The sequence below is a fragment of the Triticum aestivum genome, chromosome 1B (assembly GCF_018294505.1).
Source record: "Triticum aestivum cultivar Chinese Spring chromosome 1B, IWGSC CS RefSeq v2.1, whole genome shotgun sequence".
NCBI lineage: Eukaryota > Viridiplantae > Streptophyta > Magnoliopsida > Poales > Poaceae > Triticum > Triticum aestivum.
This window is the reverse complement of record NC_057795.1, coordinates 537,808,366-537,880,454: the sequence shown is the minus strand read 5'-3', so window position 1 is coordinate 537,880,454 and position 72,089 is coordinate 537,808,366. Positions and strand designations below refer to the sequence as shown.

General features: G+C 45.2%; 4 protein-coding genes across 6 annotated transcripts; 2 read left to right on the top strand and 2 right to left on the bottom strand.

Annotated features, from left to right (window-relative positions):
- The first annotated feature begins 43,191 nt into the window (after positions 1-43,191).
- Positions 43,192-46,885, top strand: LOC123136936 (alanine--glyoxylate aminotransferase 2 homolog 3, mitochondrial). The gene is made up of 9 exons (XM_044556456.1): positions 43,192-43,505; positions 44,634-44,864; positions 45,017-45,187; positions 45,380-45,523; positions 45,612-45,791; positions 45,931-46,156; positions 46,239-46,352; positions 46,466-46,552; positions 46,639-46,885. Exons 1-9 carry the CDS (start codon positions 43,269-43,271, stop codon positions 46,680-46,682), a joined length of 1,434 nt encoding a protein of 477 aa, XP_044412391.1. The 5' UTR covers positions 43,192-43,268; the 3' UTR covers positions 46,683-46,885.
- Positions 46,886-48,650: 1,765 nt separating this feature from the next.
- On the bottom strand, positions 48,651-52,008 carry LOC123136916 (B3 domain-containing protein LOC_Os12g40080). Of its 3 annotated transcripts, none has more exons than XM_044556434.1 (7): positions 51,853-52,008; positions 51,587-51,742; positions 50,893-51,217; positions 50,619-50,809; positions 49,799-50,510; positions 49,455-49,696; positions 48,651-49,194 (listed from the first exon to the last, which is right to left on the bottom strand). In XM_044556434.1, exons 2-7 carry the CDS (start codon positions 51,680-51,682, stop codon positions 48,925-48,927), a joined length of 1,836 nt encoding a protein of 611 aa, XP_044412369.1. In that variant the 5' UTR covers positions 51,683-51,742; positions 51,853-52,008; the 3' UTR covers positions 48,651-48,924. The 3 variants fall into 3 exon arrangements, with proteins under 3 accessions (XP_044412369.1, XP_044412363.1, XP_044412357.1); XM_044556428.1 differs by having other exon boundaries at positions 51,587-51,754; positions 51,853-51,994; XM_044556422.1 differs by having other exon boundaries at positions 51,587-51,982.
- Positions 52,009-52,048: 40 nt separating this feature from the next.
- LOC123136909 (putative pentatricopeptide repeat-containing protein At5g13230, mitochondrial) lies at positions 52,049-55,087 on the top strand. Its single transcript, XM_044556418.1, has 2 exons — positions 52,049-54,853; positions 54,930-55,087. The coding sequence occupies exon 1, from the start codon at positions 52,108-52,110 to the stop codon at positions 54,586-54,588; it is 2,481 nt and encodes an 826-aa protein (XP_044412353.1). The 5' UTR covers positions 52,049-52,107; the 3' UTR covers positions 54,589-54,853; positions 54,930-55,087.
- A 299-nt stretch (positions 55,088-55,386) lies between these two features.
- Positions 55,387-59,511, bottom strand: LOC123136928 (TOM1-like protein 6). The gene is made up of 8 exons (XM_044556444.1): positions 59,159-59,511; positions 58,515-58,613; positions 57,801-57,914; positions 57,452-57,600; positions 57,256-57,337; positions 57,086-57,171; positions 56,655-56,885; positions 55,387-56,567 (listed from the first exon to the last, which is right to left on the bottom strand). Exons 1-8 carry the CDS (start codon positions 59,159-59,161, stop codon positions 55,640-55,642), a joined length of 1,692 nt encoding a protein of 563 aa, XP_044412379.1. The 5' UTR covers positions 59,162-59,511; the 3' UTR covers positions 55,387-55,639.
- Positions 59,512-72,089: the final 12,578 nt, after the last annotated feature.

Below are 72,089 nucleotides of genomic sequence, written 5' to 3'. Positions count from 1 at the left end.
TGCAAGAAAGAAAATACGTCCACGTATGTGTACATACGGGCGGGGTCTCGAACGCCTAGTCGCGCATACGTACGGCGAGGGCTCGTGTTTATGGGGAGGCAACAGAATGCGTCGTGTTCATGGGGAGGCAACGGAATGCATCATGTTCATGGGGAGGCAATGGAATGCGTCGTGTTCATGGGGAGGCAACGGAATGCGTCGTGTTCATCGGGAGGCAACGGAACGCGTGGGAGCCAACCGGCTTGGACGGAACAGGCGATGGAAACGAGGCCTGGCGTACCGCAGAACGGAGGAAACGGACCTCCTACGGTCGAAACGGGTCCTGTTGATCAAGAGGGATGTGGCGTACCGCAAAACGGACGAAACGGACCTCCTACAGTCGAAACAGGGGTCCTGTTGATCGGGAGGGGTGTGGCGTACCGCAAAACGGACGAAACGGACTTGTGTTGGAGCGCTACGATCGAAACGGGGGTCCTGTTCATTGGGAGGGGTGTGGCGTGCCGCAAAACGGACTTGTGTTGGAGCGCTACGGTCGAAACGGGGGGGTGGCGTACCGCAAAACGGGACTCTACGGGATATTGTTCATCTCCACCGTCGACCTCCTCCAGCCTCCATGGGCTACCATCGACCTCCTCCAGCCTCCACGGGCTCCTGTTCATCCAGCCTCCACCATGCGCTACTCCACCGGCTACTGTTCAACCACCCCTCCACGGGCACCCCTCCACCGTCTACTATTCATCCAGCCCTCCACACCACGGGGTCATGTTCAACCATCCCTCCACCGTCTACTGTTCATCCAGCCCTCCACACCACGGGTTCCTATTCATCCAGAGGCAACGCCACCGCTCACTGTTCATCCAACCCCCCCTCCCCCTGCAACGCTCACTGTTCATCCCAGAGGCAGCATCGATCGGCTTCAGTTAGCAGCAGTAGCGAAGGAATCGCTCCATCGGGTTCAGTTAACAGCCATCGATCGATCGCTCGGGTTCAGTAACGCGTAGCCTACAGTGCAATCGCTCGGGTTCAGTTAGAGCCCAACGCTTCGCTCGGCTTTAGTTAGAGCCAATGCCTTGCACACACGCGCGTACGTACGAGAGAAACGTGCATCACTCCGCCCCTGACCTCCCACCGTAACCGGCAACTCCCCAAAATTTTCCTCCCCCTCGCTTCTACCATGGTTTTTTCCGTCATGGACGGCCCAAAGAGTGTCATGCAGCTGCGTCTCCGGCCCGCCCAGGACGAAAAGCCCATTTTCTGTCATGATTTTTTGTCACAGAAGTAGGAGCCCACCACATCTATGATGATACCGGGTTTTGTTACAATTATCGTCATAGAAGTGTCATATGTATGACAGAAAAAAATTCGTTCGGCCCAAAATGTCACGGATGTGTCTTTTTTTGTAGTGCAAGTTCTTCTTCGGCCTGTTCCAGTCTCTGCTTCGGTTCGGACACTTCCGCATCATGAGCGGCCGTCCTCTCCGCAGAAGCCTGTTTTAAAACAAATGGGTATACACCAGCAAATAAAGGTTCCCATTACAATAGAGGGTTTGATCCCCTGTCAGGCTTACTTTCGCCGGACAGTGTATCAGGGGCTACTCCTCATATCATATTAATTCTTCAAAGGTTCCTTAGAAACCATACCTCAAAAGCCTTTATAAGGCCAAGACATGACTCATTCGGCCCGCTTTCGGCAGCCTGAATCTTTCCAACCACCGCACCCATAAGGGTCCGATGTTCATCGACAGCAGACGCGTTCTTTAACGCCGCCAACAGACCGCCCGGCAGCTCAGCCTAGACTGAGGTTGCCGGTGGAGTAGGCAAACCTCCCTCCATGGAGGATGGTTGCTCGCCCGATCTCGGAGCCTTAGGGGCCTCCAGAACTTTATCCGGCCCCGGATCTCTTTGAGACGACACCTCGGTGTTGCGCCCGGACTTCAAAAAATGAATCCTAGGAGGCGTCTCGCTCGCCACAGCATTCGAGCTCAACGAATCCTCTGATGAGGATTGTCCGGCGGGAGACCTTGTCGGGCTATATGAGATGTGGCAACAGTTAAAATTACTGTACCCGAACAACCCTAGATACATACAAGTATTCGGATTTCGGTTACTTACGATTTTCCTAGGGGCTGGGCCTTGGGATCCCACTCCGGGCTGTTATCGGCGGCCGGGGTGGATGCCTCTGGAAGAGAACCTCACCCTCTCTTCGGCGACTCGGCCTCCAGGGACGGGGAAGCCGCGCGCTTCTTCCTGCCTGCAAAGCGAGGCTCGTCCTCCTGTTCCTCCTCCTCTTCGTCTTCGGAAGATGGAGCGTCGCTAGAGCCTTCGGACCTGGTGTCCGGAGCCTCACGACAACGGAGGCCACTCCGGGTCTTCTTGACCTACTTGGAGGCCTCCTTCTTGGGCGCCGTGTAAGGTGCAGGGACCAGCATCTTCGTCAAAAGAGGTCCGGCCGGTTCCTCCGGTAGCGGGGCTGGACATTGTATCCGCTCCACCCTTTTTATCCATCCCTAAAACCACAATGAAGCACGATTAAAACGTCCCCTCATGATATGCCAACTAAGGCCTGGAGGGACAGATCGTGGCTGTGACTTACCGGGCTTGCAGAATGTGATACGTGATACCCCCGGTCCTTGGAAGAGTCCGGCCATGATTTGCTGGACTTAAAGAGCACCTTCCAGATATCCTCATGGGAGGAATCATAGAGCTCCCAGAGGGTTTGGTGCTCGGTCGGGTCGAATTCCCATAGAGTACAGGCTTGACGCTGGCAAGGGAGAACCAGGCGAACTAGCATCACCTGGACCACGTCAACAAGCTTGACGTCCTTGTCGACCATACTTCGAACACGCGTCAGGAGTAGTGACAGCTCATCAGACGAGCACCAGTTCGGGCCCTTCTTGGGCCAGGACGTTAGCTGCAATGGAGCTCCGGACCTGAACTCGGGAGCTGCTGCCCATCTTTTGCCGCGTGGTTCGGTGATATAAAACCACTGCTTCTGCCACTCCTTGACGGAGTCATTAAAAGTGCCCTTCGGCCAAACAAACTTAGGCATCTTGCTCACCATGGGGCTGCCGCACTCGGCGTGTTTTGCCGCTCACCACCTTGGGCTTCATATTGAAAATCTTCAGCCACATGCCGAAGTGAGGCGGAATCCGGAGGAAAGCCTCGCACACGACAATGAACGTCGAGATATTGAGAAAAGAATTGGGGGAAGATCGTGAGAGTCAATCCCGTAGTAATACATGACTCCCCGAATGAATGGGTGGAGGGGAAACCCGAGCCCGTGGACAAAATGGGGAAGGAACACGACTCTCTCGTGGGGCTCTGGAGTAGGGACGACCTGTCCCGCCGATGGGAGACAGTGGCCGATCTTCTTTGCCAAGTACCCGGCTTCTCGGAGTCTCTTGATATCCTTCTCCCGAATGGTAGAGGCCATCCATTTGCCTCCTGCTTCGGATCCGGACATCTTGGAAAAACCTCTCTTTGATGGAGAAGAAGAGCGCTTGGCCGTTAGGGCTCGAGCAGAGGGGAATGAGTTAGCAGGAGGAGAAGGCGTGGGTGAAAGAGGAAGATGCCCTATCTCTTTATAAGAGAAGGTAAAAGAGCTTTTTTTGCACCTCCCCACTTACCTGGTAGAACCCTCTAGTCTCCCACTCGCCGCGATTAGCGGTACGGTTGGATTACCCATACCTGTATTGATGAGAATCCCATAATGAGGGGACACGATCTTCGCTTCGACAAGACGTGCTAAGGAAACCGCCTCACAGTGTATGTTGTGGCCGGTAGTCGAAAGACGGTTCGATCTAATCGAAAGGACGTGTCACGCCGCCTAAAAATTATCAACTAAAATATCATTCTCTCTACGTTGGCGCTAGAAGATCATTCTTGTAGATCTGGATACGGCCTTTGTGTTCGATAATAACCTTGGAGTATTCGGAGGAGGAACCCGCCTTGCAATGTCAAAGACAAGACTGCGCGCCGGACTCATTGTCATTGAAGCCTGGTTCAGGGGCTACTGAGGGAGTCCTGGATAAGGGGGTATCCGGACAGCCGGACTATGTTCATCGTTCGGACTATAGAAGCGTCAAGATACAAGACTCAAGACTTTGGCTCATGTCCGGATGGGACTCTCCTTTGCGTGGAAGACAAGCTTGGCGATCCGGATATTATGTTTCCTTCCTTGTAACCGACTCCATGTAAACCCTAGCTCTCCGGTGTCTATATAAACCAAAGAGGATGGTCCTTAGAAGGCCGATCACATTTACAATCATACCATCATAGGCTAGCTCTTAGGGTTTAGCCTCTACGATCTCGTGGTAGATCTACTCTTGTATTCCACATATCTTCAATATTAATCAAGCAGGAAGTAGGGTTCTACCTCCATCGAGAGGGCCCGAACCTGGGTAAACATTGTGTCCCTTGCTTCCTGTTACCATCAGCCTAAGACGCACAGATCGGGACCCCCTACCCGAGATCCGCCGGTTTTGACACCGAAAGGGTGCTCGAGGGGCCCACGAGATAGGGGGGCGCGCCCAGTAGGGGGGGCGCCCTCCTATCTCGTGGCCTCCTCGAGGCTCTTCTGACGTGAACTCCAAGTCTCCTGGGTGATATTCTTCCAAAAAATCACGCTGCCGAAGGTTTCATTCCGTTTGAACTCCATTTGATATTCCTTTTCTTCGAAATACTAAAACAGGCAATAAAACAGCAATATGGGTTGGGCCTCCGATTAATAGGTTAGTCCCAAAAGTAATATAAAAGTGTATAATAAAGCCCATAATCATTCAAAACAGATAATAATATAGCATGGAACAATCAAAAATTATAGATACGTTGGAGACGTATCAAGCATCCCCAAGCTTAATTCCTGCTCGTCCTTGAGTAGGTAAAGGATAGAAACAGAATTTTTGATGTGGAATGCTACCTAGCATGATTCCCAATGTAATTTTCTTTATTGTGGCATGAATGTTCAGATCCAAATGATTCAAAATAAAAGTTCATATTGACAAAAGAAATAGTAACACTTCAAGCATACTAATCAAAGTAATCATGTCTTCTCAAAAGAACATGGCAAAAGAAAGTTCATCCCTACAAAATCATATAGTTAGGCTATGCTTCATTTTTGCCACACAAGGATGTTCCCAACTTCTATACCCCCGATGACAAGCCAAGCAATTGTTTCATACTTAAATAATCTCAAACTTTTTCAACCTTCACGCAATACATGAGTGTGAGCCATGGATATAGCACTATGGGTGGAATAGAATATAATGATGGGGGTTGTGTGGAGAAGACAAAAAAGGAGAAAGTCTCACATTGACGAGGATAATCAACGGGCTATGGAGATACCCATCAATTGATGTCAACATGAGGAGTAGGGATTGCCATGCAACGGATTCACTAGAGCTACAAATGAATGCTCAACAAAAGAAAACTAGTGGGTGTGCATCCAACTTGCTTGCTCACAAAGGCCTAGGGCATTTGAGGAAGCCCATCATAGGAATATACAAGCCAAGTTCTATAATGAAAAATTCCCACTAGTATATGAAAGTGACAACATATGAGACTCACTATATGAAAATCATGGTGCTACTTTGAAGCACAAGTGTGGAAAAGGAGATAGTAGCATTGCCCTTTTTATTTATTTTCTTCTTTTTTTTCTTTTTTTTCTTTTTTTCTTTTTTTCTTTTTTTTCTTTTTTTGGGCCTTTCTTTTTTTTGGCCTTTCTTCCCTTTTTTTCTTTTTGGGCAATTCTCTAATAATGATGATCATCACACTTTCATTGATTACAACATATGAATTACAACTCGAAACTAGAACAAGGTATGACTCTAAATGAATGCCTCCGGCGGTGTACCTGGATGGTGCAATGAATCAAGAGTGACATGTATGAAAAATAATGCATGGTGGCTTTGCCACAAATACAATGTCAACTACATGATCATGCAATGGCAATATGACAAAAGTAACGTATGTCATGATGATGATAAACGGAACGGTGGAAAGTTGCATGGCAATATATCTCGGAATGGCTATGGAAATGCCATAATAGGTAGGTATGGTGGCTGTTTTGAGTAAGATATAAGGAGGTTTATGTGTGATAGAGCGTATCATATCACGGGGTTTGGATGCACCGGCGAAGTTTGCACCAACTCTCGAGGTGAGAAAGGGCAATGCACGGTACCGAAGAGGCTGGCAATGGTGGAAAGGTAAAAGTGTGTATAATCCATGGACTAAACATTAGTCAAAATAACTCATATACTTATTGCAAAAATTTAGAAGTCATCAAAAATCAAGCACTACGCGCATGCTCCTAGGGGGATAGATTGGTAGGAAAATACCATTGCTCGTCCCCGACAGGCACTCATAAGGATGCACAAGCCAGGTAAACTTCATGTTTCAAATTTGTTACACAACTTTAACCATATGTGCATGCTATGGGACTTGCTAACTTCAACACAAGCATTCTTTAAATTCATAATCACCCAACTAGCATGACTTTAATATCACTACCTCCATATCTCAAAACAATTATCAAGTATCAAATTGATAATAGCATCCAATTCACTTCCTATGATTGTTTTCATTCAAATTACCATGCTGTTTAAGACTCTCAAAATGATATAAGTGAAGCATGAGATTTTATTAATTTCTACAAAATAAAACCACTGTCATGCTCTAAAAGATATAAGTGAAGCACTAGAGCAAACGACAAACTACTCCAACAAGATATAAGTGAAGATCAATGAGTAGCTAAATAATTATGTAACTATATGAAGACTCTCTCTCATTTAAGAATTTCAGATCTTGGTATTGTATTCAAGCATCAAGCAAAACTAAATAAAATGACATTGCAAGGATAGCACAACTCATGTGAAGAAGCAAAAACTTAGGCTCAACCGATACTAACCGATGATTGTTGAAGAAAGGTGGGATGCCTACCGGGGCATCCCCAAGCTTAGATGATTGAGAATTCTTGAAATATTATCTTGGGGTGCCTTGGGCATCCCCAAGCTTGAGCTTTTATGTCTCCTTAATTCCTCTCATATCATGGTTTCTCTTCTTTTTATCAAAAGCTTCATTCACAACAAACTCAACAAGAACTCGTGAGATAGGTTAGTATAAACCAATGCAAAACCTTATCATTTTCTACTGTAACAAATTACTAAAATTATTATTCAACATTGAATACTAAATGTCTCTGCGTATTTAATAGTCCTATCCTCAAATAGAATCATTAAACAAGCAAACATATGCAAACAATGCAAAGATAACAGCAATCTGCCAAAACAGTACAGTCTGTAAAGAATGCAAGAGTATCAATACTTCCCTAACTCCAAAAATTATTAGAGAAAATTACCACTGTAATAAATTTATCATAGCTCAGTATGAAAAAATATTCAACATTATACCATTCTCTGACTTTTCTAGGGAATTTTTGCAACAGCGGTAAACTTTCTGTTTTCAAACAGCAACATGTATACTAGCAAAATAAGCATGGCAAAGGATATCCTTGACATTTTTATTGAAACTAAAGATGCAAAACATTATTCTAAATAACAGCAAGCAAATACTAACAAAATAAAATGATGCTCCAAGCAAAACACATATCATGTGGTGAATAAAAATATAGCTCCAAGTAAAGTTACCGATGAACGAAGACGAAAGAGGGGATGCCTTCCGGGGCATCCCCAAGCTTAGGCTCTTGGTTGTCCTTGAATATTACCTTGGGGTGCCTTGGGCATCCCCAAGCTTAGGCTCTTGCCACTCCTTATTCCATAGTCCATCGAATCTTTACCCAAAACTTGAAAACTTCAACCACACAAAACTCAAAACAAAACTCATAAGCTCTGTTAGTATAAGAAAATAAAACCACCACTTAGGTACTGTAATGAACTCATTACAAATTCATATTGGTGTAAAACCTACTGTATTCCAACTTCTCTATGGTTCATACCACTTGATACTAGCCATAGATGCACCAAAATAAGCAAACAACACAATGAAAACAGAATCTGTCAAAAACAGAACAGTTTGTAGTAATCTGTATCAAACGTATACCTCTTGAACTCAAACAATTCTGAAATAAATTGGTGGACCTGAGGAATTTGTTTATTAATCATCTTCAAAAAGAAACAACCTAAAATCACTCTCCAGTAAAAAATGGCAGCTAATCTCGTGAGCGCAAAAGTTTCTGTTTTTTTACAGCAAGATCACATAAACTTCACCCAAGTCTTCCCAAAGGTTCTACTTGGCACTTTATCGAAATAAAAGCTATAAAACATGATTAATACAGTAGCATAATCATGTGGACACACAAAAACAGTAAGGATAAATATTGGGTTGTCTCCCAACAAGCGCTTTTCTTTAATGCCTTTCTAGCTAGGCATGATGATGGCAATGATGCTCACATAAAAGATAAGAATTGAAACATAAAGAGAGCATCATGAAGAATGTGACTAGCACATTTTAATTCTAACCCACTTCCTATGCATAGGGATTTTGTGAGCAAACAACTTATGGGAACAATAATCAACTAGCATAGGAAGGTAAAACAAGCATAGTTTCAAAATTTTCAACACATAGAGAGGAAACTTGACATTATTGCAATTCCTACAAGCATATATTCCTCCCTCATAATAATTTAAAGTAGCATCATGAATGAATTCAACAATATAACCAGCACCTAAAGCATTCTTTTCATGATCTACTAGCATAGAAAATTTTCTACTCTCCACATAAGCAAAATTCTTCTCATTCGGAATAGTGGGAGTATGATAAGAGACTTGAACGCTAAAAATTGTTTCCACATTAAAAGAGTAATGTTCGGAAAAAGGGTAATCATAATAATAACAAGATGTGTAAATATAATCATCACTACTTTTTATATCATAAGTTTCATCACAATAATCATCATAAGTAGCAACTTCGTTCTCATCATAATCGATTGAAACCTCTCCCAAGATAGTGGAATCACTAAATAAAGTTGACACTCTTCCAAATCCACTTTCATATTCATCACAATAAAATTCAACATCCTCCAAAATAGTGGGATCACTACCGAACCCACTTTCATCAATATAATCATCATAGGTAGGAGGCATTCTATCATCATAACAACTTTGCATATCAAAACTTGGGATGCTAAAAATATCATCTTCACTAAACGTAGCTTCCCCAAGCTTGTGGCTTTGCATATCATTAGCATCATGGATATTCAATGAATTCATACTAACAACATTGCAATCATGCTCATCATACAAAGATATAGTACCAAACATTCTATAGATTTCTTCTTCTAGTACTTGAGCACAATTTTCCTTTTCATCATACTCACGAAAGATATTAAAAAGACGAAGCATATGAGACAAACTTAACTCCATTTTTTTGTAATTTTCTTTTATAAACTAAACTAGTGATAAAACAAGAAACAAAAAGATTCAATTGCAAGATCTAAAGATATACCTTCAAGCACTCACCTCCCCGGCAACGGCGCTAGAAAAGAGCTTGATGTCTACTACACAACCTTCTTCTTGTAGACATTGTTGGGCCTGCAAGTGCACAGGTTTGTAGGACAGTAGAAAATTTCCCTCAAGTGGATGACCTAAGGTTTATCAATTCGTGGGAGGCGTAGGATGACGATGGTGTCTCTCAAACAACCCTGCAACCAAATAGCAAAGAGTCTCTTGTGTCCCCAACACACCCAATACAATGGTAAATTGTATAGGTGCACTAGTTCGGCGAAGAGATGGTGATACAAGTGCAAAATAGATAGTATATAAAGGTTTTTGTAATCTGAAATTATAAAAACAGCAAGGTAACAAGTGGTAAAAGTGAGCGTAAATGGTATTGCAATGATAGGAAACAAGGCCTAGGGTTCATACTTTCACTAGTGCAAGTTCTCTCAACAATAATAACATAGATAGATCATATAACAATCCCTCAACATGCAACAAAGAGTCACTCCAAAGACACTAATAGCGGAGAAGAAACGTAGATATTATGGTAGGGTACGAAACCACCTCAAAGTTATTCTTTCAGATCAATCTATGCAAGAGTTCGTACTAGAATAACACCTTAAGACACAAATCAACCAAAACCCTAATGTCACCTAGATACTCCATTGTCACCTCAAGTATCCGTGGGCATGATTATACAATATGCATCACACAATCTCAGATTCATCCAACCAACACAAAGTACTTCAAAGAGTTCCCCAAAGATTCTACCGGAGAGTCAAGAACGTGTGCCAACCCCTATGCATAGGTTCATGGGCGGAACCCGCAAGTTGGTCACCAAAACATACATCAAGTGGCACATGATATCCCATTGTCACCACAGATAAGCATGGCAAGACATACATCAAGTGTTCTCATAAAAGACTAAATCTGATAAGATAACTTCAAGAGGGAAACTCAATTCATCACAAGAGAGTAGAGGGGGAGAAACATCATAAGATCCAACTATAATAGCAAAGCTCGGGATACATCAAGATCGTGCCTTAGAGGGAACACGAGAGAGAACACGAGAGAGAGAGAGAGAGAGAGATCAAACACATAGCTACTGGTACATACCCTCAGCCCCGAGGGTGAACTACTCCCTCCTCGTCATGGAGAGCGCCGGGATGATGAAGATGGCCACCGGTGATGGGTTCCCCCTCCGGCAGGGTGCCGGAATGGGCTCCCGAGAGGTTTTTGGTGACTATAGAGGCTTGCGGCGGTGGAACTCTCGACCTATCTTGATATTCCATGGTTTTAGGGTACGTAGGCTTATATAGGCGAAAGAAGTCGGTCGGGGGTGCTCGAGGGGCCCACGAGACAGGGGGCGCGCCCAGTAGGGGGGGCGCCCTCCTATCTCGTGGCCTCCTCGAGGCTCTTCTGACGTGAACTCCAAGTCTCCTGGGTGATATTCTTCCAAAAAATCACGCTGCCGAAGGTTTCATTTCGTTTGGACTCCGTTTGATATTCCTTTTCTTCGAAATACTGAAACAGGCAATAAAATAGCAATATGGGTTGGGCCTCCGGTTAATAGGTTAGTCCCAAAAGTAATATAAAAGTGTATAATAAAGCCCATAATCATTCAAAACAGATAATAATATAGCATGGAACAATCAAAACTCATAGATACGTTGGAGACATATCATGGGGCACGGGAACCTTCCATGCACACACCAGCCAATGAATAGCGCATACGCAGGCAAGTCATGCGTCGAGTACATGTACCAGGCACGCATTATGAAGTTCTGTTTGCTAAAGGTGTCGTATGTCTTGAACCCATTATCCCAAGCTTCTTGCAATTCGTCCTTCAGCGGCTGCATGTACACATCCATATTCTTCCCCGGATAGTTGGGCCCTAGAATTATCAACGTCAGGAAAATGTTCTTTCTTTGCATAATCTGCCGGGGGGGGGGAAGATTGAGTGGAATGACAAACACGGGCCAACAGCTGTATGGGGCTGCTATCTGACCAAACACACTGAACCCATCAATGCTGACGGCGACTCGAGGATGCCTTGGATCTGCCGTTTTTTCCTTATGTAATACATTGAAGCGCTTCCACGCTTCACCATCCGGTGCGTGCACTATCATCACATTCCCATCTGCATCTAGTTTGGTTCTTTTGCCCATTTTGTGCCATGTCATCTGTCTGGCCATCTCCTCGACCATGAAAAGACGTTGCAGTCTTGGTACGATTGGCATATACCGAAGAACATTAATGGGTATTTTGGTCTGCATCTTCTCACCAATACCATTGTCTACCACAACATACCTGGAAGAATTGCAAATGGGACAATAGTTCAAGTCCTCATACTGAAGCCTAAATAAGACACATCCTTTCTCAGAGGCATGTATCTTCTCATAGGGCATCTTAAGAGCACGGAGGATTTTGTCTGACTGGTACAGGTTTGGAGGTAGCACATGGCCTTTGGGTAGAAATCGTCTGAAAACTGTCATCATCGTGTTGTAGCATTCTCTGCCCAAGTTGAATTGAGCCTTCAAAGCCATTATTTGTGAGATGGCATCCAGGTAAGGATAGGTCCTAATCCCACCCGAGTATGTGTAGATCGGGTTCGTTTTCCCATGCTCTGCTCTGGATCCGATGAAAAATTTTGGCAGCACCTCCCCGTTGTTTTCCTGATACACGTCTCGGCAATAAGCAGAGAGGATGTGTACTCGGAGAACAATAGGGAGGCACTGACAAAATTCTGCATCGGATCTGGAGCTGAGCATATGGGAAAACGAACCCAATCTACACATACTCGGGCTGTCCATGGATAATGTTGGACAATTCGAAAGAATCACGATTATAAATATGCAAATGCATGCATATTTATATATGTAACCCTTTCGAACAGGAGACGCATAGTGGTTACGCATACTGATGATTGACACCTATAGCTAGCAAGTTTCATCGGCATGAAGACCGGAACAGAGCAAATGAAGGGGGGAGGAGGAGATGTCATTTGTGCTCACCAACGAACGCAGGGGCAGATCTCGTCGAACACTAGACCCTCACAATGACGAAATAACTGCATATTTAAATCGAAAGATGAGTAACATAGCAAGTATTCGACACCAACGGCCACATGTACCTCGCATTGACGATACTTGCTATTTACGATACCATCGACACCGAGGAACCCTCTAACCCGCTTGTCCCCGGGTAAACTAAATAGCAACTACCATGGGTGCAAGGTACATGAGGCCGTCGGTGTTGAACACTACATCCACATCCCACAAGTGAAGCCGGCGCCCGGCGTCCCGCAACAATAGTTCTGGTGGCCGATGACGGTCGAACACCTTGGCGAATTTATCTGGCAGCCTTTGTGATGAGGATTAAAGCCAAGTTTTGAAATTTTCAAACAACCAAACCAACTTGAGTTAGTTTGGGTGTTTCAAGTTACAACACTTAGCTTTCAATCGTCATCTCTGAGGTTGCCAGACAAATTTGCAATGGTGTTCGACCGCCATCGACACCGAGAAATGTTGCTGCTGGACGCAGGACACCTGTGTCACTTGTGGGACGTGGATGTAGTATTCGAAACCGACGGCCACATGTACCTCGCACTGACGATACTTACTATTTAGGGTACCATCGACATCGAGGAACCCTAAATATCAAGTATCATTGGTGCGAGATACATGTGGCGCTCGGCGTTGAACACTAGATCCACATCCCACAAGTGAAGTCGGCGCCCGACGTCTCGCAACAATAGTTCTGGTGGCCGATGACGGTCGAAGACCATCGCGAATTTGTGTGGCAGCCTCTGCGATGAGGATTAAAGCCAAGTTTTGAAATTTCAAACAACCAAACCGACTTGAGTCAGTTTGGGTGTTTCAAGTTTCAAGACTTGCCTTTTAATCGTCATCGCAGAGGCTGCTAGACAAATTCGCGATGGTGTTCGACCTCCATCGACACCGAGAACAGTTGCTTTGGGACGTCAGACGTCGGCGTCACTTGTGGGACGTGAATGTAGTGTTCGACACCGACGGCCACATGTATCTCGCACCGACGATACTTGCAATTTAAGGTTACATTGACACCGAGGAACCCCCTAATTAACCCGCTCGTCCCTGGGCGCCCTATTTTTTCCTTCTCTTCTTCTCCTCCTCTCCTCTTTCTTCTTCTTCTTCTTCTTCTTCTTATTTTCTTCTTCTTCTTCTCATCCTCTTCCTCCCTCCTCCTCCTCCTCCTCCTCATCCTCCTCTTCTTTCTTCTTCTTCTTCTTCTTGTTCTTCTTCCTCTTCTTCTTCTTCTTTCTTCTTCTTTTTATTTTATAAACTAATCTAAAATAAACTAAAACTAAAACTAAAACTAAACTGAAAATAAAACTAAAACTATAACTAAAACTAAAATAGAAACTAAACTAAAAGAAACTAAAAAAACTAAATAAAAAAGGGGGGAAGAACAAACCTGCAGTGGATTACCGGTGGAGGGCGAGGTCGGAAGGTGGGGTGAGGCGGCGCAGGGGCCGCGGAGAGGAGGGCGGCAGCGGGGCGGAGCGGCACAGGGCCGTGGGGAGGGGTCCGGCACCTAGGCGGCCCGGTGCTGGCCTCTCCAGCGACGGGGCGCGGCGGGGCGGCGGGGCGACGGGGCGCGGCGGGGCGGCAGGGCGACGGGGTGACGAGGTGCGGCGGGGTTCCTCGCGGGGGGGAGAGGGCTGGACGGTGGCGGGGGCTGGGTCCGGGGGGCGGGGTTGGCCAGGGCGGCAGGGGAGGAGAGAGGCGGGCGCATGGGAGAGGTAGACAGAGAAAGAGAGAGAGGGGAGACGGCTCGGCCCGTTAACTGTGTCTTCTTTGCCATCGGCTAGCAGACGGCAAAGAGGGCGGCCGTTTAGGGCTGGCTTACATCTCCTCTTTGCCGTTCGCTGGCGGATGGCAAAGAACCTGACCTAGCCACGCTGTGCCCTATGGGGCCCACCTGGCCCTTTGCCGTATGCCTTCTAGCTCTTTGTCATCAGTTGGCTGACGACAAAGAAACAGCTGACGGCAAACAGCCTTTTTGCCATCTGCCCTTTCTTTGTCGTCCGCTTTGTGGAAGCGGACGGCAAAGCGGCTCTTTGCCGTTAGCTGGCGGACGGCAAAGATGTGGCTGGCGGCAAATTGCCAAATTCCAGTAGTGTATGTCCGTATTTTTATTTTATCGACACCTCTCTCTCTAAGCATGTGGACATGTTTTTCGATTTCGGTTTTCGCTTGAGGACAAGCGATGTCTAAGCTTGGGGGAGTTGATACGTCCATTTTGCATCAGGTTTTCCTACTGTTATTTATGTTGTTTTATTGTCTAATAATGCTTTTTGGAGTAATTCTATTACCTTTTCTCTCATAATATGCAAGGTATGCACCAAGGGGGAGAATTCTGGCAGCAGGAAATCTAGACCTGAAAAAGCTACACCAAGCTACCTATTCTGCACAACTCCAAATGAGCTGAAACTCCCCGAGGATTTTTTTGGGAATATTTGAGGAATATTGGTGCAAATAAGTACCAGAGGAGGGCCACCAGGTGGGCACTACCCACCTGGGCACGCCAGGAGGCCCAGGCGCGCCCTGGTGGGTGCTGCCCTCCTCGTCCCACCTCTGGTGCCCATCTTCTGGTATATAAGTCATTTTGACCCAAAAAATAAGGGGAGAACATTTGGGACGAAGCTCCACCACCTCGAGGCGGAACTTGGCAGGAGCACTTTTGCCCTCCGGCAGAGCGACTCGCCGGGGGGACTTCCCTCCCGGAGGGGGAAATCATCGTCATCATCATCACAAACAACTCTCCCATATTGGGGAGGGTTATCTTCATCAACATCTTCACAACACCAACTCCTCTCAAACCCTAGTTCATCTCTTGCGTTCAATCTTTGTATCAAAACTATAGATTGGTGCTCGTGGGTGACTAGTAGTGTTGATTACATCTTGTAGTTGATTACTATATGGTTTATTTGGTGGAAGATTATATGTTCAGATCCATTATGCTATTCAATACCCCTCTGATCTTGAGCATGTTTATCATTTGTGAGTAGTTACTTTGTGTTCTTGAGGTCACGGGAGAAATCATGTTGCAAGTAATCATGTGAACTTGATATGTGTTCGATATTTTGATGGTATGTATGTTGCCATTCTCTTAGTGGTGTCATGTGAACGTCGACTACATGACACTTAACCATATTTGGGCCTAAGGGAATGCATTTTGGAGTAGTTATTAGATGGTGGGTTGCGAGAGTGACAGAAGCTTAAACCCCATTTTATGCGCTATTCCGTAAGGGACCGATTGGATCCAAAAGTTTAATGCTCTGGTTAGAATTTATTCTTAATAATTTTCTCGTAGTTGCGGATGCTTGCGAGAGGGTTAATCACAAGTAGGAGGTTTTTCAAGTAATAACAGCACCTAGGCACCGGTCCACCCACATATCAAATTATCAAAGTACCGAACTGTCACGCCCAATATGCGACCCTATCCAAAAGGAACTCGAAGGTCCCACCAAGGATAGACCCGCATATTGAAACGCTTTTGCAAGGTGGATATCATTACATCAACATTACATAATAGGTAGGGATACATACATAAGGCATACAATGCCACACGAATACAACATCATCATACAAGAGCAACATCCGACTACGGATGAAACACAAACAGAAGCTCAAACGACATCCACCCTGCTAGCCCAGGCTGCCGACCTGGAACCTATCCCCTAATCGAAGAAGCAGAAGAAGAACTCAATGCAAGCAAGCATCGCTCTCCCGTCATGATCATCGCATAACCTGTACCTGCAACTGTTGTTGTAGTAATCTGCGCGCCACGAGGACTCAGCAATCCCATTACCATGGGTATCAAGACTAGCAAAGCTTAATGGGAAAGGAAGGGGGTAAAGTGGTGAGGCTGCAGCAGCGACTAAGCATATATGGTGGCTAACATACACAAATAAGAGCGAGAAGAGAACAAGTGGAACGGTCGTGAAGCTAGCAATGATCAAGAAGTGATCCTGAACTCCCACTTACGTCAAATATAACCCAAAAACCGTGTTCACTTCCCGGACTCCGCCGAAAAGAGACCATCACGGCTACAGACACGGTTGATGCGTTTTAATTCGGATCTGGTGTCAAGTTATCTACAACCGGACATTAACAAATTCCCATCTGCCTATAACCGCAGGCACGGCTTTCGAAAGTTTATACCCTGCAGGGGTGTCCCAACTTAGCCCATGATAAGCTCTCGCGATCAATGAAGGATATACCTTCTCCCAGGAAGACCCGATCAGACTCGGAATCCCGGTTTACAAGACATTTCGACAATGGTAAAACAAGACCAGCAAAGCCGCCCGATGCACCGACAAATCCCGATAGGAGCTACACATATCTCGTTCTCAGGGCAACACCGGATGAGACTAGCTACGAGTAAAACCAACCCTCAAGTTGCCCCGAGGTGGCCCCGCAGGCAGCTCAGTTCGGACCAACACTTAGACAAGCACTGGCCCGGGGGGGCTAAAATAAAGATGACCCTTGGGTTGGCCGACCCAAGGGAAGGGTATAGGTGGTGGTGAGGCAAATGGTAAAACCAAGGTTGGGCCTTGCTGGAGGAGTTTTATTCAAAGCGAACTGTTAAGGGGGTCCCATAAATCACCCGACCGCGTAAGGAACGCAAAATCCGGGAACATAACACCGGTATGACGGAAACTAGGGCGGCAAGAGTGGAACAAAACACCAGGCAAAAGGCCGAGTCTTCCACCCTTTACCAAGTATATAGATGCATTAATTAAATAAGAGATATTGTGATATCCCAACAATAATCCTGTCCACCATGGAGCAATCTTCAACTTCACCTGCAACTAGCAATGCTATAAGAGGGCTGAGCAAAGCGGTAACATAGCCAAACAACGGTTTGCATAGGAAAGGTGTCAAAGGTTAGAGGTTCATGGCAATATGGGAGGCTTGATGAGCAAAAGATAGGTAACGCAGCACAGCGATAGAACGAAGCAACTAGCATAGCAATGATAGTAGTGAGATCAAGGGTAGTGGTCATCTTGCCTAAAATCCCGCTAGGAAGAAGAACGAGTCCATGAAGAAGATGAAGCCACGAAGACGAACCAAGCGTAGACGAACGAATCCTCACGATCGCGACGAAACAAGAACTATCGAGAAGAAACACACAACATGGTAAACACACCACACATGAACATGACATGATGCACAAACAAGCATGATGCATGACAAGACTACATGAAGCTACTCATGGCAAGAGATGATGCAAACAAGAGCAACACATCAAAGCAAGTTTAAATGAGGCCGGGAACAACATATAACAAATCTGGTAATCCTCATATGCATATTTCGAAATTGGTCCAGATCTGAATAAACCTTATGTTCAAGTTGTTAAACAGAAAGTTAAGATGCACCAAGATGATCTACACGAGATTCTAGTCAAGTTACATATAAAGTTCATTTAGTTCGGAGCTACGGCCTAGAAGATATGAGCAAAACAAGTCAAACATGGCATTGATGCAAAATGCACCCAAACATCAAGCAAACACCTAAAAACAAGGATGCAACATGATAATATGAAACTACATGCAAAATTAAGCAAGTTCCATATAAAGCACACTCAAAACGGAGCAACGGTTCAACACACACACGCTATACAAGTTATAGCAACAATCTGTCCAAAACAACTAGGCATATTGTAAGCATCAAAACAACATGCTACAGGACCTCAACAAGAAAACAAAAGGCATGGGCATGATGTACAGGTGAAGCATAACAAAACATGAACACTGAGCTAACTCCAGAAATCACTAGAACATGCTCAAACACACACGGCAAGATTGCAAATAATAACTGTTCACACTTTGCAGAAAATAACATCAGGTTGCAATGTTTAGAGCTATCAAACTACATGTTACAGGAACTTAATATGGCAAACAAAGGCATGGCATGAATCTACTAATTGCATAGATCAAAAGTCCTTTACTGACCATGAGCCAAAAAGGATCAGAAAATATGATGGCACCCACGTAAACATTGCAAGTTATATTACAGATTCATACATGGCAGGAATAGAATTATGAAAGCATGTTGGTGAGCTTGTACCACTCACCACAGAGAAATACATGGCATGGCAAGGTAACCAACAGTAAGAATACATGTTTGTGAAGCTAAGCATGGCAATGGCAAGTTCATAGGGTGCATGGAACACTAGCAACAATCATGGCAACAACTGAACTTAATGTTAACAGGCTGACAGCAACATTATGAAGCAACTTTGGAGCAAGATATGAACAAGCTACAGCAAGTCATAAATGCAACCAGGGGCATGGATGGATAGAGCATGACATGTAGAACAAAACATATTTAGTGCTCATCTCCATATTATGCATAGAATGACTAGTAGCAACAGGTTTACATAGCATCACAAAATAACAGATTCAGCCTAGCAAAACAGCAACAGCAAGTACACTACTTAACAAGCTCAATTCACTCACCACAAGTCATTGCATCACAAGATAAGCATAGCATCATCAAGAAGACATGTTTATGAAACAAACCAAGGCAAGAACAAGTTCATAGCATGCAAGGATCAACTACAACAACCTTGGCAAAATTAAATAACATGTAAACAATCTGCCAGGAAACATTTTGAAGCAAAAGTAGAGCATGAAAATGACATTCTAGACTACTCCATAATTGCAAACATAGGAATGAATGGATAGAGCAAAACCATATGTTCAAAACATCCTTACTGAAGTATCTCAAAATAGGCATGGATCTCTCTGTAGCATCATGTTTACATGGCATCAAAATAACAACAGAACAGGGACTAAAATCAGCAACATTACGAAGCCTAATTTGCATGCTTGTGCTTGTCACCACATTGATCACAAAAATACATGGTAAGCACCTCTATAAATAAGACATCGCATAGATCAAAACAGATGTAGACATCAACCTCATAGGATGCACACATCAAACATGGCAAAAATGACAAATGAGCATGTTTTGTTAAGAGACAGCAGACAACATCATGAAGCACTCTTGGAACGATGATTCAGGCATCAAGATGAGCTCAAATGAACATGATGCAATGGAATGAAATGAAGTACTCGTTGAGACGAACAATTTGACATATTACACGCATGAAACGGAGCTACGGATGCAGAGATACGATGCAATGAACATGGCATGATAATGTTTGAAAACAGGGACGCGTTTTTCGGGGTCAACCTCGGGCTGCACGGATTTTGATGCGGCGATGGATCTCGCCGGAGGGACTCGCCGGAGAGCGGCCGGAGGCAAGGATGAGGCCGGAGGAGGACGGACGAAGCGGGAGCTGGCCAGATCTGGGCGCGGGGCGGCACCAGGGGGTTCGGGGCCGGCCGGATCCGGGCGGATCTGGCCGGGGTGGCGTGGTCCGGCGAGGAGCTGGCGACGGCGAGCTCGGGACGGCGGCGGCGGAGATGGCCGCGGGGCCAGGCGGCGCAGCCAGGGTGGCAGCGGAGGCGGCCGAGCCGCGGGGAGGGCGCGGGACGCTGCGGCAGCGGGGCACGGGAGGCGCGGGACGCCGAGAGGTGGGGCGGCGACGGGCGCACGGTGGCGGCGCGGTCCGGCGACGGGCGCACGGCGGTGGCGCGGTCCGGCGACGGGCGGCGCGGGGAGGGCGCGGGCCGCGGGGCGCGGGGCGGCGGCACGGCCGGATGGGCCGGGAGGGCCCGCCCCGGGCCGAGCGGGCCAGCGGCGGCGGGGACACGCGGGGCGCCACGTGGCGAGGCTGGATTCGACGGGGCGGTGGGCGGACATGTCCGGCGCCAGGCGGACGCGTCCGGCGCGCGGAGGAAGAAGGGGCTAGGGTTTCCGGGGGAAACATCCGCGGATTTGGATGGGGAGGGCATATTTATAGGTAGAGGGAGCTAGGAGGGTCCAAATGAGGAGCGGTTTTCGACCACGCGATCGTGATCGAACGACCGAGAGCATGGAGGGGAGTTTGCTGGGTTTTGGACCACTTTGGAGGGGCGTTGGGCTGCAAAGAGAAAGGGGGGTTTCGGGCTACGCGGTTAACCGTTGGAGTATCGAACGAACTCTAAATGGCACGAAACTTGACAGGTGGTCTACCGGTGTTGTACCAAGGCCACTTGGCAAGCCTCGGGTCATTCCGAGAAAGTTTAACACCCGCACACGAAAACAAGGTCTGAGAGGGGGCGACGGGCGCACGCGAATGGTCCGGACTCCTAACGGACAACGGAGAGAACCGGGAGAACCCAAACGGATGCAAGTTTTGAAAAACATGCAGATGAAATGCAGATGATGACATGGCAAAATGCAACATGCAAGAAAATGACATGGAAAGGACGGCGAATAACTGGCAGACACCTGGCGCATCGAATCCGGGGCGTTACAACACTCCTCCACTAACAAGAGATCTCGTCCCGAGATCTTAGGGCCGAGACGGAAGGGAAAAGGGATAAGGTGAAACAAGAACTCAAGAGAAGAAGCAAAGAATCGAGAGCACTTGAGAAGAAGAGAGGAACAACGAGAATGACAAGAATCGAAAGCTCATGGAATCAGATAGACTATGAAACCACTCTTGTTAGAACGAGATAAGAAACGAATAAGACTGAAAGGATTTAGGCAGCACTCCGGCTGAAAATGGAAGGAATAGAACAAGAACTCCACAAGATGGGATGGCACTTGACAAGATAAACAACGCAAAGCCTCCGGAAGAATTGAAGAATGGAATGAAAAGAATTTAGAAGGAAGGGTTGAACAGAGTTGTTGAGAAAATCAACAACGAAAGAATAAGCTTGATGTGGACTTATGGATAACATCTCAAAATTATGAGCTGATCGCCGACCACAAGCGGAAAAGATTAAATGGCTGAGAAGAATGAAGAAATGCAAAACTCCACTTCAAAAGAAAATGAAGAATTAATTGCACTTCGAGATGCGAGAAGAAAAGATACTTGAATTCCTCCAACAAAATCTTGATGAACTCTTGAAAGAATGAATTAAATCATGAAGAACCACCATAAAGAACTCCGGTTACAAAAGGATGATGAGATAGAATGAAGGATGAAAGAATAAGATGAGCCTTGCGATGATTTAGATGGAGGTTCCGATGAAATGGTCGAGGAAATTTGAACTCCGAAAAAGAAAATATGAAAACACTTGGAACTAGAATTTATTCCTCACGAACGAACTCCAAAGGAAGGGATTAATCGCTTTGAGGAAATAAGAATAAGATTTATTGTATGCTTATCCTCATCAAATTAAATTGATGACTAGCAATGGATTTCGCATACTACTTATTCTTCTTGAAAAGGATTGAGAAGTGACATATCGCAAACTTGAGAAGGTCTTCATGAACCACCGGTAGGATTGAGAAGAACGAATGAATTAATATGATGACAAAGGAAAAAGAATCTGAATGAACCACCATAAGAATTAGAAAAATGACTGATGAATGAGAAATAATCACCGGGAAGAATTAGAAGAATCAATAAGCTAGAGGGGATTCAGATACAAGAGAACGGGAAGAAGTCGAGCTGATTAAAGAACACTTGAACGAAGCACCGGGATAATTAGAGAACGATAGCTGAAATGTGAGGATGAAGAATTCTCCTGGAATGATGGCCTCCGGTGAAAACAAAAAGGGAAACAACTCCCGAAATGCATCGAATGATTGAAAAGAATTTTCACGATTGAAACAATTTGATAGGATGACATCGAGCTAGCACCGCGAATCTCCGGGAGAACAGACAAGATTTAGAGGAAAATTCCTCTTCGGTCTTCAAAGCTGAGAAAGACGACGATAAACACCACCGAAATTGTTGAGAAACTCCGGAATAATGAAAAATAGGAAAGGTAGAGCCCGAGATGAAAAGAATTTGAAAGCGATCTTGGAGATGGCATCTGACTGATGAAATTCATTCTTACGTCAAACTTCGGAAAGGATTTGAGAATAGCTCCGGGAAATTAGAAGAGTCAGGTAAGATCCTGGAAAAAGACCTGTGGGTTAGGGCCCATTGAAGAGAAAACACCGTTGGAAAAGGATGTTGAAAAGATAGATGATGCACCGGAACAATTTAAATATTTGAATGAGGTGACAACCTCGAATTAATTGGAACACCGACGAATCTCCTAAGATGTCTTGAACACTCCGGAAGGATAAACTGGCGAGAGGCGAACGAGCGAGGAAAACACTTGAGCCGAGGGAAAAGAATAAGATCAACCCGAAAAACATGAATTTAGTCCACCGGAGAAGAGATGAAGAATGTCCACCGAGACGAGAATTCACTAGTTGAAATAATTTACGAAAGACTGAAGAGGTTCCACACGAATGAAAATTGATGTTCGAAACAGACTTAAGCTTCGGGAAGAAGAGGGTGGGAGGGCGGGAAAATAAAGGCAACTTGGGAGGGGGAACCGACGAATAACTTGAAGAGAAGACACCGGTTGAAATCATTGAGGAAAGAAAGCAAAGACTTCGCACGAGTAGGATGGATACTCGATTACGGACTCCGGCTTCGAGAAGAAGAAGGGGTGGGCGGGTGGGAAAGAAAACAACTGAGGATTGAACTTGTTAACGATGAAGAGGCTCGAGTCAACTTGACGAGAAAATGCACCGGATGAAAAGAGCTAAGGAACAACGATCGGAAAACCAACTGCATGAACCTAAAGAAAATTTGAAGGGGAAGAGGAGTAATTCAAAACACCTACGTCAAGATTCCTCACCAGAGCGACGAAGGGGCTGAGGAGTAAAAAGAATTCCTACTCTCCGATATAACGAGAATCAGAAAACAGTTTTCTTCTAGAATCAACAACGGCCAAACTACACGATCAATCAAGGGGGGATCCTAGGGTCGGTCGAGGCTCTGATACCAGCTTATCACGCCCAATATGCGACCCTATCCAAAAGGAACTCAAAGGTCCCACCAAGGATAGACCCGCATATTGAAACGCTTTTGCAAGGTGGATATCATTACATCAACATTACATAATAGGTAGGGATACATACATAAGGCATACAATGCCACACGAATACAACATCATCATACAAGAGCAACATCCGACTACGGATGAAACACAAACAGAAGCTCAAACGACATCCACCCTGCTAGCCCAGGCTGCCGACCTGGAACCTATCCCCTGATCGAAGAAGCAGAAGAAGAACTCAATGCAAGCAAGCATCGCTCTTGCGTCATGATCATCGCATAACCTGTACCTGCAATTGTTGTTGTAGTAATCTGCGCGCCACGAGGACTCAGCAATCCCATTACCATGGGTATCAAGACTAGCAAAGCTTAATGGGAAAGGAAGGGGGTAAAGTGGTGAGGCTGCAGCAGCGACTAAGCATATATGGTGGCTAACATACACAAATAAGAGCGAGAAGAGAACAAGCGGAACGGTCGTGAAGCTAGCAATGATCAAGAAGTGATCCTGAACTCCTACTTACGTCAAACATAACCCAAAAACCATGTTCACTTCCCGGACTCCGCCGAAAAGAGACCATCACGGCTACAGACACGGTTGATGCGTTTTAATTCGGATCTGGTGTCAAGTTATCTACAACCGGACATTAACAAATTCCCATCTGCCTATAACCGCAGCACGGCTTTCGAAAGTTTATACCCTGCAAGGGTGTCCCAACTTAGCCCATGATAAGCTCTCGCTATCAACGAAGGATATACCTTCTCCCAGGAAGACCCGATCAGACTCGGAATCCCGGTTTACAAGACATTTCGACAATGGTAAAACAAGACCAGCAAAGCCGCCCGATGCGCCGACAAATCCCGATAGGAGCTGCACATATCTCGTTCTCAGGGCAACACCGGATGAGACTAGCTACGAGTAAAACCAACCCTCAAGTTGCCCCGAGGTGGCCCCGCAGGCAGCTCAGTTCGGACCAACACTTAGACAAGCACTGGCCCGGGGGGGCTAAAATAAAGTTGACCCAAGGGAAGGGTATAGGTGGTGGTGAGGCAAATGGTAAAACCAAGGTTGGGCCTTGCTGGAGGAGTTTTATTCAAAGCGAACTGTCAAGGGGGTCCCATAAATCACCCGACCGCGTAAGGAACGCAAAATCCTGGAACATAACACCGGTATGACGGAAACTAGGGCGGCAAGAGTGGAACAAAACACTAGGCAAAAGGCCGAGTCTTCCACCCTTTACCAAGTATATAGATGCATTAATTAAATAAGAGATATTGTGATATCCCAACAATAATCATGTCCACCATGGAGCAATCTTCAACTTCACCTGCAACTAGCAACGCTATAAGAGGGCTGAGCAAAGCGGTAACATAGCCAAACAACGGTTTGCATAGGAAAGGTGTCAAAGGTTAGAGGTTCATGGCAATATGGGAGGCTTGATGAGCAAAAGATAGGTAACGCAGCACAGCGATAGAACGAAGCAACTAGCATAGCAATGATAGTAGTGAGATCCAGGGTAGCGGTCATCTTGCCTGAAATCCCGCTAGGAAGAAGAACGAGTCCATGAAGAATATGAAGCCACGAAGACGAACCAAGCGTAGACGAACGAATCCTCACGATCGCAACGAAACAGGAACTATCGAGAAGAAACACACAACATGATAAACACACCACACATGAACATAACATGATGCACAAACAAGCATGATGCATGACAAGACTACATGAAGCTATTCATGGCAAGAGATGATGCAAACAAGAGCAACACATCAAAGCAAGTTTAAATGAGGCCGGGAACAACATATAACAAATCTGGTAAGTCCTCATATGCATATTTCGAAATTGGTCCAGATCTGAATAAACCTTATGTTCAAGTTGTTAAAAAGAAAGTTAAGATGCACCAAGATGATCTACACGAGATTCTAGTCAAGTTACATATAAAGTTCATTTAGTTCGGAGCTACGACCTAGAAGATATGAGCAAAACAAGTCAAACATGGCATTGATGCAAAATGCACCCAAACATCAAGCAAACACCTCAAAACAAGGATGCAACATGATAATAGGAAACTACATGCAAAATCAAGCAAGTTCCATATAGAGCACACTCAAAACGGAGCAACGGTTCAACACACACACGCTATACAAGTTATAGCAACAATCTGTCCAAAACAGCAACTAGGCATATTGCAAGCATCAAAACAATATGCTACAGGACCTCAACAAGAAAACAAAAGGCATGGGCATGATGTGCAGGTAAGGCATAACAAAACATGAACACTGAGCTAACTCCAGAAATCACTAGAACATGCTCAAACACACACGGCAAGATTGCAAATAATAACAGTTCAGACTTTGCAGAAAATAACATCAGGTTGCAATGTTTAGAGCTATCAAACTACATGTTACAGGAACTTAATATGGCAAACAAAGGCATGGCATGAATCTACTAATTGCATAGATCAAAAGTCATTTACTGGCCATGAGCCAAAAAGGATCAGAAAATATGATGGCACCCACGTAAACATGGCAAGTTGTATTACAGATTCATACATGGCAGGAACAAAATTATGAAGGCATGTTGCTGAGCTTGTACCACTCACCACAGAGAAATACATGCCATGACAAGGCAACCAACAGTAAGAATACATGTTTGTGAAGCTAATCATGGCAATGTCAAGTTCATAGGGTGCATGGAACGCTAGCAACAATCATGGCAACAACTGAACTTAATGTTAACAGGCTGACAGCAACATTATGAAGCAACTTTGGAGCACGATATGAACAAGCTACAACAAGCCATAAATGCAACTAGGGGCATGGATGGATAGAGCATGACATGTAGAACAAAACATATTTAGAGCTCATCTCCAGATTATGCATAGAATGACTAGTAGCAACAGGTTTATATAGCATCACGAAATAACATATTCAGCCTAGCAAAACAGCAACAGCAAGTACACTACTTAACAAGCTCGATTCACTCACCACAAGTCATTGCATGACAAGATAAGCATGGCATCGTCAAGAAGACATGTTTATGAAACAAACCAAGGCAAGAACAAGTTCATAGCATGCAAGGATCAACTACAACAACGTTGGCAAAATTGAATAACATGTAAACAATCTATCAGGAAACATTTTATAGCAAAAGTAGAGCACGAAAATGATATGCTAGACCACTCCATAATTGCAAACAGGGGAATGAATGGATAGAGCAAAACCATATGTTCAAAACATCCTTACTGAAGTATCTCAAAATATGCATGGATCTCTCTGTAGCATCATGTTTACATGGCATCAAAATAACAGCAGAACAGGGACTAAAATCAGCAACATTACGAAGCCTAGTTTGCATGCTTGTGCTAGTCACCACATTGATCACAAAAATACATGGTAAGCACCTCTGTAAATAAGACATGGCATAGATCAAAACACATGTAGACATCAACCTCATAGGATGCACATATCAAACATGGCAAAAATGACAAATGAGCATGTTCTGTTAACAGACAGGAGACAACATCATGAAGCACTCTTGCAACAATGATTCAGGCATCAATATGAGCTCAAATGAACATGATGCAATGGAATGAAATGAATCACTCGTTGAGGCAAACAATTTGACATATTGCACGCACAAAACGGAGCTACGGATGCAGAGATACGATGCAATGAACATGGCATGATAATGTTTGAAAACAGGGACTTGGGCGTCTTTCGGGGTCAACCTCGGGCTGCACGGATTTTGATGCGGCGATGGATCTCGTCGGAGGGACTCGCCGGAGAGCGGCCGGTGGCGAGGATGAGGCCGGAGGAGGATGGACGAAGCGGGAGCTGGCCGGATCTGGGCGCGGGGCGGCGCCAGGGGGTTCGGGGCCGGCCGGATCCGGGCGGATCTGGCCGGGGCGGCGTGGTCCGGCGAGGAGCTGGCGATGGTGAGCTCGGGATGGCGGCGGCGGAGATGGCCGCGGGGCCAGGCGGCGCGGCCAGGGTGGCGGCGGAGGCGGCCGAGCCACGGGGAGGGTGCGGGACGCTGCGGCAGCGGGGCACGGGAGGCGCGGGACGCCGGGAGGCGGGGCGGCGACGGGCGCACGGCGGCGGCGCGGTCCGGCAACGGGCGGCGCGTGCGCCGGCGGGACGGGCGGTGCGGGGAGGGCGCGGGGCGGCGGCGCGGCCGGATGGGCCGGGAGCGCCTGCCCCGGGCTGAGCGGGCCGGCGGAGGCGGGGACACGAGGGGCGCCACATGGCGAGGCTGGATTCGATGGGGCGGTGGGCGGACATGTCTGGCGCCGGGCAGACGCGTCCGGCGCGCGGAGGAAGAAGGGGCTAGGGTTTCGGGGAAAAACATCCGCGGATTTGGACGGGGAGGGCATATTTATAGGTAGAGGGAGCTAGGAGAGTCCAAATGAGGAGCGGTTTTCGGCCACGCGATCGTGATCGAATGACCAAGAGCATGGAGGGGAGTTTGCTGGGTTTTGGGGCACTTTGGAGGGGAGTTGGGCTGCAAAGAGAAAGGGGGGTTTCGGGCTACGCGATTAACCGTTGGAGTATCGAACGAACTCTAAATGGCACGAAACTTGACAGGCGGTCTACCGGTGCTGTACCAAGGCCACTTGGCAAGCCTCGGGTCATTTCGAGAAAGTTTAACACCCGCACACGAAAACAAGGTCTAAGAGGGGGCGACGGGCGCACGCGAATGGTCCGGACTCCGAACGGACAACGGAGAGAACCGGGAGAACCCGAACAGATGCAAGTTTTGAAAAACATGCAGATGAAATGCAGATGATGACATGGAAAAATGCAACATGCAAGCAAATGATATGGCAAAGACGGCGAATAACTGGCAGACACCTGGCGCATCGAATCCGGGGCATTACACGAACACGAATTAAGCTTACATGATGAAAGTGACTAGATGAAATTCTCGTGTACCCTCAAGAACACTTTGCTTATCATAAGAAACCATTTTTGCCTGTCCTTTGCCTCAAAAGGATTGGGCTACCTTGCTGCAATTTTGTTACTACTATTGTTACTTGCTCGTTACAAATTATCTTGCTACCAAACTACTCTGCTACTTACAATTTTAGCACTTGCAGACATTACCTTGCTGAAAACCACTTGTCATTTCCTTCTGCTCATCGTTGGCTTCAACACTCTTCCTTATCGAAAAGGGCTACAATTGAACCCATACACTTGTGGGTCATCAGAGGCCGGCCACCAGGGGGCGCGCCATGGAGGGGGGAGTCCTACTAGGACTCCACTCCTAGTAGGATTTGGCCCCCACTTTTTCCTTTTTCCAGAGTAGCAAAGCGGGAAAGGGAGAGGGGGTAGGAGAGGGAAAGGGGGGGCGCCGCCCCCACCCCTTGTCCAATTCGGATGGGCAATGAGGGGGGCGCGCGCCACCTCCTATGGCCGGCCCTCTCTTCTCCACTAAGGCCCATGTTGGCCCATTACTTTCCCGGGGGGTTCCAGTAACCTCCCGGTACTCCGAAACTTATCCGAAACTTCCCAAAACCATTCTAGTGTCCGACTGTAACCTTCCAATATATGAATATTTACCTCTCAACCATTTGGAGACTCCTCATTGTGTCTGTGATCTCATCCGGGACTCTGAACAAAACTTCAGTCACCAAAACACATAACTCATAATTCAAATCGTCATCGAACGTTAAGCGTGCAGACCCTACGGGTTTGAGAACTATGTAGACATGACCGAGACACATCTCAGGTCAATAACAAATAGCGGAACCTGGATGCTCATATTGGTTCCTACATATTCTACGAACATCTTTATCGGTCAAACCGCATAACAACATACATTGTTCCCTTTGTCATCGGTATGTTACTTGCCCGAGATTCGAGCGTCGGTATCCTCATACCTAGTTCAATCTCATTAGCGGCAAGTCTCTTTACTCGTTCTGTAATGCATCATCCCGTAATTAACTCATTAGTTACATTGCTTGCAAGGCTTATAGTGATGAGCATTACCGAGAGGGCCCAGAGATACCTCTCCGATACACAGAGTGACAAATCCTAATCTCGATCTATGCCAACCCAACAAACACCTTCGAGACACCGGTAGAGCATCTTTATAATCACTCAGTTACGTTGTGACGTTTGATAGCACACAAGGTGTTCCTCCAGTATTCAGGAGTTTCATAATCTCATAGTCAGAGGATCATGTATAAGTCATGAACAAAGCAATAGCAATAAAACTTAACGATCATTACGCTAAGCTAACGGATGGGTCTTGTCCATCACATCATTCTCTAATGATGTGATCCTGTTCATCAAATGACAACACATGTCTATGGTCAGGAAACATAACCATCTTTGATTAAAGAGCTAGTCAAATAGAGGCATGCTAGGGACACTCTGTTTTGTCTATGTATTCACACATGTACTAAGTTTCCGGTTAATACAATTCTAGCATGAATAATAAACATTTATCATGATATAAGGAAATATAAATAACAACTTTATTATTGCCCCTAGGGCATATTTCCTTCAGTCTCCCACTCTGCACTAGAGTCAATAATCTAGATTACATAGTAATGATTCTAACACCCATGGAGTCTTGGTGCTGATCATGTTTTGCTCGTGGAAGAGGCTTAGTCAACGAGTCTGCAACATTCAAATTCGTACGTATCTTGCAAATCTCTATGCCCCCCTCCTTGACTTGATCGTGGATGGAGTTCAAGCTTCTCTTGATGTGTTTGGTTCTCTTGTGAAACCTGGATTCCTTCGCCAAGGCAATTGCTCCAGTGTTGTCACAAAAGATTTTCATTGGACCTGATGCACTAGGTATTACACCTCGATCGGATATGAACTCCTTCATCCAGACTCCTTCATTTGCTGCTTCCGAAGCAGCTATGTACTCCACTTCACACGTAGATCCCGCCATGACGCTCTGCTTGGAACTGCACCAACTGACAGCTCCACCATTCAATATAAATACGTATACGATTTGTGACTTAGACTCATCTGGATCAGCGTCAAAGCTTGCATCGACGTAACCATTTGCGACAAGCTCTTTGTCACCTCCATAAACAAGAAACATATCCTTAGTCCTTTTCAGGTATTTCAGGATGTTCTTGACCGATGTCCAGTGATCCACTCCTAGATTACTTTGGTACCTCCCATCTAAACTTATAGCAAGGCACACATCAGGTCTGGTACACATCATTGCATACATGATAGAACCTATGGCTGAGGCATAGGGAATGACTTTCATTTTCTCTCTATCTTCTGCAGTGGTCGGGCATTGAGTCTGACTCAACTTCACACCTTGTAACATAGGCAAGAACCCTTTCTTTGACTTATCCATTTTGAACTTCTTCAAAACTTTATCAAGGTATGTGCTTTGTGAAAGTCCAATTAAGCGTTTTGATCTTCTATAGATCTTGATGCCCAATATATAAGCAGCTTCACCAAGGTCTTTCATAGAAAAACTCTTATTCAAGTATCCTTTTATGCTATCCATAAATTCTGTATTATTTCCAATCAACAATATGTCATCCACATATAATATTAGAAATGCTACAGAGCTCCCACTTACTTTCTTGTAAATACAGACTTCTCCAAAAGTCTGTATAAAACCATATGCTTTGATCACATTATCAAAGTGTATATTCCAACTCCGAGAGGCTTGCACCAGTCCATAAATGGATCGTTGGAGCTTGCACACTTTGTTAGCACCTTTTGGATCGACAAAACCTTCTGGTTGCATCATATGCAACTCTTCTTTAAGAAATCAATTGAGGAATGCAGCTTTGACATCCATTTGCCAAATTTCATAATCATAAAATGCGGCAATTGCTAACATGATTCGGACAGACTTAAGCATCGCTAGGGTGAGAAGGTCTCATCATAGTCAACTCCTTGAACTTGTCGAAAACCTTTCGCAACAAGTCGAGCTATGTAGACAGTAACATACGTCAGCGTCAGTCTTCTTCTTGAAGATCCATTTATTTTCTATAGCTTGCCGATCATCGGGCAAGTCCACCAAAGTCCACAATTTGTTCTCATACATGGATCCCATCTCAGATTTCATGGTCTCAAACCATTTCGCGGAATCTAGGTTCATCATCACTTCCTCATAGTTCATAGGTTCATCATGGTCTAGTAACATGAGTTCCAAAATAGGATTACCGTATCACTCTGGTGTGGACCGTACTCTGGTTGACCTACGAGGTTTGCTAGTAACTTGATCTAAAGTTTCATGATCATCATCATTAGCTTCTTCACTAATTGGTGTAGGAATCACTAGAACTGATTTCTGTGATGAACTACTTTCCAGTTCGGGAGAAGGTACAATTACCTCATCAAGTTCTACTTTCCTCCCACTCACTTCTTTCAAGAGGAACTACTTCTCTAGAAAGGATCCATTCTTAGCAACGAATATCTTGCCTTCGGATCTATGATAGAAGGTGTACCCAATAGTTTCTTTTGGGTATCCTATGAAGACACATTTCTTCGATTTGGGTTCGAGCTTATCAGGTTGAAGCTTTTTCACATAAGCATCGCAACCCCAAACTTTAAGAAATGACAACTTAGGTTTCTTGCCAAACCACAGTTCATATGGTGTCGTCTCAACGAATTTAGATGGTGCCCTATTGAACGTGAATGCAGCCGTCTCTAAAGCATAACCCCAAAATGATAGCGGTAAATCAGTAAGAGACATCATAGGTCGCAGCATATCTAATAAAGTATGGTTACGATGTTCGAACACACCATTACGCTGTGGTGTTCCAGGTGGCGTGAGTTGTGAAACTATTCCACATTGTTTCAAATGAAGATCAAACTCGTAAGTCAAATATTCGCCTCCGCGATCAGATTGTAGAAACTTTATTTTATTGTTATGATGATTTTCCACTTCACTATGAAATTCTTTGAACTTTTCAAATGTTTCAGACTTATGTTTCATTAAGTAGATATACCCATATCTGCTCAAATCATCTGTGAAGGTCAGAAAACAACGATACCCGCCGCGATCCTCAATACTCATCGGACTGCATACATCGGTATTTATTATTTCCAATAAGTTAGTGGCTTGCTCCACTGTTCCGGAGAATGGAGTTTTAGTCATCTTGCCCATGAGGCATGGTTCGCGGGCATCAAGTGATTCATAATCAAGTGATTCCAAAAGCCCATCAGCATGGAGTTTCTTCATGCGCTTTACACCAATATGACCTAAACGACAATGCCACTAATAAGTTGCACTATCATTACTAATTTTTCATCTTTTGGCTTCAATATTATGAATATGTGTATCACTACGATCGAGATTCAACAAAAATAGACCAGTCATTAAGGGTGCATGACCATAAAATATATTACTAATATAAATAGAACAACCATTATTCTCCGATTCAAATGAATAACCATCTCACATCAAACAAGATCCAAATATAATGGGCATGCTCAATGCTGGCACCAAATAACAATTATTCAGGTCTAAAACTAATCCCGAAGGTAGATGCAGAGGTAGCGTGCCGACGGCAATCACGTCGACTTTGGAACCACTTCCGACGCGCATCGTCACCTCGTCCTTAGGCAATCTTTGTTTAGTCTGTAGCCCCTGTTTAGAGTTGCAAATATGAGCAACAGAACCAGTATCAAATACCCAGGCGCTACTACGAGCATTAGTAAGGTACACATCAATAACATGTATATCAAATATACCTTTCACTTTGCCATCCTTCTTATCCGCCAAATACTTGGGGCAGTTCCGCTTCCAGTGACTAGTCCCTTTGCAGTAGAAGCACTCAGTTTCAGGCCTAGGTCCAGACTTGGGCTTCTTCCCGGGAGCAGCAACTTGCTTTCTATTCTTCTTGAAGTTCCCTTTCTTCCCTTTGCCCCTTTTCTTGAAACTAGTGGTCTTGTTAACCATCAACACTTGATGCTCCTTCTTGATTTCTACCTCTGCAGCCTTTAGCATCGCGAAGAGCTCGGGAATTGTCTTTTCCATCCCTTGCATATAGTTCATCATGAAGCCTTTATAGCTTGGTGGCAGTGATTGAAGAACTCTGTCAATGACACTATCATCAGGAAGATTAACTCCCAACTGAGTCAAGTGGTTATGGTACCCAAACATTCTGAGTATGTGTTCACTGGTAGCACTATTCTCCTCCATCTTACAGCTATAGAACTTGTTGGAGACTTCATATCTCTCAACTCGGGCATTTGCTTGAAATATTAATTTCAACTCCTGGAACATCTCATATGCTCCATGTCATTCGAAACGTCCTTGAAGTCCCGATTCTAAGCCGTAAAGCATGGCACACTAAACTATCGAGTAGTCATCAGATCAAGCTTGCCAGACGTTCATAACATCAGCATCTGCTCTTGCAGTAGGCCTTGCACCTAGAGGTGCTTCCAGGATGTAAGTCTTCTGTGCAACAATGAGGATAATCCTCAAGTTACGGACCTAGTCCGTGTAATTGCTACCATCATCTTTCAACTTAGCTTTCTCTAGGAACGCATTAAATTCAAGGGAACGGTAGCATGGGCCATTGATCTACAACAACATAGATATGCAAGAAAACTATCAGGACTAAATTCATGATAAACTAAAGTTCAATTAATCATATTACTAAAGAACTCCCACTTAGATAGACGTCCCTCTAGTCATATAAATGATCACGTGGTCCATAACTAAACTATGTCCGATCATCACGTGAGATGGAGTAGTTTTCAATGGTGAACATCTCTATGTTGATCATATCTACTATATGATTCACGTTCGACCTTTTGGTCTTAGTGTTCCGAGGCCATATCTGCATATGCTAGGCTCGTCAAGTTTAACTCGAGTATTCTGCACGTGCAAAACTGGCTTGCACCCGTTGTATGTGAACGTAGAGCTTATCACACCCGATCATCATGTGGTGTCTCGGCACGATGAACTATAGCAACGGTGCATAAAAAGGGAGAACACTTATACCTTGAAATTTAGTGAGGGACCATCTTATAATGCGAACTAAACAAAATAAGATGCATAAAGGATAAACATCACATGCAAACAAAATATGTGATATGATATGGCCATCATCATCCTGTGCCTTTGATCTCCATCTCCAAAGCACCGTCATAATCTTCATTGTCACCGGATTGACACCTTGATCTCCATTGTAGCATCATTGTCGTCTTGCCAACTATTGCTTCTACGACTACCGCTACCGCTTAGTGATAAAGTAAAGCAATTACATGGCGATTGCATTTCATACAATAAAGCAACAACCATAAGGCTCCTACCAATTGCCGATAACTTTTACAAAACATGATCATCTCCTACAATAACTTATATCACATCATGTCTTGACCATATCACATCACAACATGCCCTGCAAAAATAAGTTAGATGTCCTCTACTTTGTTGTTGCAAGTTTTACGTGGCTGCTATGGGCTTCTAGCAAGAACTTTTCTTACCTACGCATCAAAACCACAACGATTTTTCGTCAAGTGTGCTGTTTTAAGCTTCAATAAGGACCGGTCATAGTCAAACTCGATTAAAATAAAGTTGGAGAAACAGACACCCGCCAGCCACCTGCGTGCAAAGCACGTCGGTAGAACCGGTCTCATGAACGTGGTCATGTAATGTTGGTACGGGCCGCTTCATCCAACAATACCGCCAAATCAAAGTAAGACGTTGGTGGTAAGCAGTATGACTATTATCGCCCACAACTCTTTGTGTTCTACTCGTGCATATCATCTACGCATAGACCTGGCTCAGATGCCACCGTTGAGGAATGTAGCATGCAATTTCAAAAAAAATCCTACGATCACGCAAGATCTATCTAGGAGATGCATAGAAACAAGAGGGGGAGAGTGTGCCTATGTACCCTCGTAGACCGAACGCGGAAGTGTTAGGTTAACGCGGTTGATGTAGTCGAACGTCTTCACGATCCAACCGATCTAGTACTGAACGTACGACACCTCCGAGTACAGCACATGTTCAGCTCGATGACGTCCCTCGAACTCTTGATCCAGCAGAGGGTCGAGGGAGAGTTTCGTCAGCACGACGGTGTGATGACGGTGTTGGTGATGTGATCCGGGCAGGGCTTCGCCTAAGCACTACGATGATACTATCGGGGGAGTAAACGGTGGAGGGGGGCACCACACACGGCTAAGACAATGTTGTGCCCTTGGGGTGCCCTCTTGCCCCCGCATATAAAGGAGGGGGGAGGAGGCCGGTCATCAGGGGGCGCACCATGGAGGGGGGAGTCCTACTAGGACTCCACTCATAGTAGGATTCGCCCCCCTCCCACTTTTTCCTTTTTCCGGAGTAGCAAAGGGGGAAAGGGAGAGGGAGTAGGAGAGGTAAAGGGGGGGCGCCGCCCCCACCCCTTGTCCAATTCGGATTGTCAAGGGGGGGGCGCCACCTCCTATGGTCGGCCCTCTCTTCTCCACTAAGGCCCATGTTGGCCCATTACTTTCCCGGGGGGTTCCGGTAACCTCCCGGTACTCCAAAACTTATCCGAAACTTCCCAAAACCATTCCGGTGTCCGAATGTAACCTTCCAATATATGAATATTTACCTCTCAACCATTTAGAGACTCCTCGTCATGTCCGTCATCTCATCTGGGACTCCAAACAAAACTTCGGTCACCAAAACACATAACACATAATTCAAATCGTCATCGAACATTAACCGTGCGGACCCTACGGGTTCGAGAACTATGTAGACATGACCGAAAAACATCTCCGGTCAATAACCAATAGTAGAACCTAGATGCTCGTATTGGTTCCTACATATTCTACGAAGATCTTTATCGGTCAAACCGCATAACAACATATGTTGTTCCCTTTGTCATCGATATGTTACTTGCCTGAGATTCGATCGTCGGTATCCTCATACCTAGTTCAATCTTGTTACCAGCAAGTCTCTTTACTTGTTCCATAATGCATCATGCCGTAACTAACTAATTAGTTACATTGCTTGCAAGGCTTATAGTGATGAGCATTACCAAGAGGGCCCAGAGATACCTCTCCGATACACGGAGTGACAAATCCTAATCTCGATCTATGCCAACCCAACAAACACCTTCGGAGACACCTGTAGAGCATCTTTATAATCACCCAGTTACATTGTGACGTTTGATAGCACACAAGGTGTTCCTCCGGTATTCGGGAGTTACATAATCTCATAGTTAGAGGAACATGTATAAGTCATGAAGAAAGCAATAGCAATAAAACTTAACGATCATTATGCTAAGCTAACGGATGGGTCTTGTCCATCACATCATTCTCTAACGATGTGATCATGTTCATCAAATGAAAACACATGTCTATGGTCAGGAAACATAACCATCTTTGATTAACGAGCTAGTCAAATAGAGACATACTAGGGACACTCTGTTTTGTCTATGTATTCACACATGTACTAAGTTTCTGGTTAATAGAATTCTATCACGAATAAATAAGCATTTATCATGATATAAGGAAATATAAATAACAACTTTATTATTGCCTCTAGGGCATATTTCCTTCAATTTTGGGATGTGGGTCTATAAGAATCACGTGGTAAATGTTTTTTTGAAGGGGACTCTAGAAAGAGGGGGATCCTGGTGTTGGATATTTTAGATGTCGAATTTAAATATTACGTGGATAAGAAATAACTAGAAATTGATATTAATGTGGTGTTTTCTTGAGTACATATATTATGTTGTTCATGGTTTGGATGATTGTCACATGTCACCAATCCAACGTTCTTGTGAGCAAGCAGAAGGCATGGATTGAAGCTATCAAGTATGAGAATGTAACCGTGGAATTGACATGAACATAGAATATGTTGCTATTAAAAAGTATGTATAGGTGTACTCCCTCAGATCCTTTTTACTCCGTATATATGTAAGATTTTTCTGAAGTCAATCTTCATAAAGTTTGACCAACTTTATAGAGAAAAATATCAACATCCACAATATCAAATCAATATCATTAGGTACGTTATGAATTTAATATTCATAGTTTATAACTTTAGTATTGTAGGTGTTGATAATTTTCATATAAATATGGTCAAAATTTATGAAGTTTGATGTCACACAACTCTTATATGCAAAGTAAAAAAGGATAAGAGGGAATATTAAGTTTTACATTTGTTTATTTCCATGTGAGAGTGTGATATCTCAAGAGTGTTCAAGTCCTAAAAAATGATACATTTTGAGCAACATAAATAATCTAAGCTCCCAGCCAATGACCATTTGTGAAGAGGCTTGTGAAGGACCTTTTTATTATAACCAAAAATTTTAGAGAAAAAATTCAAAGTAAAATCAATGAAACCACATTTGAAGCGAAGTTCATTGTGTACATTTCCCAATGTCATTCTAGCCGACACTTTTGTCATTGCAATATTGATCGAATAATTGTGTCCTTTCTTGATGCTTATTTCCTTAGCAACAACTTCACATTACTGACTTGGTGAAAAATTATATTGGAAGTAGGTAAGTTGAGTCATAAACTAAGGATAAGTTGGAAGCAGAAACTAGATTGGTGGTTGTATCGAAAACTCTAGGATATCACAAATGTTATTAGTCCTAAGGGTGATTGAGAAAACTTGGATTATGCGCCACCAAATGAACACTGAATTCGGAAGTTCTTGGTGATGTCACATGTCTTAAATATGAAAAAAAAGCATGTTGCTTTATTGTCATTATGGATTGGCAATTTAATATAACCATGTGTACATAGTTGGTTGTAGATATTTTTGAGTTCATGGATATTGATCGATAAAAAAGTCCACCTTGTATATGTAACATAGATATGCTACTATTTTTTTATCGTAGATCGTTAACTATTGCACCCACCATAATTTCATTATCTAGTTTTATATTGTAGATCTTGTCCTTAATGTTCCAACCTTTCAAGCTCTACAACATGAAAGATCGAAGAGTCTCCAACATACATGACTAGATGATTTCTTATGCAAATTCCACTTGTCATGATTGAATTCTTTTTATGCAACAATGACCTAACAGTCTTGTTAGATGTCCATTCATCATTTGTTAAAGGGATTATGTCATCATGTTTCTAACAAGCGACAGATGATCATTGTATAGTTTCATGCAATCCTCCTTAACACCAATTCTAGAAATAATATTAAATATGTATTCAAAATTTTCACAAAATCTTTAAAGCCGCATATTCCACTATCGAGAAGGGCACCTCATCCAAAATTACCATGCTTGTAGTAATTTTCTAGATATTTCTTTAGTGAACTCACCTTGCATAAGCATGAGTGATGCCAACGAGCCAGAGCTCGAAGCGATCGCGGTGAAGGACACGGGAGAGGAGGCGTATGGATAGGAGATATCATGTTATCAACCACAAAAATGGAAGGGAGGTGAGGCAGGCAGAGTCGCTGGTTCTTGGTGGGTTTGGTGGACTTCCCACTAAGCCACATAGTCTCGCCACGAGTCCACTTGAGCGAATAAGTTTTTATGAACGGCGTAAGTGATTCGTGGATTGCGTGTTGCGACTTCATCTTCAAAATTACAAAAAAAAATGCTTAAAACATGCAAATTGAGCAAGGGAAAAGGGGTCTCTTGAGAATGAGATTTCTCTTGAAAAGGAAGGACAAAACCTCAAAGCCTCCACATTAAAGAATTTGAGGAAGAGAATGTTATTGAAAATATACAAAAAAACAAGGTTAGAACATCAACTTATAACCATAACAAGATGCGACAAGAAACACCTACGATCGAGTCACCATTCTACCGTGGTAAAGCCTTGGAGAAAGAATTACTCACTCGTCAAATTGGCATTCTTTAGTGGCAAAGGCTTCTATAAAGTATTCCATGCTAGCGCTAGCGACGGCAGGTCCTACCAATCAAGACTAGAACATTGCGCAAAGACACCATCTTTAAACGGGACAACGCGAAGTGGTTCGTTGTCGGATCCTACCAGTGAAGGCCAAACTATAATTGGTTTTCACTCCACAGTTTATCCTTCATATTGCCCTGCCGGTTGTAATCATCAGCTTTGTTTTCTTTTTCTAGTTTCGCTCCACTTGCGAGCTGTAATACTTTTATGACTTGTGATACTTCATGGATATTTTAATAAGATGGCTACATGCATTATTATGATACAGAGGCCGGGGGTACGCCTCTATTTCCAAAAAAAACATGTGGTGTGGGCAGAGCTTATTAGTTTTCCTTCATTTAGTTTGCTTGTTTTATGGTGATGTAAGCCGTGTTCTCTATGTATTTCGGTTGTTGGTCTTTTTCTTCTTGTTTCAGTTAGGTGATGGTATTGGCTGTAATCTTGACCGGTCGATGGCTTTGTTAATTTAAAGCCGGACTCGTCTCGAGCATTTTTCTAAAAAAGTGTTCTAATCATCATCTCTTGTGAGTCTTCCAAGAGATGCATCATCCTTTGCTCCGTCCAAATCCTTTTTTATTTGCGAAATTTGCTCTGCCCAAATCGACCATGACATGCTCCGGAGAAAGCCACCAAGCGTGAGCTCTCTGGCCAACGAAGTTTCATGAAAAACAAACACAAGCGCGTAATCCTCATTCGGTGCAACAGGAGATTAATTTGAGCAAAGTCGCGCATGAGACCTTCATCTCACACGGCTCTAACTGGCATGAAGATGGATGGACACTTGGCACGATGGGCTAGTGGCCCGGAGTTTCTGCCTGGTTTGCTGGACCCGCATGCATATAATACTCACACTTATTACTAGCATGACAAGCAACTCTTACGTTGGATGCCAATCATGGTTGTTCCGCTAGCTGGCTGGCTACCATGACAAGCAAGCACAGCATGTGGATTGGGTGAGGAGAGTGACGCGGCACCACCTGGCCATGCCGATCGATCAGCTCGCCCACCCCACCTTGGCCAAACCAAACCAAGCGCTAGCTGATAACCGAACAAGAGTTGGAGGCACCTATCGAGAGCAAAAGCAAGAAAAAACCTTATCTCAACATATATCCGAGGAGTAGGCGAGAGGCCAAACTGGTCTAGCTACCTCCTAGGAGACGAGCACCGATCGATCGAAGAGAAGTTGTGTTTGTTGACGATCGCGTGTCGACATCCGCATGCCCAAGAAATTCACGGCAAAAAATATCGACGCGTTTAGGAGTGAAGTGGCGTGTCCGGCGTTCAAGTTGGGATCATGTCAGATGATTATTGAACTGCATACCTCTCTTTTCTTTCGTGATTATTGAAGCGTATGCCTCGACGCCTCTTTTAGAAGCTAGCGCCAACCACCACGGGCACAGTCCACATGGCAGCACGCATCCCGTTCGTACGTGCGTCTCCGTCAGGCTTAACTCGCCCCGCCCGCACGCAACAAGGTGTCGACTCCGATAGATCGATAGCTCCATCTCCGTGATATGATATGATATGATATGATATATGATAAGCAACCAATTGGTCGATGTTTCTGGAAACGACGATCCACTTGAACGAACTAAGCCACGCTGAAAGCAAAACAAACTAATGGCAATGATGACGACGCTGACTCTTAATTTAAGCAAGTTATATACTAATAACTTTGTTCTTCTAATGAGCACGTAGAAATGCGTCTCACTCACGGTGCCAAGCAAGGGCAGTGAGTTTTCAAGAAACACAGTTACAACGCGGACGCTTACAAGCGTACGCATACATTAATCTCTATGAACCCACATACACACGTCATGCCTTCGAGTTGGCTGGTCTTGAGATTGACAAAATCACGTCTCGCCATCAATGAAGATGTCACCCCTTCATGAGAAGAATATTTCGTTTTTATGAATCTCATAAAAATCAGATTTGATGCTTAATGAACTGAGATACAACCGTCCTCCTAACCATCGGAGTGAGCTCTTCGCTTGATCATGGATGGATCGACCGGGCCGACTTGGCGTGCGCAACTTGACTTTGTGACACGTACGTACGGCAGCAAGGCGACCAACTTCTCTTGGTACCGGTTCAAGCAAGCAGCACCGTCCGTTCATCTTGACGCCTTCTACGGCCTGTCAGTATGTCACGCTCCTTTTGTCTCTTGCGTTTATTATTGAGGGCTGGGACTCTAGCTGCAAGTGATGGTAGGTGAAATGAACTACGAGCCAAGCACTGACTCATGAGCCACGAGGTGATCATCTCGCAGGAAAAGAAAATGACTACTGACACGATGCTCGTTTCTTCTACTCCGTACTTTGTTACAGAAGAAGGAAAACGGAAATTTTGTATGGTTTTCTAATGCAAATATTGAATACTTTTTACCAAAATTAATGTATCAACATGATACACAATACTGCCTTCTGCAACATCTCCGGTATCCGCATAGTGAACAGTGAAAACAAGAACACCATGGAAATATTTAAAAAGATGCGAGAGCCAATTGTCATGCACATAGAGCGCCGGCACCATCTAATGTGAGATCAGTCCGCCAACGCAACACCTATACAAAACAAAAGACATATGGAATGCCCCATCTGAACTTATTTTGGTGGCGTCCTTGCTTTTCATGATTTACTTACAAATTGGCCCTACTCTTGTTTTCATTTTATTTCAAGGAGCGAACTTGACATTTCTTATAATATTGGAAACTTTATTTGAGTGTGAATTCATGATATAATTGGTGGCACATATCTATGTTTTTATTTGTCAAATTGATGCTTAAAGTTAAAACACTGAAATGCGTGAACGCCATGCAAATTAGAACGGATGGAATTTTTAAATACAAATTTTATTATCAAGTTCGTAATGTCCTCATCTAAAAAAAATGTTTTGAATGTCCTAAGTATCTAAGTAAATTTGAGAAATAAGTTATTTTTCAGTGATTTTCATAGCTCGATACAATTCAACTCATGTGTGGTAGATTCAGCCACTAAAATCATTGGGATATATGACCGAGATTTCACAGTGACAACATGTTGTTTGTTCTGTGGCCTATCCAATATACTAGTTTTTTTGTTGCATCGTATCGAATATACTAGCTAAACACCAGTGTGTTGCAAGGGAAAATAAAAAATATTATACTATCACTTATGGGACTCGCGCTTGATTTCACACTATGTGATAGCGCCAATTTTACTATTTTTTGTCCTTTTGTATTCAACATGTATCAAGAAACGCCAACTTCTCGACCCATCCTTGTGCAAAACATGCATGCACATTAGAGTTGCGAGTTGCTTGGTGGACTCCCCTCATGTTTCCTCATGGCTATCCTAATGGCTAATCGTGTGGGTGCTTATGATGGTTGGATAAAGCTCTTAGGCTCTGTTTGTTTAGGCTTTTGCTTCTACTTTTACAACTTTTCTACTTTGACCAAAAAGCCATAAAAAGCTTCTTTTAGGGCTTTTATGGCTTTTGATGAATCAATAATAACAATATTTAGCTTCAAAAGTCAGAAAAGCTCTAAAAGCACCTATTTAGAAGATTTTATGGCTTTTTGGCCAAAGTGAAAAAGCTGCAAAAGCATAAACAAAAGCCCAAACAAGCAGGGCAGTAATTCCCTGCAAAAACAAGATTTGAGAAGGTGGTAAATTTGTAATTTAGGAAGGAGAATATTCTCTGTAAAACAACTAACATGGGCAGTGAAGATACGATGGTGTGTCTACGATTCAGTAAAGCACTGTTTTTAGGAGAGAACATAAAGGAGACATTTGCAATTGAGGAAGGAGGTAATTGTGATTTAATAGCAAAAAAGATTGTTGCTCTCTGTTGAGGCATGTTGTTCTCCGTGCATGTCATTCAGTGATACACAGACGATATTCCTGTGAAATATTTTTAGGAAAGGGCGTGCTCGTCATTTTACACCCCCCACCATCAATCTCCGGCCCGTCCGTCTATTTATAGCCGGAGCGACGACGGCCATCGCCACCATTAACCAGTCCACAGACAGGCACCGGTCGTGAGGCAGAGAGAGAGAGAACCAGAGCCGGACATGCAGCGCCTCGCCTCCTCCCGGAGGCTCCTCCAGGCCGCCCTCGCCCCCGGCCGGGCGCATTCCAGCCTCTCCGCGGCCGCGGTCGCCGCCGCGCCGGAGAATGGCGCCGGCGCCCCCAAGATGCCGCCGTTCGCGTACACGCCGCCGCCGTACGACGGGCCGCGGGTGGCGGAGATCGCCCAGAAGCGGGCCCAGTTCCTCAGCCCCTCGCTCTTCCACTTCTACGACCGCCCTGTACGTGCCCCCTCCCTCGCCCTCGCCACCCTCCATTTTCTTGGGAACGAACCACCGGATTGCTTGAAAAAAGGAAAAGAGAAACGAAGCTCGATTTCCATCTCCATTTCTATCCTACTCGAGGGAAATTGTTATAGATCAGATAGTACCTGATTTCGTGGTTTAAATTCCCCACTCTAAAAATCGCCGAACACGAACAGTACAGGTGACATGTCTGAGTTAAAATGATGAGCGAGGTTGTCATAATCAGGCAAACGATTTGTACAAATCTGCTTGTTCTGGTCGATTTTAGTAGTTTTGTGGTGAGAAAAGATGGTCTTTTTTTGGTAGTCCTTGCCCGAATTGTGGTGACTGGTGGGATCTGGAAATCACGGAGCTAAGATTATCAAAAAAAGGGAATCATAGAGCTAATATTGTTAGTAGTAGCAACAGAGTTCTGCACTCCATTGGATCTAGAGTACATCTGTACTAGTGTAGCTATGCTTTATTGGGACCAGATGAGTCAAGCACAAAAACGTTGTGGTTGTATCTTATCACTGGCAGCTTCGCACAACGAACTCCTGTGCAAGTCTGTGATGAGATCTTACATCTGTGGCTGGAGCACCAGTGTTTCATAAAGAGAGTGATCACGGACAACTTACTGGTTTCCAACTGCACATGTATTGCCAAAGTTATAAAATACTGTCAAGGTGGGGTTTCTGCAGATAGTGTCAAAAGTTGTGTACCTACCATGCTCACGGCTCACCCACCAACCTTGGAGCTCACATGCTGTACTCAGAGCAACACATATAGCACGTGTAAAACATATTTTTCTGTGAAGATATATCCAATTTGCACGACACAAAGAGAGAAAATGGAAGAGGTAACTCTTCCGTCAGTTAGCTCTTTCAGATCCCCTTGAACTCTTGAAAAAAAGCTTTCGTGAGAACAGAGGGCAATAGGACAAAAAGTTAGCTGTTGTTACTTCAATATACCTCTCTCGGTACTTTCTGTTGGATTCAATGTACTGGTCTGACCAGGACAAAGAGTGTAGCTTGGTGATTAAGTGTGAAAAGCTAGCATCATGCAAGACAAGTTGCGATTTCAGCACTGAAAATTGATTCTTTTTTCACTCAACAACTATTGCAGTTGAACATAGTCGATGGAAAGATGCAGTACCTGTTCGATGAGGATGGCCGCCGCTACCTGGACGCTTTCGGTGGCATTGCGACCGTTTGTTGCGGGCACTGCCATCCTGATGTGATCGAAGCCATAGTCAACCAGGCAAAGAAGATACAGCACTCCACAGTTCTGTATCTGAACCATGCAATTGCGGACTTTGCTGAGGCTCTGGCGGCCAAAATGCCCGGTGATCTGAAGGTACTGTCAGCCTAGTAAAACATTACGCATCTCAGTGCCTGAAAGTACTTTGGAATTTTATTATGGCTTAAAATGTAGGGTATGTCTGATACACATAGATTATTTTGTTTGTTTCATTGAGCCTCATGTGAAGCTCCTCTTGTTCTCTGCAGGTTGTTTTCTTCACAAATTCTGGCACGGAGGCAAATGAGCTTGCACTGATGATCGCTCGGCTTTACACTGGTTCCCATGACATTATTTCACTTAGGAATGGATACCATGGGAATGCAGCTGCAACAATGGGTGCCACTGCTCAATCCAACTGGAAATTTAATGTTGTCCAGGTAAGGAAATTAAAATACTACTCCCTCCGTTCGGAATTACTTGTCGCAGAAATGGATGTATCTAGTTGTATTTTAGTTCTAGGTACATCCATTTCCGAGACAAGTAATTTCGAACGGAGGGAGTATATTGAAAGATGCCTTGTTTTATTTCATGGCTTATTAGTGACATTTACTCATTTGCAATGTGTCCAGACCGGAGTGCACCATGCTCTTAATCCAGACCCATATAGAGGCGCTTTCGGGTCAGACGGAGAGAAATATGCCAGAGATATTCAGGAAACCATTGACTATGGGACTACAGGAAGAGTTGCAGGTTTCATTTCAGAAGCCATACAGGTATGCTAATACCAACACATTGTCCTACTATCACCATGCTCAAAAGTGAGATTTCCTAACGAAACAATTGGAATGTTCCTCTCTGCAGGGAGTTGGTGGAATAGTGGAATTAGCACCAGGATACCTGCCTGCGGCCTACGATATGGTAAGGAAAGCTGGTGGCCTCTGCATCGCCGACGAAGTTCAGGCGGGGGTTGCGCGCACTGGAAGCCACTTCTGGGGATTCGAAGGGCAGGGCGTCATCCCTGATATAGTCACTATGGCAAAGGTGAGTTCTGATGGTTTCTCCAAAGTTTTCATACTTAAAGAGTCCATGCATTCCATTATACTATGTCATTAGGTTCAGCTTCATCAGTGTACACTGTATCAAACTATAGGCTGACATGTTTCCTGTCATTCTTCCTCAGGGCATAGGGAACGGAATACCGATAGGAGCGGTCGTTACCACACCTGAGATTGCTAAGGTGTTAACCCGCAGGAGCTACTTCAACACCTTCGGTGGTAACCCTGTCAGCACAGCTGCCGGCCACGCTGTTCTCAAGGTACTGGAGAAGGAGAAGCTGCAGGAGAATGCGTTCGTTGTTGGCTCCTACCTGAAGGAGAAACTTAACGCTCTGAAAGAGAAGCATGACAGTGAGTACCGGATAGAAAAAATCACATCGCAAACACATATACCTCGAGGATACTTCTGTTACTTACATTCGGCTTCTTGCAGTTATCGGCGACGTTAGGGGGAAAGGCCTCCTTCTCGGGGTCGAGCTGGTGACCGATCGCCAGAAGAAAACTCCGGCGAAAGCTGAGATCGCGCAGGTCATGAACCACATGAAAGGTGATTGATTACACGAACTGACGAGCTCTGTCGCGTCTCTGTACTTTCGCAATTATAAAACTGAAGTAGCAGAGCTTTGGACCTGATATCCGAGTGTGTTCTTGTCTGGACAGATATGGGCGTGCTGGTGGGGAAGGGCGGTTTCTTCGGCAATGTGTTCAGGGTGACGCCTCCGTTGTGCTTCTCCAAGGAGGACTCCGGTAGGATCTGCTGCTAGTATTCACATTCATAGCATAGATAGATGTTATCTTGGCTTCTGATACATAACTGTAACTTTGCGTCGCAGACTTCATGATCGAGGTGATGGACATCGCGCTTTCGAAGCTGTGAAGAGGCACTGCTCTCATCGATAAATAAGAGATGATCTGCGAAACAGCACCTCGTTGTCTCGTGTTCTGTCTTGCAAACCCATGATGCGCACATGCGATCTGCGCCTCCTGAACATTAGTATGATGTACTGAGTAGGAGCTCTATGTGACCAATAAGTTCTTCGTAATAAGATATTCAGATGTGTTATGGCAGCTTTTATGATACATGTATCCTGCATTCTTCCTGCTATCCAGAAAACAAAGCATTGCCACATTTACTTGTCAGAACTCCAGGTGATTGGAAAATTTTGAATTGACCATTAATATCGTAAGCAAAAATGTTTGATAATCAACTGGATATGGAACATTACTGTAGTTAAATTACAACCATATCTAGGCCTTTTCAGGAGAGTAAATAGCAAAAAAAACACCACAATTGAGTCGAAGTTTTCAATGCTTCACAAAAAAAACACCAGAAAACATGCATTTTGGTGGGTGTTTGATGACATTTGCACAATTGTGGTGGTTTTTATTGAGGCATAGAAAGAACTTTATATTTACATTACTAGATTTTTCAAGTTGTTATAAAGGCAGGATGATCAAAGACATGTCTAGGTTTTCCTGGAGTGGGGATCCCATCCCACTAAGAAGAAATACCACTTGGTTGCTTGGGACAAAAGTGTGTGTCCCAAAAGACCAAGGGGGTAGGCATTTTGGATCTCAAATTTATGAACAAAGTCTTCCTTTCTAAAACATCACTGTCCAGAAAGTTATTACTAGTGTTTCCAGTTTTACTAGGTTCTGGGATGATCATTACAACGTTGTGCTACGTAGGGGAGGATCTTGTTTCAAAACTCGCCTCTACTGTGGTGGAGATGAACAATATCACTTTTTTAGGAACGGAGGGAGTAGATTCCAAACACTGTTAGTGTCTTTTAAAATGAGAGCTCTCACACCACAAAACAGTAGTCGAACAAAATACTTGGACTGCACCAACCGCCATGGCATTTGACATAAAGATGTACGAAGGCACTAAGAGCTAAGACATGCTTCCGGACATCGTTTTTTATGCCAAACAATTAGTATAATGCAAGATTCGGTTAATAGGTATTTAAGACATGGGAACAGAGAATGAACTCTATTAGATACAACATCAGTACCTCTTGTCTGAAGCACCTTCAGGAGCATCCTAGTTAGGTGGCACGGCTTGCTTCCGCGAGAAGCATTGTTGTGCCTCTCGAAAATTTTAAAAATATGCCTTTTTTCTTCCGATTTTCCTGTTTTTCATGAAAAAAAAAGTTCAACAAAATCTATTAAAATGGGATCTAGTTTTAAAGATCTCGATGGAAGAAATCCAAGGGTGAAAATGATTCGAGATTTGAATGCACAGTTTAAGAAAGAAAATGTTTTAAATAAACGAATCTACGAAATAAAAAAACTCTCAGGATGTAACAAGAGGCACGCCTGAGAAGGTGAGAGTAACCTTTGCAAGGGTATCCCTTAACTAGTGATTTAGAATGTTTTGTTTTGTTTGCGAACGTTTGCTCATGGGCGCGCACCTGGATCGCCATCTGGATAGGGTGTATGTACTACTATGATGCATGCATAGTGTTGTGTTTTTTTTAGGGTATAGTGCTGTGTTTGTTGTTACGGTATGAAAAAAGAAATAGAAAACAGTGAGTGAATATAATGAAGGCACGGATAAACCGTTTCTTGTTTTCTTTGGATTCAATCATCATCAATTATCTCAGCCATACCAGCATACCCCATGTCCTTCTTGGTTCAGGTATGCGCATGCAAGCCTTCTCGATCAGTTTTCAGACAAGGAATCTGTTGGGCAAGCAAGGATTCAGACAAAGCATCCCTCCCTGTTGGCAACTGAAATTCTACATCTTACAAGATTGGGCAAGTCGCACAAGTGCTGAAAACTCATCAAGGCAAAGCAAAAAATAAATAAAAATATCATCTCCGAGGAGACACAAGCATCACGCAGTCCAACCAAACAGTTAGTTCACGAACGAGCGCTGTAATCCAATCCCAGCTGAACACAGCATGCACGTAACATAATGGTGTGTGCAGTTTACCTCGAGCCATCCTCCTAATCACAAATAATATATGAGCATCAGACAGTACTAACTAGAGGCAGATTAGACTCCAACCTATCCCAAATTAGATACAAGTTCACTCCTTGTCATGGCAGGGTACCACGGTTAGAACCATACAGACAATGTATTACTAGCTACCAGTACATACTAGGGCTTGAGCTACACCTCTATGTCTGACTTGCGGACGAAATACACGGTCATCCTGAGCTTTTTCGTGCTCTTTGCCCGTTCAAAGAGAGCGATATCCCCCTCCTGCACATCATTGTCGGCGACGAATTTCTTCCAGCCACTACGAATCCACCTCATACCATTCTGATTTATTACCACTTTGGCTGGCTGCTCCGTCGTGCTTCCTTCCGACTGAAGCACGAGACGCATTCTTCTGCTTATGTGTGGAATGTATCTTGAACCGTATTCCTTGCAGACGTCCTGATCAGCAGTGTTGCATGAGAAATCAAAATTTCAGATCAATGTCTACTACTTCAGTGGAATGAATGATTCACACGTACAGTACAGTCGGTGTTTATGTATTAATACATGAATTTTGATGCATTTTTAGATGAGAAATTGGTCATGCACAGGGCTTTGTAATGTAGTGATTGCACAAGTAGGTCTCAAGATCATTTAGTTAACAAATCAACGCAATCTATCTACAAACAATAGGTCAAAGAGTATGTATTTGAACTCACCAAATGATGGGTATTAATCCGGCTTTTGGTCATTAGTGCCACAAAGATAGGAAGTTCAGATTGAATCGCTTGAACTTTCTCCTCAACTTTCTTCTTCTCCACATTAGTTAGAGGTGTCCCTTTTTCAGATAAAATGTAGGGATGCTGGGAAGGCCCCTTGAGATTGCTGGTGGAGCTATGAGGTTCCAAATCGACCCCAAACTCCACAGATGCTCGCTCATTCAGCGTGTGAGCTTCATATCCTGAAAAGCTTGCACAACCCTCATAAGATAAGCATAACATAACCAGAAGCAATTTGGAAGTTGATAAAAGGAAAAACACACACATAAATATAGCGTTATAACCTGATTTAGCAGCAGATGGGGAGGATGTTGAAGCCACCTTTTGAGCTTTTGCACAGTGACTAGGTGCCTGCTTCTGCCGCCTACATGATTTTCTAGTGCCTTCTTCCACAATATCATGAGCATCAGAACAACTCACATAGTAGCATGATTTTCTAGTGCCTTCTTCCACGATGTGATCATCATCAGAACTACTCACATAGTAGCATGATTTTCTAGTGCCTTCTTCCACAATGTGATCATCATCAGAACTACTCACATAGTAGCCTTCTTCCACAATGTGATCATCATCTGAACTACTCACATAGTAGCATGATTTTCTAGTGCCTTCTTCCACAATGTGATCATCATCAGAACTACTCACATAGTAGTCTGTATGAGGGGTTGGATCGGTTATTTCAAGTGAATCTTCACAAATTTCTTGAGTGCTAGAAATATTTCCCGTATTAAAGCATGAAGAGGTTCTCTGATGAACACTTGTGCCAAGAATACGAACTTCAAGGCGTTTTTTACCCTTGGTTATAAAAATAAGCAAGTCATTCTCTTGTATGCGATTAGCATCTACAAGATTACTCCACCCATATTGGAGGACTATTTGGTCATCACCGTGCTTGCAAGCTTCAACACCGTATATATTGTCATTAGGGGCTTCTAGTTGAATAGTAGCTTTAGATGTGTCCTCTTTGAAATGTTCCACAAGCTTTAACGGTAAGTTCTGCAGTAACCCAAATAAAAAGACATTATTACAACGATGGAGTCTTGAACAGTAGGAATGGGGTCAATAACATAACCAAGAAATTGTTAGGGAAAAGATCCAACTTACAACAGAGCAGTCCTTCAAGTTGACATTGCTTTTGTTCATGACTGCCACATAAAGGGGAACTTGAGATCTCATGGTACAAGCTATTTCACGTACTTTCTCATCTTGTGCTTTGGTTAGATGGCAGCCAGGTAATGTGCTATAGCCAGAGTCAGTGGAGGTCTGAACATGTCCAGGATCAGACAGTAGTTGTTCTGCACATCAAGCACATTGTTACAATGACCACAAAAGCACAGTACAAGTAGTATTAGACTTTAGAATACTAAATTAATCTTACCATTCAGCACATGATGATCGCAAATAGCGCCAGGTGGAACACCTCCAAAGCTCTGAGAAGGTGGTTGAGAACAGGAACTAGCCTTCTCACGACCGTTGGGATTGAATATATGAACCTTAAAGGTAGAGTTCCCACGGTACACAAACCAAAAAGAATAATTTTCTTCTACGTGATGCATTGCGACAAACTTATCCCAGCCAGACTGAAGAACTAGTTCACCCGGCTTTCTACACACTCCAATACAGAATATGCCATTAGGAGCTTCTAGTTTGATGGTCTCAGAGATCATGCTCCCCAAATGGTTTCCAACCTCCCACGGTATGCACTATTCAAGAACAAGGAAGACAGACTTAAGAGTTACAAGGTTCACTGTCTCTGACAATTAAAGCTCCGTGCTATTTTCAGGAAATACAAAAGGGACATGGCAAACAAACGAAACAAAAACTCGTATATTTGGAACACACAGATTATGGACAACAAATGCGCTTAAGTGACATGAGGCATCTTATTATAATTTAGAAATAGCACAATGATGGTAGTGGACCAGAAGTGTACTAAAGTAGGAGTCCTAGTTACCAAATTAATGTCAATCAAATTAGAAATAGCACTAATGATAGTAGACCAGCAGTGTACTATCAAATTAATATCAATCAAAAGAAGTGGATTGATGGGAGGAAGGGCCAAGTTAACTGACCATACTGCGGGTGAAATCACCCGAAGCCACGGCAAAGAAGTGCTCCTTGTCATGTCCCGTGTGGCCGCGGTGGTAATGCTGCCTCCACATGGACATGGTACAGCTCCCGCGAGCGCTCCTCCTCTCCTCTCCTCTTGCAACCGCCGCCGCTCCGACCTGGTGGTTGTGCTACGGAATCAAGAAGAAAAGGAAGCCATTTCCGGAAGGAGAAAAAAAAATCCACCATTTTGCCCAGGAATCAAGGAGGAGGCGGTTGAGAGCCTGACCTGGTTAAGCCCGTCCGTCGATCGCCGGCCCGATCTGTTGGTCGAGGGGCCGAAACCCTAGTTCGCCATTAGCTGCGTCTCCTCTGCGCTCGATGCAAATGAAACAGAGGAGGACGGAACGGAGCTCGCTCGGGCGGTCAGGCGGGTGGAGTGGAGTGGCATTTGGCCTGTAATAACCGGGACAAAACTGGGTATACATACTTTTTTATTTTACTTGGGGGATCGATCGACGAATTCGCAGTCCCGCCACGGCCGATGATCCGGCGAGCGAGCCGCCGCCTCCTCCCGGCCATCCCACACCGCGCGCTCCCGCCCCGCCGCGGCCTCGCGGCCAGCGCGGCGCTGCAGTGGCTGGACGACGAGCTCACCTCGCTCGCCCTCCCCGAACCCGGGCCCGGGGTCGACTCGCACGCGTGCGCCAGGCTCCTGCAGGGCTGCGTCGCGCGCGGCGACGCCCGCGGCGGCCGCGCCGTGCACGGCCACGTCCTGCGGGGCGCCGGCCTGGACCTCTTCTGCGCCAACGTCCTGATCAACCTGTACGCCAAGCTCGGGCCCTTCGCCGGCGCGCGCAGGGTGTTCGACGGGCTGCCGGAGCGGAACACGGTGTCTTTCGTCACGCTCCTCCAGGCCCACGCGCTGCGCGGGGAGTTGGAGGCCGCGGCGGCGCTGTTCCGGAGGCTGCGGCTGGAGGGGCACGAGGTGAACCAGTTCGTGCTCACCTCGCTGCTCAAGCTCGTCGTCGCCATGGACGCTCTGGGGCTCGCCTGGGCCGTGCACGCTTGCGCGTGCAAGCTGGGCCATGACCGGAACGCCTTTGTCGGGTCTGCGCTGGTCGATGCCTACTCCATGTGCGCGGCTGTCGGCGATGCAAGGCGCCTGTTTGACGGGATCGTGGGTAAGGATGCTGTGGCTTGGACTGCTATGGTTTCTTGCTATTCTGAGAATAACTGCCCGGAGAACGCGCTTCAGGTTTTCCGGGAGATGAGGGTGGCGGCTTCTAAGATCAACCCATTTGCTCTGACCAGTGTGCTCAGGGCTGCCGTGTGCTTGTCGTCAGTTGCGCTAGGCAAGGGTATCCATGCCTGTTCAGTAAAAACACTTTATGATGCCGAGCCTCGCGTTTGTGGTGCGCTGCTTGATATGTATGCCAAATGTGGGAATATTGAGGATGCCCGCTTGGCTTTCGACATGGTTCCCCATGATGATGTGGTACTTTGGAGTTTTATGATATCCCTGTACGCACAGAGCAATCAGAACGAGCAGGCCTTCGAGCTGTTCATCAAAATGATGCAGTCTTCTGTGTTGCCTAATGAATTTAGTCTATCAAGTGTTCTGCAAGCTTGTGCTAATATACCACTCTTGGACCTAGGCAAGCAAATTCATAGCAATGCTATGAAGATTGGTCACGAGTCTGAGTTATTTGTTGGAAATGCACTGATGGATCTCTATGCCAAGTGCAGCGACATGGAAAGCTCACTCAAGATCTTCTCATCATTGCGGGATGCCAACGAGGTGAGCTGGAACACAATTATTGTTGGTTACAGCCAGTCTGGTTTTGGAGAAGATGCTTTGAGTGTATTCCGTGAGATGCGTGCTGCTAGGGCGCCTTCAACTCAAGTTACATACTCAAGCGTGCTCCGGGCTTGCGCGAGCACAGCATCCATCAATCATGTTGGCCAGGTTCACTGTTTGGTTGAGAAATCCACATTCAACAGTGACACCATTGTAAGTAATTCACTTATTGACTCATATGCTAAGTGTGGATGCATCAGGGATGCTCGCAAGATATTTGAAACTCAGAAAGAACACGATATAATTTCGTGGAATTCCATAATCTCAGGATATGCTGTTCATGGACATGCTGCACATGCCCGAGAACTTTTTGACAGGATGAACAAGAGCGGTATTGAAGCCAACGATATCACTTTTGTTGCTCTCCTGTCTGTCTACGGTAGCACGGGTTTAGTGAGCCAAGGACTCTCTCTGTTTGACTCCATGAAGCTTGATCATGGCATCAAACCATCCATGGAGCATTACACCTGCATTGTTAGGCTTCTAGGACGTGCTGGCCGTCTGCATGATGCTCTAAAATTTATTGGAGATATCCCTTCAGCACCGTCTGCTATGGTTTGGCGTGCATTGCTTAGCTCCTGTATAGTGCATAAAAATGTGGATCTGGGGAGATTTTCTGCAGAGAAGGTGCTTGAGATTGAACCACAGGATGAAACAACTTATGTCTTGCTATCAAACATGTATTCTGCAGCTGGGAATTTAGATGAAGTTGCTCTTTTGAGGAAATCAATGAGGAACATAGGCGTAAGGAAGGAGACTGGTCTTAGTTGGGTCGAGATGAAGGGTGAAATTCATGCCTTTTCAGTAGGGTTGGAAGACCATCCAGATATGCGAGTGATACATGCTATGCTAGAATGGCTAAACCTGAAAGCCACCAGGGCAGGTTATGTTCCTGATACTAACGTAGTGTTGCATGACGTAGATGAGGAACAAAAGGCTCGCATGCTGTGGGTGCATAGCGAGAGATTGGCTTTAGCATACGGGCTTGTGATGACACCTCCCGGGCATCCAATTCGGATAATGAAGAATTTGCGCTCCTGCTTGGATTGCCATGCCATATTCAAGGTGATCTCCAAAATAGTCAAACAAGAAATTATTGTGAGAGACATCAATCGTTTTCATCATTTTGACAAGGGAACATGCTCATGTGGTGACTATTGGTGATGTTCCATTGTCCATTCATGTATTCAAGGGAGCTGCTCATTGATTTGCATCAACTTTAATACTCCCTTTGTCTGGAAATACTTGTCGTTGAAATGATATATCTAGATGTATTTTAATTCTAGTACATCCATTTTCATCCATTTATGCGACAAGTAATTCCGGACGGAGGGAGTATACTGGATTGCTGATTGAAATGATTATGTTGATGATTTGCTGGACATAAAAGAGCAGTCTTTGGTCAGCTGAATCATGTGCCACGTGCCAGGTACACTTGTGAACTCAAATCCTGTATTGATCTCTCAATAACATCTGTGCTCATCAATTCTACCTTAATCTGCTAGGTTGGCATCAATCAGCGGGGTAATTTGAAAAAAAAAGGCTTGCTTGATCTGGACTGAGCAAAGGTAAACATGCCATAGATCCAAAGGTTTTTTTTCCTGAACATATCTGTGTGATGTATATGTACAGAATCTTTTTCTAAGGGAAAACACAAAGACAATAGGCTTGCGTCTCAATGTATTGAAAAGGTAGAAAGGTTAGTACAGCCCAGGAGGGCAAGACAGGACGCACATTAGGAAAGGAGACAGAGAGAAATATTAGTGCACATCCCAATCAACTGGGTTTAGAACACGCAACCGCAGAGCACCTGCACGAGCCGAATGGCGTGCCTCTCTCCGTAAAGAAATATAAGAGCGTTTAGATCACTAGAGTTTAGATTACTACTCTAGTGATCTAAACGCTCTTGTATTTCTTTACAGAGGGAGTAGATAGCAAACATTCTAGTTTCACACGTCTGAATGATGAAACAAATCAGCGATGAAAGGCAGGGGGGCACCTCTCCCCTTGCCTTTTCCTCCTTTGTGCGGAAGGTCTACCAGAGACAGATGGTTGAAGCAAATCATTTACAGCAATTATGCTCTACCATCTCTTAAGAATGCACATATGCCGACCGACAACTAAAATTAAACAATATCACCAATATGACCCGAACACATATACAGCAAATGTACAAACCAAATGACACTGAGTAGCTAACTTGAACTCGCGAGACCTATTTCTTTCCACCGATCATAGGTTGACCACCACCCTTTGGACCAGGCACATTTGTCGATCTGCTTGTCTTGCCTGCTGCGCCGAAACTCTTCACATCGATCAGATCACCAAACAGATTGTCTGGCATGTAGTAGGGTTTGGCTGCGGTCGCTGGTGCTTCTTTTGGTCTTTGGTTTCCATTCATTCGAGCATCTGGAACAATGGCAAGGGCGTTGTTTGCATGAGAAACAGAAGAGCTCTGCTGTTGCATAGGACTGGGGTTGAGAGTTGGGGATGGCACATGTTGCATCAGTGGAGAAGCATAAGGTGTTGAAGGAGCCGGGTAAGGTGTCGAGGCAACAGAAGCAACAGGAGGATTCGGCGTTTGGTATGTGGCAGGCTGAAAAGGATTTACAGAGTTGGCACTTGTAGGCATGGCCCAAGGCGGTGCCGGATAGGTTGATGTATATTGTGGCTGTGCCGGATAGGTTGATGTATATTGTGGAGGCTGAACTGGATATGCTCCAGTCTGTGCACTCTGTTCACTTTGGGCCCAGGGTGCGACGTAATTGTTGTATGGAGTGTAACCCTGATTTATTGGATATGCCTGGTGGTTGGAAGGGTAATGTTGTCCATTTGACGCTGCAGGCTGATAGTTCGGCGGTAATTGTGACCCATTTGACATGGCGGTCTGCTGACTGTCATTTTGGCTCTGAGTTGAAGAATCTGTAGATGCTTCAGGAGGACTGTACAAGGTGAGGCTTAGAAGGTCAATCATATCCTGCTCTTTTGTCCTAGTACCACTGACAGAAGCTGACTCAACAGGAACTAGGGCATTGCTCGCAACAGAAGATGAGGCTTCAGAAGTTGCATCGTCAATAGGTATAAGGGCATGATCACCAACACTCGATGATGCCTCGTCGCTACTTATCACAGATTTGTTCTTTCTACAGATACAGAACGTATCATAAATAATTAGTTGTGGTTCAGGAATAAGTAGATTGTGCATCAAATCAAAAGCTATTTTCAATTACCTTTTTGCTAGCTGAGCAAACTCATCCTCTTCATCCTCTTCAACGGGGGTCTCATTTTGTGCAACAACCGGTTGTGCAGATGGCTGTGGTGTTGGATCCTCTCTGGGTATCTCATCTCTCCTTGGCGTTTCAACTGGTAAAGGAGAACCAGAAGCGATGGCATCGTGTTTTGCAAGTACACTTTGTAAGCGATCATTTATTTCTAGGCCTTGTTTCAGGAGCTCCTCATTCCTAAACAACAGAAACCATAATAAGTCACACATTACATTCTGTGGCAGTGTGGCCTGAACTGAACTGTCATTTAGACGGCACAGAACTGAAAAAAAAATGTATGCCGTCATGCTAAACTTCAAATTCACTTGATGCGAACACCACGGTACACTAAGATAAGGGAAATATTCTTTGTACGTCTGTGGGAGAGATGAGCTTACCCTGTTGAACTGACAAACCCCATGAGCTTTTGTTGATTTGAACGACTTTGGCTGACAAGCTCAGTAACAATTTCATCTTTAACAGCCTGGCATCACCAACAATTGAATAGGTTATTTCATGAACTTCACCAAAACTAACCATGCAATTTTCTTTTAAATATTCGGTTTACCATGCGATCAGCAGGATTCAAAGCATTCACCATATCACTCAGTAATTCTGTTGCATCTCTAATATTATCCAGATCCCCTGAACTGGAGCAAAAAAGAGATAACAAGTTATAACCATTAAATGGAGCAATAGAACAGATAGCTTGGGCAAAAAAAGCTCAAGGAGTTGAATACGGAGTACTAGAGAAGAAATGCAACCTCAGTGTTTCAACATCAGATGCCATTCTGTCATTTAGACTTCCAGTGGGATATGCAGGTGAACCATAGGCCTGAGATTGATGCGTCACAGGAGGAGTAAATATTGGAGGGGCATCCATAGGACGACGAGGGAACATTACTCCTGACCTCTGTAAAAGATGTTGCGTTAACTGATATTATTAAAGTCCAGTAGCGTGCCCCCAAAATAGTAAGACGTGGACATTATCTAAGGCCAAACTACTTATACTTTAAACTTCTCTTTCAGGGCATGTTCTTGGCTCCATATATACTGGACTGGTTGCGTTGAGAAGTGTGAGGTTTTACACTGGCGGGAAAATTGCAGCCATACCTTTAGTTCAATGTATGACCAGTAATATTGTGGATATTTGCCCCCAGGTCCACCAAATGCTTCTTGCCATGAGTCCAGAAGTATCAATATCTTATCCTTCACTTGCATATCATGCTGGATATTCAGAAAAGAAACGTTCCAAAAGACTTAGCATTGTGTTTGATTGTTTTCCATTAGTACAAAGAAACAGAAGACAACAAGTGAGACAGAAATCACAATAAGGAATATAACCACAAAAATGTCAATGCCAATTATATGATCCATTATGGATAAATTGCAGATATGACTGTTACCACGTTACCCAATAACAGTTAGCATGTTCACCTGAAGAAGAGTGATGGTTCAGCTCAAACACCGAGTTTGAGTCACAAAACAATAGGGATTGGCCAAAAGGGTTCTTATCTAGTATAAAAAGAATTTAAATCCATAGTATTTTGGATTTTACCAAGTATGTCTGACATGAGAATTCATAACATCCATTCATAAAGTTCTAAATGACATGACAAAATTATCTGTCACTAAATATTTTTTTGGATAATCAAGTAAACAAGCATACAAAAATGGATGCAGCCAAATTGTGTTAACACTGAGAAATATCTGGAAATAAGATAATAGATAATCTAACTATTATTTCAAAATTTGTTTTTACTTCTCTTTGCTAATTTAAGCACCATGAGAATAAAGGAGACTCCGAAGGATCAAAGGAGGGTATACCTTCTTCTGAACAATTTTGACCATTTCCTGTAAAACATGCAGCTCAGCAACTTCAGAATGAACATATTCACCACAGTTCTTCATCATTGTCTCCAAGAGCTGCAAAGATTTTTATAACCAGTGTCAACAATAAAAATAGCCCCATGAAGTTGTCTTGGTGGGAGAAATAACTTTATACTTATTGCTTTCTTAAGTTGACAATCTTACAGTGGCAGATAAGTATAATAGTATCTGAATTACTTCTAACAAACTGAAACTGACCAGAAAAACAAATCTAGAGTTTTCACAGCAAAGCATTACAGAAAACTACCAATAACAGGGCTAGAGGCCCCTTGCTACCAATCAACTCAAGCCACCTCGACTCAATTTGCTAGGTAGTAAGAATTCCCAAATAGATTGCAATTTTGACCAAAACCCGCCCGAATCAATCGGGTCAACGGCCCCCGAAACCAAAAACCCCGCCCCGCCGCCACAGAAGCAACGACAACGACGACGAAGCAACAAGCCCCGCGCGCGGGACGAATCCCAAATCCCCCACCACCATAATTCTCCCCACTCAGCGGCACGGCAAGCACCAAAAGCGGAACAGCCATAGCAGGAGGCGGGCGGGGGGAGAAGGGGAGGCGGCGATCAGTAGTAGTCACCATCGGTCGGCGTTGAGGGTGTCGCAGATTTCGAGGTTGACGGCCCAGTCGGGGCCCTGCAGCAGGTGGCTGGTGGCCTTGTCGACCCGCGACGCCGCCGGCAGCCGCGAACCCGGCCGCGGGGCCGTCCCCACCGGGTACATCGCCGGAGGGCCTCTAGCTTCACGAAGCCGCCTCCCGCGAGCAGCCTGGTCCTTCCGGCGGCGGCGGCGGTGGCTTGGGGCTTGGGGAAGCGTCCGCGGGGCGGGGCGGAGCTCGAAAGATTCCGTTGATTTTTCTTCTCGGCGCCTCCTTTTACGAGGAGGGGAGGAGGGGGAGAGGCGAGGATGGCAGGTGGACTAGCCAAATTGGAGGAGGCGACGAAAGGAGGATTGGGACGCGTTTATCCACCTCGGGCCGCGAGGGGTACGTGCATGACGGGCGGGCCCGGGTTCCACGTGGCTGAGGCTCCGTCCGGTGGTCGGGGCTCGGAAGGTGCCCAAGGGAGTTACTTACCGGTTTGGGTTTAAGCGGGTTTTTGCTTTGCCTCGGTCGGTCGTCTTGTGCGGGGAGGGGACGGGGTTTATCCGCACACGCGCTGACGGTCGTTACGTTGCGTTGCGTTGCCGTCTTTGGTTAGACCGAAGAAAAAGTACGCAGAAAGGGCTTTTGCACCGAGAACTTTTCATCAGCCGATGGTTAATAAAGACTTAAAACTTAAAACAAAGGCTTAAAAAATAGCTCATCTTTTTTTTCATGATAATACGTGTCTCATTTATATAGAATAAAGATCAAATTATAAGGCACATAAGCACCAACCATACATGACTGAAGGAGTAAATAGCATAAAACTACTAGTTTACGGGTTAGGGTTCCAAAAAACTACCAGATTTTATTTTTTTTCAAAAAACTACCAAACGTGTGGTCGGCTGTTTCAAAAAACCCAAATCACCGAGTGTTTAAATTGTAAACCGTTCTTTGACAGTTGTGGCCCACCTGTCAGGTCCATGTGGCATAAAAATTAACACCGTTAGGTTGACCGTTAGATTGACCATTCACAGGTTATGACGGGTGGGGCCCAAGTATTTATAAAAAGCAATTGAGTCCCTGTAATTTTCAAAAGAAAAGCGATCGGGTCCCTATATTTTTTTGAAAAAAGCGATCGGGTCCTTGTGAAGAAAAGAAAAAAAGCAATCCGATCCTGGGCTAATCCCGCACGGCTTCTCTCCGGCAACTGGCCGCCATCCACTCCCCTCCATCCCCTCCGCTGCCGGTGACTGGAGGAGGCCGAGCTCTAGGACATGGGGTGCACGGCCGGCGGCTCGTCATGGCGCGGCCAGCAGCGGGGCCTCGGCCGGCTCCCCATGGCGCGGCCTCAGGCGGCTCGCGGCCAGCAGCGGGGCCTCAGGTGGCTTCCCATGGCGCGGCCTCAGGCGGCTCGCGTCCAGCAGCACGCGACGACTCCCCATGGTGCGGCCAGCAGCACGCGGCGGCGGAGAGCGACAACAGGTGGCCGCGGTGAGTGCTACAGGTGGGGGTGGCGAGGAGCGGGGGACAGCAGCAACTGGCGGCGCCCGAGCACGGCATGGTCAGCTGTGTGCGCGCTCTTCCTCTGGCACGAGCACGAGCACGGCACGACATGGTCAGCACGGCGAACTCCGGTAGGATACTTCCCTGGACATGGTTAGTCTGCAGGGGAGGGGGGAGGCGGGATGCTTGCCGGTAGCTGCGCTATGGCCACCGGCCGGCCGACCCAGGGGGCGAGCGTACGCGTCGAGCAGCCTCCATGGCTGCGTCGGAGGCAAGCAACGGGAGGAAGAAAGAGAGATAGAAGAAGAAGACGGGGTGAGTAAGAGAGATAACGGAGTTGACATCTTATGCCACGTCAGCTCTGACGAGTGGGCCATCCTTGTCATAATCAAGATCAATTTGAAAACATTCGGTGATTTGGGTTTTTTGAAACAGCCAACCACGCGTTTGGTAGGTTTTTGAGAAAAATTAAAATCTTGTAGTTTTTTGAAACCCTAACCTGTAAACTAGTAGTTTTATGCTATTTACTCTAACTGAAGAGATAGAAAAATCCTATGTAAAATACCAGCGCATGTCCCTTTCCTTCGACACCACCGAAGTGGCCATCAAAGGATAAAAAGACAGATCACCTCTTCACCCAAGCTCGATGCGGCTCCATCGCTGATCAGCGGCTTTACGGACCTCCAAAGTAGGTTGCCGGAAGCAAAACCATAGCCGTTGAAAGAATCAGACCGGGGCAACATGTCCCCGGACACGCCATCGAATTTCAGAACTGACAACCCCGCATAACGACGACGAAGTCGGAGGAAGAAACCAGAACTGGCAACCTTCGACCACAGACCCAACACAGGATACTCCATCTTTCAGTTGTCACTTGCGTAGACAACCGCCTGTGCGTACTCTTGAACGACAAAACCTCCCTGCTCCACCATGACGTCGGAGATAACGCCGCAGCAACAAGGACAGAGTAGAAGGAGAGACACACCTGATGGAGTCGCCGCCGCCGCCTCGCCAACGCCATCCATGAACCCTAACGCTGCCGATCTAAGGGATCGACAGAGACACAATGTCATCAACTCCGAGACGCCTCCATGAAAGACACCGTCGGTGTGGGAGTAGAGTTAAGGCAGATTTATTTGTTCAGACGCCCCTCTCACCACTCCAATGACGCACCACGACGTACAAATCCAAACCCTAACTACAGAGCGAAGGAACGGGGCCCCCTCCCTCCTGCCGCCGGAGCAGCGGCCAAAGGGAGAGGGAGCCAGCGCCCCGGCGGTGGAGATCGGAGGAAAAGATCACCTCTCCCTAGTCGCCTGGTGGTGGCGGCACTAGGGTAGGAACGCGTGTTATCCCGTACCCTTGATCGATCACGTCGTCGACCTTCAAAAAAATGAAAACTTGTCTAGAAGTTGGCCGTGGCCAAAGTCTCGTGTTTGTGTACGTCGATGACAAGTAAACCTGACTACGCGCAAATAGCATCTTCCAGTGCTTCGACTCCAAGGCTACGAAGCACCGATACGTCAAAAGTTACTCGTATCCCAGGTGTATCAGGATTCCCGATTAAAAAGAAAAAGAAAAAAATGCCGATACGCTGGGGACACGCTCGGGATACGGGCAGGACACGGCCATGCAGCCTCGAGCCCATTAGAGGCCCACGTATACGCCTAACCTAAGTGCTCTCTCGCTGTCTGTTCGACTTCACGATTGGATCGAGGGCGATGAGCACGCCGCCGCCGCCTGGCCACCGCTGCCGTCGCCAGGACTGGCTCGTCCCCGCCGCATTGTCAACTCGCCAAGTGACCTCTTCTCCGCCGCTATGGCAAGAGTGAGGTAATTGATTCTTGCTGTGTGTATGCTTGACGTATGTGCTTGGCTGCTTGTTGGCATGTGTGTGAGTGTGCGCTTGCCGTATGTGCTTGGTGCTTGCTGATGTTCCTGCTACTGCCTACTGGCACAGAGGGAAATACTCAAATCACCATGTAATCTGCAGGAAATACTCTCCACTGCCGTCGCAACTCACAAGGTAAACAGCAATTACCCCGAGCCCCTAGCATACAACTATGGCCCCTAGTGATGTACTGATGTGTGCTTGATTTTGATGCATGCTTGGCTGCTTGCTGGCTTCCATAGACCGTAGTAGTGGACTCTCTCATTGGGTAGTAGTAGTACTACTACTACTATACTAATTTGGATCTGATGTATGTTTGGCTGCTTGCTGGCTTTTCATGTGTGCTTGCTGTTTTTGCTGCTTGTTGATGTTTGTGGTATAAAATTATTACTTGCTGATGTTGTCGTTGTTGCTGTCTATTGCTAGGGAAGGAGATAGAAGTACAACATGGCATTGCAGGGAGTTCCATGGCAACATTTTGATCTCATCTCACACATTTTATTATGTTTGCTTTTATTACATGTCATTTTATTAATTATTTATATATATACTCGCCGTATCGCATATTGCTGTTTCTAGAAATTGCCGTATCCCGTATCGCCGTACTCGTATCGCCGTATCGATGCAACGTAGCTCCAAGGCCCTTTGCGAAAGCTTGAGCGGCAACTTCGCAGTTCGTGCACGCACACATGCAGGTACTCCTTTTTTTAATATATACAAACACTCTTATATTTCTTTACAGAAGAAGCATGTACGCAGTGGCGGAGCTTAGTGGAGACCAACAGGGGCCATGGCCCCCCCTTATTTTTTGCATCCATTGAAGAACAAGCTACATCATGAGCCTAATTAGTGTTTAAACTACAAATTAGCCCCTCCTTCCCTATTAACTTGGTTCCTTTTGACTAATGGCCCCCTCTTGAATTATTCTCAAGCTCCGCCACTGCATGTACGTACGCGTGAACACAACGTACCCCGCACTTTTAAACCCTAGTAGTATACTCCCTCCATTTCTTTATGTAAGGTGTATTGTTTCGTGCGCGGTGACCAAGGCAACAAATTATAGATAATTTAGGACAAAACTACCCTTTGCAAATTTGATAGTTAGTGATAAGTAAATCAGTAAGGCTAGGAAAGAAAGACATACATGCAATCAGGAAAGAGATACTTTCCTTATTTTTCTAAAAAGAGAGATACATACGATTGGGAGAGATATACTTGCCTTTCTCTGGAGGGCCAAAAATGGGATTATGAGGAATTAAAAGAAATGCAACTTACATTGTGAAATTTTCTCAAAAATAAATATACCTTACAAAAAAGAACGGAGGAAGTAGGTAGAAACACAAGCATCGAACCGGTTTTTATATTTTCGAACTAGTATGGATGGATAAAGAATTCAGAGGTCCACGTCTCAGCCAACCAGTCAAAAGGGACCTCAAAGTTCTCCAGGTACAGATTACAGCACATCTTGTTCGCAGGGCGGACACGTAACCATCCTTTCCAAGCCGGAAGGATTCCTGCTGCGGTGTTGCCTCCTTTCGCTTAATCCGATCATCGAATCCAATAACTAAAGTCTACTACTCTTACTATTCTGTACGTTGCCGGTTGGATAGAGCATCCGGCCGCCATCATCACGCGTTCTATTGATTAATGAGCTACGACCAGAGAATGATTGACTAATCAAACCGAAGAAATTAATTCGCTCGCAGTGGGACAGAAGAAGACGGCTCTTCTTTTTTCGGCGAAGAAGAAAGAACGCCGTTGACCCTGTCAACAGTATCGACGGGAGAACGACAGACAGCAGGATATATATATATATATTTTTTGCCGAAGAGGAGTGCTATTGATGAAATGAACACCCCGATTTCATCAACGCTCTGGGCGCAGGGAAATCGCTGGCCGTCCGACGTTTACATCCACCTGGACTGACCACCCAGATGCGAGGAAATTGAAGGTGACGGGATTGTTGCTTTCGGCACGTGCATATGACGACTTCTTCGGCCGCCAAAGTGGAACGAGTTCGTCGGTACATGCGATCGGTCTCTGTATAAGTCGTCCGCTTTATTTTGACAGGATTTTTCTTTTAACATACATTCCATAACTTAATCATGCACAGCGGATTCGTTGGCAACCAACTTTTTTTTTGCGAAATCGTTGGCAACCAACCTATAAAGCTTGGGGGCAGTGAAGCGATGGGTCCCACCACGTCTTGAAAACTCTCGTTTCCCTTCGGAGGTGATTTGCAGGCGATTCTAGATTCTTCAGGTGGCAGGTGGCGTTGAGGGGTGCGGAAGGAGCTGAATCCTTTGGCACGTGTTGGAGTAGCAGCATAAGGCCTTAGTAGAGGGTGATTTGATTGGGGGAGCTGTGTGGTGTGGGGAGAGGAGCTGCGAAGCCACGGCGGAGCGGCAAAGTTCGCCGACCAAATCTAGTGAGGAGATTGGCAAGATCTTCGCCCGACTTGGGGGAATGAAGCTTACACAGAAGGAGGCTTCTCAGGGCTATTGATTGCTGACCTGCGGACAGGTTTTGGAGGTGAACCCTAAGTGGATGGTGGTGGGGCTTGTGCTGACGGGCAGAGGTGTCAATGCAGGAGCACTCGAAAGATGTATGACCAAGGCATGGGGACTGCACAAGCCAGCCCTATTTCAAGCAGATTGGATCCAATCGATTCATAGTCTAGCTGAAATCCAGTGCTTTGGGGGAAGTACGTCTCCGTTGGAGCAGTGTGGAGGCACAATGCTCCCCAAAAAGTCACTAGGGCCACTGTATTTTCCTCACGCCCTCACACAATGCGAGATGCCGTGATTCTACTAGTGGTGCCCTTGAAGAAGGCGATCGAACCTTTACAAACAAGGTAGGTGCTATCTCCACAACTTGATTGGAGGCTCTCAAGGATACCACGGAGCTTCACCACAATGAAATGTGGCTCCGAGGTGACCTCGACCGTCTAGGGTGCTCAAACACCCAAGAGTAACAAGATCTGCAAAGGATTAGTGGGGGGAATCATATTTCTCTTGGTGGAAGTGTAGATCCAGGTCTTCTCAACCAATGCCTAAAAAATCAACAAGTTTGATTGGCTAGGGAAAGAGATCGGGTGAAAATGAGCTTTGAAGTAACAATGGAGCTTGGTGGAAAAGAGGTAGGTCTTCTTGGGGAAGAAGACCCCCTTTTACAGTGGGGGAGACAATCCAACCATTATCCCCACTTCAACCCGCACAGAGCGGTACTACCGCTGCATGCAGCGGCACTACCATGAGCCCCAGCGGTACTACTGCGGAGACTCTAAGAAGAAGCCTCAGAGGGAGAAGGGGCAAGAGAGAGAGTGCCCGAGCGGCACTAGCAGTGGTAGTAGGTGCAGTACTACCGCTCGTGAGCGGTACTACCGCCCCTACTGCCGCTGCTACTGCCACAGAACCCACAGCGGTACTACAACCCCTACTACCGCTGCTACTGCCGCAGAACCCGACACGAGACGTGCGGGTCTCGAGTCGATGCGGTACCAACGCGGAGCCAGAACTGTACTACGGGACTGCCGCTCCTGCCTCACGGTACTGCCGCTGGCACCTCTCAAATGCCACCTTCGTGATATCGGTAAACTCCAAGGAAGAGAAATGAGCTGGGGGCGCGAGATAGAAGTGTACGTGTTGATTCCATCCTAGCCTTTCCGATGCAGATCCCTCTTGATAGTACGGTGTCTCCTACGACTCAAGTCCACCAAAACCGAAATGAAAGAGACTACACCATCTTCACTTTGAGCTCCGAGGGGAAAGAATTGTCTTGTGCCAATGAATGAATATCCGAATTGCTCAATGCACACGATTAGTCCGCAAATGTATTGTCATCAATCCAAAACCACTTAGAGAGAGACATGCCCTAACAAGTAGAGCAATAGCAACTTTAGCAAAGGCAATAGCAGGAAAGCGTAAGCATGGAGTAGTGATGGGTGTTCAAATGAGATTCAATATGTAACTGTCATAACCTAGAGCGGTACATACTACCTCCAATCATCAGGCATGTATTCCGTACATAGTCATACATGCTTGCGATAAGAACTTGTATAACATCTTTTGTCCCACATTTAATAGTGAGCTGGAACAAAGCATTAACACCTACTGAATACATGAACTCCTCGAGTTAAGCTCATCCCCGTTGATATCCTAATCATTGTCACCTTGGGGTCTATGGTTCAGAACAATAACATGAGCATACAACTTGCAGATATATGATCAAGAATACAAATATATTCAGGACAACATAATCGGTTTAGATCTGAAATCATGACACTCGGGCCCTAGAGACAGGCATTAAGCAAGCAAAGTCACAACAACGTCAATCCCATAACATAGTGGATACTAGAGATCAAACCCTAACAAATCTGACATGATTACATAAGAAATCTCATCCAATCTCATCTACCTCCATATGCCTACAAGGGGATTACTCACACATGATTGTGAGTGTCATGAAATTGTTGATGGAGAAGGGTTGGTGATGATGATGACGGCGATTCAATCTCTCCGGAGCTAGAAACGGACTCCAGACCAGAGCTCCCGGCGAAGAATAGGAGGCGGCGGCGGCTCCGTATCATAAAACGCGATGAAACTTTCTCTTTAATATTTTTCTTAGATGATGTGAATTTATAGCATTAGAGTTAGGTCAAGATGTTGTCCAGGGCCCCCACAAGCCTGGGTGGCTCGACCAAGGGGGTGAACGCGCCACCTGCCCATGTGGTCCCCCTATGGCTCTTCTATGGTACTTCTTCCTTCCAATATTTTGTATATATTCCAGAATATTTCTCCAAAAATCTCCGTCCAGTTTTGAGAACTTTTATTTCTGCACAAAAACAACACCATGGAAGTTCTGCTGAAAACATCGCCAGTCCAGATTAGTTTCACTCCAATCATGCAAATTAGAGGGCAAAACAAGAACAAAAGTGTTTGGAAAAGTAGATACGATGGAGATGTATATGGCACACGGTCATGTCATGAATGCTATGACGCATTGTCCTACGCTTCTTCCCTAGAGGCGAACTTGGGTGGCATATCGCTATCCCGAAAGAAGGTGTGTCCTATGATACTATGGTAGTAGCTCATGCAGCTCGTCTAGCTTATGCGGCTCTTGGTGATAACGACAAGTCCTCCCATCCCGCACTACGTGATAATGATGATGATGATGATGATGTGGGTTAGTGTTGAAATTAGTTATTACATGTGCAATCCATGCTTTGCAATATGATCTCCTGTTTACAACAACACGACTTTTCAATTCTCTGTGCATCTTCTGGAGGCAGACTATGTGTGTCTGTGCGGGATTACTACTACTATAAATTTTAGATGCATCCTGGCATATTTAACCCGATCCTCCATGGCAAACGTCTTTTCCAGCAGTTCGCAGTCGACACATATATCAAGATTGAGAACTGTCGGTTGGACTATATGTGGGGTCATCAAGATACGATAAGCGCAGACATATCCAAGGCTTAGTGGATAGTTTGCATGCTGGTGAGGTTAGAACGGATGCTATTCGAAAGCGTACAATGTTGGGTACATCGGCGGTCCACGGGAAGAGGCGTTGCTACATGGATGCTATGGCCTTGGTGCGAAAGTACGACAAGCCTGACATATTCCTCACAATAACATGCAACCCAAACTGGGATGAGATCAAACGCAAGCTCTACCCTGGTCAGACACCACAGGTTCAGCCATACCTCATCGTGCGTGTTTTTAGGGCGAAAATGGAGGAACTAAAAATAAGTTGCTTCAGAAGGACATCCTGGGCAAGGTCAGAGCATATGTGTATGTGGTGGAGTTCCAAAAGAGGGGTCTTCTCCATGCCCACTTCCTTCTTATCATGGAGGGGTGATACAAGCTTAAATGCCTCGAGCAGTATGCCCGTCTTATCTTTGCCTAGCTTCCAAACAAGAAGTACCCAATATTGTACAAGATGGCCGTGAAGCATATGATGCATGGCCCATGTGGTGCATTGAATTGTGATTGCACATGCACAACGGGTTGTCCCGCTTGCATAAATCACTATCCTCGGCCTTTCAACGCTGCTACCTTATCGGGCAAGAACTTCTACCCTCTTTACAGAAGATGTAAAGATGCTCGTAAACTAATGGTTCAAAAGGAATGGCTTTATAATAGGTGGGTCGTCTCATATAACCCATACCTCTTGTGTAGGGATGTAAATGGTACAGATAATTTCCGCTTCGAATCCGCACCCCGGGCCCGTTTTTAAGGATATGGTATGCAATTATGTGAATCCACCGGATATGGATGCGGAAATGGATTTCGATCAATTAGATCTGATGGATATGGTATCCCTAGTATCCGACAGATGTGGATTATCTGTTATTTTTTGTGGATTGTCCGAGGAAAGAAAATCATATTATACATCCAATAAAATAGGACCCCAATAAATACAGAACGTTCGGATTTTAAGCATGTCATCCTGAACTTTTTTGATGGCAACTTTAGTTGATGCGAGATGGCAACTTTAGTTGTTAAAACATGATAACTTTGTCCTAGTTTGCTTTTTGATAGAAAATTGCCATGTTTGCCAACCTCGTCTGAACTAAAGTTGCCATGAAAAACGTTCGCTTTGCCATGCTTAAAATCCGAACAATCGGGTTTTATCATTTCTGATAAAATGTGCCCAGTCGTCCCCGCGGTCCTTATGCCCATTTAACTTAGTAATTGTAGATTTACAGTCACCTCATATACCCTACCATAATCTCGTATGCAATCACCGCATGCAAAAATGGCAGCATAGCGGCAATAGCGCATACATATCATTCTCCCCATCGCCATCTTGTATTGTTGCTTCTCCTTGGCCGCCGGTTGCATCTCTGATCTCTCCTATAGTCTGGTGGTTCAATGATGGTCAAAGATGCCCGTGGCCAATCAGTTGGTCCCAATAATAGAGGTAAGAGCATCTCTAGCAGACCCTTTATCGCGGGCACCTTTAAAGTGAGTATAAGGGACGCGAAAAACGTGTTTTGAGAGCTTGTGCGGGTTGCGGCGGAACAGACCCCGCAAGGCCGAATGGTAAAACAAAATATTCAGAATATGAAATCAGCCGCAGCCCGCGCCAGGTCTCAAAACACGTGGTTTTTCACAATTTAACACATATGTGTGATATTAAATAGAAATATGAAATCAATATAATTAAAATCTAACTGTTACAATACAACAATCATTCAAATTACAATAATTATTCAAATATCTGAATTATACTTATAATTTAATACAAGAATTGTTCCGAATACAACAATGATACAAATTAAACATTAATGTAAAAATGGCAGTGTTTCTATTATTTCCCATGCCTTTGCCAATGGTGCTTAATGAGATTGTGCTCAAGCTGGTGGTGGGTGTTCGAGTCTTCAATTTCCCCGTATGTTTGAAGAAATGCTTTTATGCGGTCAAGGTCTCTAGATGGCTTCACACGGCTACCGACATTGTCGTAGAAGAACTCTAAATTCAGTCCCTCTCATCTTCGATGATCATGTTGTGAAGAATCACACAACATGTCATGATGTTGATCGGGGTTCGCTTGTCCCAAAAACAAGAAGGGCCACGAACATGGCAAATCTAGCTTGCAAAACCCCAAATGCTCTTTCAATATCTTTTTAGGCAACCTCTTAGACCTTTGCAAATTCATCTTGCTTCCTAGTTTCGGGTTTTCTGATGTAGACCAAGAAGGGTAAATACCATCAGCAAGATAGTAGCCCTTTGTGTACTGATGCCCATTCGCAAGAGCATCACCACTAGCAAGTCTAGCAAACAAATGAGACCGATGCAACACATTGATGTCACTGAGAGTACCCAGCAAACCAAAAAAGCAATGTCAAATCCATAAATCCTCGGATGCAACGGCCTCTAGCACAATTGTTGCATCATGAGACTTACCACAATACTGCCCGTGCCATGTCTTCGGACAGTTTTTCCAAGTCCAGTGCATACAAAACAATGTGAAGATACTCATCGGCATAGTCAGTCGGAATGCCATATCCAATCACCCTCATAGTTGCCGAGATTTTTATATATGCGCTAAAACCCTTCAAGCCCGCGGTGTTTCTCCTTTGGGTAAAAAATCGAGAATTGGCCGCGCAAGCTTCTACTATTTTTACAAAGAGGGATCAACGCATTCGATTCCTTCTCTGGAAGAGGTGCGGCGGATACGTAGGTGTCGCCGCGAAGTAGTCTTGCATGAGCTTATTGTTCTCGAGATGGCGGTTGCGAGGGATGCAAAGACGACCGACGGTCGATCCTCGCGCGTCTCTTTCAATTACTATCCTCGAGCTCCTTCATAGCGAGGACCACCACCACCATCTGATGCCGATTGTTTTCGAGCAACGTCTCTATCTCTGAGTCGTCGGAGGAGGACGAATGCTTGAGAAAAAATTCCTCGAAGGGCTCAAATCCATCTACAAATCGCAACAGAGCTCGATGAGTGGAAATCGTTCGCTAAATCAAACTTGAAGGGGTAGAAAAGGACTCACCGGCGGATCCTGGGCGGGCGGCGACTCGGGGCGGCTGGGCACGGTGGCGAAGCTGCGCGTCGGAATCAAAGGCGACGGGCGGGCGGCGACGGTGGTGGGTGGCTGCGGAATGGGGGAGGGAACGCGCGCGGGCTGAAATGCCTCTCCTGCCAACTGCTTTCCTACTATACAGGGCACCAACGGGGTGGGGGTGGGGGGAGGGGGGGTAGGAGGGATTTACCGCGCCCCTCGAATTTTTTTAAGGACCGGAGGCGTTTAAGGTGTCTGTTTGGGCCATTTTTTCGCGAAAAACTATAAAGTAGTAGTTATTTTGTAGTTCAGCGCGATATAAGAGGTATGCTAGAGATGCTCTAAGTGAATTCGTAGATGCATAGAGTTCTTCCCAAGTTTAGAGCACCGATGGTCTATGATCATGTCCAGCTGTCAGTGGACGCCGTGAGCAGCTGCACGCCCACACCATGACACCAGGCACTCATAGAGCCTCGACGGGCGTGGCCGACGCTTCTTACGGCCATGATCGGCAACGCAGACACGAGGGTGGGCAGCGTCCGCCCGTGCGACGCACGCACGTCGGGACGGCAGTCTACATGGATCCGACGTGAGTTCGCGTCGACGTGACCTGCCATCAGTAACACACCGATAGGAACGTGACTACTAGCACGTACGTACGTGCGTGCTCTATAAACTCCTAAAAAAAGTAGTCCTCTAAACTCGCCAGGTTGAAAGCAATGAATCCAGTAGGTAGCTCTAGAAATCAGTCCAGCTGCCTGCTTGCTTCGGCCTTGGGTTAGCTTCTTGCACTTACACGTCTCGCTGAATCGATGCATCTATGGTCAGACCCTCATAGTCTCTCTTGTCTCTGGCTGTTTTCTGTGGACACACACACATGCTGTGTATCAGAAAGATGTCTGCTTCAGAGTTTCAAAGAAAAACAGAGTAACTGAAAAATAGAGGAGACAGACAGAGATAGTAGTATTTGGTTCCGGGCAACACATGCCCTTTTCTTCTTCAGTTTTTAGTTAGCC

Excerpts from the sequence above, each read along its gene's own strand:
- LOC123136936 (XM_044556456.1), top strand. The coding sequence starts at position 43,269 with ATGCAGCGCCTCGCCTCCTCCCGGAGGCTCCTCCAGGCCGCCCTCGCC. Across the intron at positions 45,792-45,930 it reads ATATAGTCACTATGGCAAAG|GGCATAGGGAACGGAATACC; the intron begins GTGAGTTCTGAT and ends ATTCTTCCTCAG. Across the intron at positions 46,157-46,238 it reads TCTGAAAGAGAAGCATGACA|TTATCGGCGACGTTAGGGGG; the intron begins GTGAGTACCGGA and ends GGCTTCTTGCAG.
- LOC123136916 (XM_044556434.1), bottom strand. The coding sequence starts at position 51,682 with ATGTCCATGTGGAGGCAGCATTACCACCGCGGCCACACGGGACATGAC. Across the intron at positions 50,810-50,892 it reads CGATCATCATGTGCTGAATG|AACAACTACTGTCTGATCCT; the intron begins GTAAGATTAATT and ends CTTGATGTGCAG. Across the intron at positions 49,697-49,798 it reads CCCATCTGCTGCTAAATCAG|GATATGAAGCTCACACGCTG; the intron begins GTTATAACGCTA and ends CAAGCTTTTCAG.
- LOC123136909 (XM_044556418.1), top strand. The coding sequence starts at position 52,108 with ATGATCCGGCGAGCGAGCCGCCGCCTCCTCCCGGCCATCCCACACCGC.
- LOC123136928 (XM_044556444.1), bottom strand. Across the intron at positions 57,915-58,514 it reads TCAAAATTGTTCAGAAGAAG|CATGATATGCAAGTGAAGGA; the intron begins GTATACCCTCCT and ends CTGAATATCCAG. Across the intron at positions 56,568-56,654 it reads TTTGCTCAGCTAGCAAAAAG|AAAGAACAAATCTGTGATAA; the intron begins GTAATTGAAAAT and ends CTGTATCTGTAG.